The sequence below is a fragment of the Chelonoidis abingdonii genome, chromosome 15 (genome assembly GCF_003597395.2).
Source record: "Chelonoidis abingdonii isolate Lonesome George chromosome 15, CheloAbing_2.0, whole genome shotgun sequence".
NCBI lineage: Eukaryota > Metazoa > Chordata > Testudines > Testudinidae > Chelonoidis > Chelonoidis abingdonii.
In genome coordinates, this window is record NC_133783.1 from 2,144,069 (window position 1) to 2,215,887 (window position 71,819).

The following is a 71,819-nucleotide window of genomic DNA, read 5'->3' on the forward strand; positions in this document are numbered from 1 at the left end:
CTCTCCCAAGAGGAAGGTAGATCAACCCTGTGTGTATGCTTTGAATGTTATCTAGTAATAATAAATTGTGCTGTTGCCCCTGATGTCACTTCTCAAGTGGTTGGAGATTTCTGAGACCTTGCAGGTCAGCTTTGCTACGGAGGTTAAATCAGTGATGCAGAGTCTGGTTATAGTCTGAGTGTAACTTGCTTTATTTACGCATGTGCACTGGTCCTGACTTGAGATGGTCAAACAGCATACAGGCAACCCCTTCTTCCAGATATCTTAGCCCAACTCCAATGCCTGCTCTGCTTCAGGAACTGACTCTAATCAGAGCCCCAGATTCAGTCTCCTACTGCTCATACAGCTCCCTCTCACCCAAAGCTGCCTCTATGCAAAAACTCCATACATAACCAGAACTGCTAACAGCACAGCACACCTGCCCGTGAGTCAACATTTGCTTGCATGCTAAGAGAGAGAATCTAGAAGACTACATGGGATAGTGACACCTGGTGACACCTGCCTTAGCAGGACTTTTTGTGACACCTTTCATCCCAGCAACTCAAAGTGCTTTGCCCACATGAACTTAGCCTCACAACACCACCATGAAGAAGTTACATATTATCCTCATTAACTAGTTCAATTAATGCTGCTGGGCCTGCAGTGACTTGGAGTAGTCATGGGAGTCATGCCATTGCTATTGTGAGGTTTGCTGCTTGTGTTGCATTGCTGTGTGCTGTTGAACATGAACTGCTGCTGCTGTTGGTGGAGAGCTGTCTGGGGATAAGAATTTGAGCCCCCTAAGGAATCTGATCATGTTTCCTTGTCACAGCACTGACTGGGTCGCTGTCCAAGTTCCCCTGTTATAATGCGAGGCACATGTCAATAATGCATTTGATCATTGGCGGTTTTGTTTTAATTCCACTGTGTAATCATGGAGAGGCATGGAATTTATGCGGGTTATGACCTCTCTGGGCTGGATAAATGCATTGAGCCTTTGGACTCGTGCCTTTCTAACATCACCTGCGCTCTGCTAGGATTGCGCAGAAATGCCCTACCATACCGTACAGACCGAATTAAAGTGAGTCTGGTGCTCAGGAAAGGTGCCTGGTTGACAGCTGTGGAGAGTGAAGGCTTCTATCCACAAAACAGGTACAGGTCGGGCAGTGACAACACAAGATTCCTCACACTGCCCCATCAATACGCCCTGCCCCTGACATGGAGGGGGACCACCTCCAACAGGGAAAGGGTAGTTCAGCTTCCATGTTTGTTGAAATGCTTGGCCTCTCTGCTGAGACTGCCAATAAGTGGGCCACTCAGACCTTAGAGTCATAGATTCCCAGGCTAGAAAGGATCACTGTAATCTTCTAGCCTGATCTCCTATACAACAGAGATTACCAAACATCCCTCACATTGTCCCTAAAGCTTTTCCTTGAAAAGTTGTAATACAACACTGATTTTCTCCCCCATACCCCATCATTAACTGTGACCTCCCTCCCAGCCACTTTCTCCATTCCCCAATGGATCGGTCTTCTTCCAGCTGTCCTACCTTAACAGTGGAGACAAAATCAACCTTGCTATCACCTGACCCCTTTGAGGATACAAATCATTAGCATTGGTGGCAAGGGCTTACCAGTGCATATGAAAAGGAAAACATCACCTGAGTTTAGCTACAAACTCTGCAGGGAAGTCTCGTTTTCATGTTACTCTGAGACACACACAGGAAAGGTGCTGCGCTCAGTAAAAACGTTACTGAGTGGCAGTTTAAAAACCCAGCAGTTCTGGGCGAGTGTATACAGCCCTCTATTCCTGCTCAGAATCCACAGTACTAAAAACACAAGCTGCATGACACTTTCACTACTGCAAGCCTTTAAGAACTCTCCAGGGAAAACATCACACCAAATTAATCTGCTGTCGAGTGGAAATTCTATAATATTTGCATTTGCCAATGCGCTTCATGAGGCTGTAATTGCATTGAAGTAAATATCTCCTGCCAGTTGTTCATGAGAGAGAACGTGGTCAATTGGACGTAAAAGAGAAAACTGAATACAGAGCTGCTGCTTTGGATTTGGTAGGTGCATTGTTCGGTTTTGCTCTGGCATGAGGATAGCGTTCCTTTTTCAAAGGGAAAGATGGAGAATCTGAATAGAACATGGCGCTAGATGCCAGGGGATCTGGATTCCTCTCCTGGCATCGTTACTGATTTGCAGTGCGTCAGTGGGGCTTAACATAGACTCATGGACTTTAAGGTCAGAAAGGACCATTATGATCATCTAGTCTGACCACCTGCACAAAGCAGGCCACAGAATCTCACCCACCCACTCCTGTAACAAACCCCTAACCTATGTCTGAGTTAGTGAAGTCCTCAAATCATGGTTTAAAGACCTCAAGGTGCAGAGATTCCTCCAGCAAGTGACATCTTCAGGCCTCAACTTCCCCATATGTAAAATGGGGCTAACATTACTTACCTACCTCACTGAGGGGTTGTGAGGCTTGAACCAATTATTTGCCAAGTGTTTCGAGACACTGGGATTAAAAGCCAATGGAAATGGAAGCTATGATTGTTTCTGTATAAAATAGCAGCATTCAGAACGTGGCTGTGAGCTCTGACTGTGTTGTGTTAATGATTTCACAGATGTGTATCAGCTTCCAGTGTGTCACTGGGACCTGACATATCTGTTGATCATTATAAGGGTCTGAGAGTGTGGGGTGGTTGTGAGGGACCCCAACTAACCTACAAGGGCTTGTTAAGGTTCCAACAAGTCCACTAAGGTTTGCTGGGGAAGGAGGGGATCCAATGAAGGGGCCAGATGGTCAGCTGGTATGAATTGGCATTAGTCCAGTGGAACGACATTGACAGGCACCAGCTGAGGATCTGGCTTGTATTTCCACAGGAGGTGAAATTTCAAACTCTCCCTGCTCGCTCCATATGGATTTCTCCAGGCAATGACAGCATAGTCCGGGTTCATCTATCTTGCCAGAGGTACAATCTTCCTGGAGGCAACCTCTATATCTTGGTCTATAATCAGAAGACGTCCCCCCCATCTAAAGCCTGAGGGGATCTATTCCTCTTCCTTTTTCCCTTGCTAATCGCATGTCTAGTTCCCAAAGCTGCTTGAGGAAGCCAGAGTTGGGACAGACCCCTCGATGTTTACACACAGCCTGAATTGCATCAACAAGGGTTTTGTTTTCACAAATCATTAAGAAAGCAAGTACAAGCGTTGCTGATCGGCTGATCCCCATTGCACAGTGAACCAATACTCTGCCTGAAAGTAAAAGAGAAAGAGCAGATGTCACTATTTTACACCGTATCTGCTGATAGAGTTCATCCAGCCTGAGCTTGGTCGGGCTACTGCTGCAGACAGGAGCATCTAGACTTTCATGATCAGACCAGGCATGGTACATCATTTTGTGAGGGAATGTAGTCTGATGGTTGAGGACAGACAAACTCAGGGTGTGTCTACATTGCACCTGAGAGCAAAACCTCCCACCCTGGGTTCCCAGATTCATGCTAGTGCACTCAAAATACCTGAGTAGATGGCACTTTGACATTGAGGGTTGGGATCTGAATGTCACCCCAGCCACCAAGTCTTCAGAGCCCGATTCCAAACTGAGCCACAACATCTGCATGGTTATTTTTAGCAGGCTAGCACAAGCCCTGCTAGTGCAAGTCTGTGGTCCCAGGTGCAGAGTAGACATGTCCTCCGAGGTTCTATAGTGTGCCATTGGCTTATTTTGGCAAGTCATTCATCGCTCCAGATGCACATGTAGATAGGGGAGTAAGGAGGTGTAAGGACCTGTGCCTGACCCTGCATTGTCAGACCCTACTCACCATGCTGTGCAAGTGGGTGCAGAGTGATGGTGGATTCTCCCCCAATGAACCAGCCAGTGGAGCTAAGCTAGCATGAAGGGGGAAGGGACGCATGCCAGAAGAAGGGCTGGAACAGCTTACTTCTATCATGAAACAAGGAGGGAGTAGGGACTGATCTGTGCCTGGATTACCATTCAATCCCTGCTCTCATGACGAACGGCAAGGTACCAATCCAGCCCTTCGCCTCTCTGTGTTGGGGTTCCCTCATCCTTCTGCAAAACTCTTTTTGGCTCACAGGTCTGCCTGTAAAATGTGGGCAGAGAGCCTTTCCATGAAAGCGGGTATAGAAAGGTGCAGTATTATCTAGTAGAGCTGGCTGAAAAACTCTGATTTTTAAAAATTTCCAACAAAAAAGTGAACAAACTTTTGTAAAATGTCCCCATTGTTCTACCTGCTCTATTTATCTGTCTGCAACACAGAGGGGAAGACTTTTCAGAGGTGCTGACACCTCTTTGAGCTGAGAGTGAAAATTAAATCCTAATTGGCATTTCTTTGAGGAAAGTAGCCTAACATTTGAATAGGCTGTCTGCACTCATTTGAATATGATTTTCTTTGCTTTTTCCTTTTACAACACGGGCTTAGCAATTGCTGCTATTCCTATGACATTCAGTTTGTTCTTTACTAGCAGATAACTTTAAAAATGGATAATTGTCTATCTTGAGTATGCCACTGATTTCAGTAATATGCAAACTATGGGAAGAGCAGTATAGCAAATCCTGCACTGTGTCACCATCCTGCCCTGGAGAGACCCTCTCTAGGTATGATTGGGTAGTTCGCTTTCCACAGCTGTTCTGTAATTGAGTTCTCTTCTCCTCCATTCAAACTAGTGGGAGTACCACTCAGCACTCACCACTATTCAAGATCCAGCCCAAATAGGGAATGGGAGATTTATAGAAGCGGGTTTGAGACCAACTCATTTTTCAAAGGCCACTAATCCATCAAATTTCCTGCTTACCAAATGCTATTCATCCAGCTCAGCTAGATACTGTTAGAATACGTTACAACTTATGTCCAGAAGAAAGTGAGAACAACTGATCCCAATGGGGCAGAAAATATCCCATTTTGTTGTCCCTTGGAGGCAGAATACAACTATTGTGGTTATTGTAAGCCTTTAAAATGCAGGGATGTTTGATGATGTGGACATTGTAGAACCTAAAGCTTGTCAGGCTTTGTCCTTGGTTTGTTCATTCTAACAGCATGTTAGCTTCTCTATTATCAGGGATCAGGAAAAAAGGACTTGTCTACACTTGAAATGCGACAGCTGCGCCATGGAAGTGCTTCAGAGTAGATATTACCTGTGCCGACGGGAGGCGTTTTCCTGTTGGCATAGGTAATCCACCTCCCCGAGAGGTACTAGCTAGGTCGACCTGGCACTGTCTATGCTGAGGGTTAGGTTGGCTTAATTACAACGCTCGGGTGTGGATTTGTCATGTATCCAAGTGACCTATTTAAGTCAACTTAATTTTCGAGTGTAGAGCAAGCCAAAGATACCCCTGTTTGGATGATGTCAATCTGTCCAGCCAAAGAAATGTGTTTGCTGTGCCTGTCTCCCTGGATGTTAATACCTTGTACTCTGTGCACTGGCTTTCATCTCATATTTCATTGCTTTTGTGACACTGCTTTTATTTAAGGAGTTTATAGCAACAGTTGCAATTTTGACTAATGACGACCTCATAGTCACATGCTCAGAGAATGAGCAAGCATGTGGTTTAAAACCGCTTCTTGTCAGCAGGGTCAGGGAAGGTTTAATTTCACAATGGCCTGTATCTGATGAGACAATCACCTTTCACTATCCTGGCATAAGTAACCTGAGTCCTGCCCCTAAATATAGACAGGTCTGCAATAGAAAGCAAAGGACAAATATAGACTACAAGGAAGTAGAGCAAACTCCCCTCTGTCGAGAGCAGATATTGACTAGGTTTTAAAACTTTGTTTAAAATCTCTTATATTGATCTTGCAATCAAAAAAAAAAATGAGCTGCTGCTTGTTTTATCATTTTTCCTTTTCATATACAGATTTCAGAAATTATTGAGACAAATCATGATCCCCTTTCTCATGCTGAATTGTATTTTACTCTTTGAGTAGTTTCATTGAAGTCAATGGGAGTACTTGCAAAATAGGCCAATATGCGCTGTGAATAAGGGAAATGGCCCTTAAAAGATAATTCCTTGCACTTCAGAGGCTTCATTTTCAAAATTCTACCCAACTGTTAAGCCTCATAATACCTCTGGTAGGTAGATAGGTTTTGCATTGCTCTCCTTGTTTTACAGAGGGGGCAGCTGAGACCCAGATAAGTTTGGACTGCAATTTTCAAAAGAGACTAAAGGAGTTAAGCACACAACTCCTGTTAAAATTAAATAGGAATCAGGTGCCTATCTCCCATTGGTTTCTTTAAAATCCAAGCCTAAATTGCTTGCACAAGGTCAAACATCAATTAGTGGCACTGGGAGACTCCAGGGGTTCTTACATACCCCAACCCCAAATAGTGGAAATCTTGGAAGAAAGGATGTTATTGGGAGAAGCCATGGACACTTTCTTTTATGTGTCTGAAAAACATTGTACATATTTATGAAGCTTAGAAATAATAATATTAAAAATGTCCAGGGTTTGAGCTACATCCAGAAAAGAAGGTCCTACTGGTTTGGGTCTGACCCAGCACTAGATCCACAGAATAGTTTGGATCTGAATCCAAACTGTCCCTGAAATTCAGCATGGTTAAATAGGAGACTGTTCTGAGTACTTGATTCAGGTAAGACTTGTCAGGCAGAACTCCATTTGTTGGCTTTGGGCTTGTGTACATGGCAAATTTGTGAGCGGCAAGCCAGGTGTGTAAATCTACAGCGCACTAGCTTGCTGCATTGTGTGGATCCTGCCACCATGCACTGAAAGTGCCATAATGTGATTTGACTTTGACTAAAATTTCCTGTATGGAACTTTTTGTGCATGATAGCAGGGGCCACACTGCGAATTAGCTTGCGGAAGTTGTAGATTCTCCTCCTCGCTTGTCATGCACTAGCTTGCTGTACAGACAAGCCCTTGGAGTGTGAAACTGCAATCAGCAAAGTGACTATGTTTTTTTTTTTTTTTTTAAATGTTGGGTTCCATATTTATTCTTACTCAGTGACTCTTCCATCTCAAGTATGCCCAGTCTCCATAGGTGCTGGAACAAGGGATGTTTCCGCACCCCCTAGCTTGAAGTGGTTTCCATTATATACATGGTTTACAGTTTGGTTCAATGGCTCTCAGCACCCCCACTATACAAATTGTTCCAGCACTCCTGTCAGTCTCCACATTTAATCTGGAGACCAAGCTGTGTGTTTTTCCTCCTTATGCACCCCCAAAGCTGCCACCATTGGAACTTACCTGACTCTCCCATATCTGCCTCTCGTCTGCAGGGCTGGGAGCCGCAGACCTTTGATTTTATCAGTGAGTGAGTAGATATGTCTCAAATACAAAGAGAAGATGGAGGCAGTAAGAAGGTGCTGCCTTTTCATATTTGCTTCTCTGACTGTCTTCACTTTAAATGACTCCGTTTCACATAAGCTATTAATTTCTGAAGGTCTCCCACAAGACACTAGATCAGCCTATGATTGGCTTTAGAGCTAATCTGCCTAACTTTCTAAAGCACCTATCACCATGGCATGTAGATTAAGATAATTTATCTCCTTTATATTTTCAGTCTTTTTTCCTGGCTGTTGTCCTTTGTTGCACAGAGATTCGGATGAATTCTATGTACTGACAATAAAGTGACTGATGCAGATAAATCATTCACATGAAATAATTTCTTTAGTGTGAAATTGCTCTAATGAAAGAGGATTTTAATTTACTATGTGATTGTTTTGCAGCAAACAAATGAATGTTAAACTTGAGTAAGGAAAAAAAAAAAGCCATGTTCCTATTTAGCTCTTCTTACAGGCTGTGATCCTTGTCTGATAGCAGTTGATATAAATGGGGTAAGTGCAATCTGAACTCACTGTGATGTATTGCACTTGTTTTACCGACTAGATCCTGAAATGGGTATGTTCTGGATGGCAGACCTGAGCACTCTTAATGGCAGAATATTACCTAGGCCTTTAGCAGGGAAGCAGCTAGCAAAGACACCTTGGTGTCTGGTATCCATGCTCCAGGTCCTCATTCCCAGAGTAGAGTCAGCAGAAAGCCAGACATGCCATGGATGGACGAAGATCTGTCATCTGGCTGGGATTTGCATAGAACAATAACACTTTCTTTCTAACGGATTATAGCTATTATCTCAGATTCATCCCTGATGTAACTCTGCTGACTTGACAGGGTTTCCACAGGGATAATTTTGCAAATTCAACTTTGTTGGCCAAATTCAAGTTGGAAAATTGAATGTTGTTTAACAAATTAGACATTATAGCACATAAGAGCTGATTGTCCTTTTTGTTACCCATCATTAACTGAGCTAAATGTCTTGAACTAGCCTTTGCTTCCTCATAGGACTGAGTTAATTTGGGTTAAAACTGTGAACCAGCTCTTCAGCCAGTGTAAATGGGCCTTGCCCCATTGACTTCAGTGGAGTAACACCAATTTACAACAGCGGAGGATCTGGCCTATTCTATGCATCTGTGAATCTTCTAGCTTACCCTTGTTTTTCTCATCACTTGTTTCATTTTACCCACTACCATAAAGCCATGGGCAGAACCAACTATGTCTTTACTATCAGCTGAACAATAATAAAGGCCTACTTCCAATTATCCTATATAGCACCTTTTATCTGAGGGTTTGAAAATGCTCACAGATGTGGCCAAGAATTGTGATCAGGTGGGGAAAGTGGGAGGTTAAGTGACATGCCTAATGAGCCTGCAGCAGATTCGAGGAGGAAAATCCTTGTTAAGTCACTGGGCTGCTCTGCCTCCCTTAAGAGGAGACCAACTTTTACATTTGCACGAGCACAGTGTTAGAAGAGTGGTCTTTTCTGAACACCCATAATTTCAATGAGTTAATTGATAGTTTTCATCTGCTTGTTTAAAATATGTGCACAGATCAATAAAAGGAAAATCCTGTATTTGCAAACCTTTCTCTCCGCATGTAGTTAGTCTAATAATTTTCCATGGACTTCTCTCATCTATGTCCACAGATGATTCTTCTCCTTCTGCAGACTTTATCAAAAACTGCAGATTTGCATTCGCATTTAGTTGTACTCTGAAAAAAATGCAAATTGTATGTATTCCCATGCAAAGGGGTGAAATTGATATTCATGGTGTCGTTCACTCCCCTAGTGCCTTCTCCTATCTGAAGCAAACAAGTTCAGTAAAGGATCAGACGGAAACATTTCTGGATGCATGGATTAGCTTGCTTGGAGGAGACTCATCTCACTTGCTGACCCATGAATGGGGATTCTCAGACTACTGTGGTAGTTAAATTGTCAATTGAAACCAATGGTTGTACTGACTGTATGCCATAGGGCCAGGCAGGTATGGAGTGGCTGGTTTTCAAACAGGGCACAAGCCAAAGAAGCTGGAATGGTGGCACCTCATTAAATAGAGCTCTCATGGCTTGGCTACAGCAGCAGCAGCAGCTACACTGGACACCTGCTGTCTATGACAGTCAGGACTTAAGAGGTTGCATATTGAGGGTGATGAGTGCTCCTTTACTCACCAATTCTCCAGAATAGTATTGGTGGAAAGGAGGTCAGGGGTGTCCAATAACTAAGACAACACTTCCCCTTTAAGGATACAGTAGACTCCCACTGAAATCAAACAAAACCAACCCTACCTTGCTGGGAACGTCTCCTGCTCAGTAACACTAGCATAAATATGGAGTAATTCTGATTTCAGTGGCATTACTCTGGATTTACAGTAGTGTAACAGAACAGAATCTGGCCTCAAGTGTAATTCTAAAGAAAAAGTATTTGATTCCCAGCTTAAAAAAAAGGCATGTGTGTGTATGTCATATATACTTAAATGTGACTCAGTATGCTCCCGGATGAACAAGTTAATAAAAATACCTTCTAAAAAGCTGTGTGGAACTAACTAATCATAATTAAGTGGCAGTTCTACCAAATAGTTTCTCGATCAAACAAAAATACCATGGTATATCCTGACTTTCAAATGAATGGCCCTCATGTTACCTGGTACATCTATGTTGCTGTGCATCAGTATTTTTAAATAAATGCAGCTATTTGGATAACACACCCATCCCTTCTTTCTTTCCTGTGCAGGCCCTGGATATAGAGCTGCTGAGTTGCTGTAGCTCAGGAAATTGTGCTTCCAGAACATCTTGTTCATATAGGTATCAAACTCTGTCACCCTTTTAAAAAAAAATTTCAAACGATGACTGTCAGCAGCAGCTGGATTGTGTGTTTTTTTTGAATTTGGTCTTCTCTCCATTCCCAGCCCTCCTGCTGGCATGTGGACTCGGGGAGTTCAGTAAAGGAATATCTACAGCCGTAACGGTAGGACTAAATATCAATTCTAGCTACAATTAGTTCAGCTGTGATTATCTTATACCCAAACTGTAGTTCCATGGGGCAGCAATATAGTCTATTTTCTTAACCATTCCACTTTCAGTATTCTGGAATGTACCAGAAAGGTTTTGTGGGCAAAGTTGTACTAACATCATCCACGGGGGAAGGGAGCCGCTAAGTCTACTTGGTTCTCATGTTTTATTGCTAGAATTCACAATGACTTTACAATGGATTTACAACGGATTCTACCTTTCTTCATGGGGCTGACTTAATTCGTAAATAGCACACACTGTAGTAGAAGTGGGTCCAGATCCAAACTCCCTGAACTTTGGTGGTGGTTTTGAATGCCAAACATAGACCTCAGTTTTTCAAAGCCCAAGTAAATCTTTATGATGGGCCAGATTAAGTCTTCCAAATAGCCTCTGAACTTCTGGGTGTTCACAATCCAGGTCCAAATTTTGCTGCTTAGGACTAACCCTAGAGTGTAGTAGCTATGGGCCTTTGTGTCAGATACATCCTACCTCAGTAATTAGTGTTTAGGATCAATGTTGCTGTAAAAACTTGCAACTGTTGAAACAGAAGAGGCCCTTGGGTGCATAATTACCATATGTGCAAGTCTGTAATCACTTAACTTTGTGGTGCTATGGAAAACCCTCCTGATAAAGATTTGCACTCAACTATCTGGATCCACCACAGTGTCTGTGTCTCCGGACCACAGAGAAACCCCACTCACAGAGATTGTCCTGGCAGAAAGCAAATGCAACCTGCTCTCCTCTAAGGGGCCCAAAGGGGCTGACGCAACTCAAGAAGTGGCAACACCTTTCCCCCTCATTTGCCATCATGCTAACTTCTTTGAAGGCTGAGTGTACAACTGCATACCTCATTTGTCTGAAAAATCTGGCCCTTAATTCTTCTGTGCTGTATAATATTTCAGACCACTGGCTTTCTGACATTGAAATAGACTGCGGGTTTGAAAGCAAGTCTTCTATCTCTTTTTCTTCATGAGAGGTTTGAGTTTTTCTTTCTGGTGCATAAGGGCTGGTTTATTCCCACTCATAGCACCACATCTTTTAAATTTGCCTCTATTTTTTCCAATGGTCGGATGTAAAGAAGCTGTGATCTGTAACCTGCAGAAAGTGCACTCGCATACGAGTGTGTGATTGTGGTTTAAAAACATGCTAGTCTAATGTCTCTGCATGCTATATACTACACCCCAATGACAGACCACTCTATAGGTGCTGGGAGCAATTATCGGCGCTGGTGTGCACTGAATTGTCACATGGATTGGCAGAGATATTACTGTAATTGTGAGACCTGTGAAGATGGCTCTTAAAGATGCCCTTCTTCCTGTGTTGTGGTCTGGTGGTAGCCACACTAACTGTGTGCAGCTTACTTTCCCCCAGAGCGCACACAGCCTGGCTGCTCCGGCTGAGTTCTGGGGTCCAGGAGTTGGATCTCTAAATGCCACAGAAAGGGACCCTGGGCTTGATTTAAACCCCACTGAAGTCTATAGGAGTCTTTGTGTCACTAGACTTTGGAGCAGCACCTCCATGAAGAATAAGGTGTGAGTATAGTGGAAGATATAGAAGTAGATTTCAATTGTAGCAAGGCTTTGTGTCTCCTTCTCTTGGCAGGGCTAAGGTTTGAGTGAGAAACTACACACCTTTCCTTTATGGCTAATGGGCTAACTGGCTTACCAGACTAACTGTGGGAGTATGGATAATGGCTGTGTGACCAGGTATTTCAATTTCCACCCATCTCTTCTTGAAATCTGCTTGTGCTTAATGCTAGCTGATGACTTGCTCTGCTTGTTTCTATGCTGAAGCCACATAACGTGCATAGCCAGTGTTGTTACCTCTTGGAGAATTCAGCGCTGCTCTTATATATCTGGCAGCTTGATAGAAGTAAATGCTGAGATCAAAATTTGGATCATCATCAGCTTCTATTCCATAATAATCTACAGGCAGGTCTCTGTAGAATTTCGCTCCAGTGTCAATGTGAAATCTGCCAGCAGCAGCATTCACAATGTGGGTGATACCCATTCGGCGCAGCTGCTCTTTGTCCCGAGCTGTATATCTGAAAGAAGGGACACCTTGAGTATGCAGGAGGTTGTGCAAGGATTTCTCTGCCCACTCCCCACAAATCTCTGGGCTAAACTGTAATGGAACTGTGCTGCTGTTGGTTACAGATGCTAGGTGCTTTTAAACACTAGCAAACTGGTGTGGCTCAATTTTGTCCCATCAATATGTTTTTTTTTTTTCAGCACAAACTGGTTCTTGTGAATTTTTCATTTCCATCATGTTTGTTTCAGGTTTTCATTGGAAAAAACAAATTTTTTCAAAGAAAATTTTTAAAAAGTATCGTTCTTATTTAAGCACTGGTAGCATGCTTAGCTGCTGTACTGATGCAGTGCTTCTGTACTACCACAGAGGAGATGTGGTCCACACTCACTTTAGGCCTTAGGATTAGAGGCGGCGTAAAGATGGTGTAAAGCTGCCTTCTCCTCCCCTGTCCTTTAGATCCTGCCCTAGGCATAGTTCAACTAGACCCAAGGATTGGGCCCCCATTAGCAGATGATTCCCAAACCTTCCATTCTCAAGTGATTTCATTTGACAGAGCCCCCACTTATCTCCTAGTTCTTGTCTCATTTTGAGGTCAGGTTCTTTAGGAGAATCTCACTTACAAGTCTCCCACGTAGAGGTTTGGCCAGACTTCATTCACATGGCCAGTGGAAGGTTTGTGTGTCCACAGCAGGCGTTGAAGCTCTGTCAGAGATGGCGTTTGGTAACTGCTCCGGCTTCTGGGGGTCAGGCTCAAAGTGCTTCGTATCCTGGGGCGCAGTAAGTCATCTTTGCATAACGAATTGAAAGCCATTCTGAAATACAGGATTGAGAAGACATACCCCCCTGTTTATATACTGTTTCATTCTCCCTCCCACTCAAAAACTCACCTACAGTTACAATAACAACTTACAAGATCCCTGCCCCAAAGAGCTTACTATCTATTTGTTCTGTGCTTTGTGTCCTCATCCATGACAAGGTCCCCTAGCTATAAATAGTAGTAGTAGTTGTAATATATTCAGCTGTAAGGGCCGTATTGTGATAGCACTGAACAGTTCAGTGCCAGTGGTCCTATTCAATGTCATGATGACAAACTGTCATAGTGGGAAGGAATTGTATGAGCAGGACAGAACAATTCTGACTAATGAACAACTTCACAGATACGTAGTGTGGCAAATTGCCGGTATTGTTCTCTGGGTCTCGCGCTTTCTCTTCTCTGGGGTAGGTTCAGGGCGATATTGCCTGCCTCTGAACCAGTTCTTAATCACTCCCCTTGGCCCGCCCTCTACTCCAGGTCCCACCCAGGCCCTGGGTTTGTGGTGAACCACTTGACTAGCGGTTCTTCCCCTGGGTTACTTCCCTCTCATACCTGTCAGCTTTGTGAAGGGCTTCTCGCCTCTCTTCTATACAAGCTGTGCCCTTAACTAAGGTTTCTGTTGGCTTCCCAATCCACCGCAGCACTCCTCCCCTTCTATTTCTCTCTGGACAAACTCTTCTCTCTGCCACTCTGCTCCAATCCAACCTTTCTCCTCAACTACACCCCTGTCTGCTGAAGCAGGGGTGATTAATCCCATGACTGAGTCGAGGTGCTCTAATTGGAGTCAGTGCTACTGATAATCAGTCTCTAATTGGAGTCAGGTGCTCTAACTGAAGTCAGGTGCTCTAATTGGCCACAGCTGTTCTAGTTAATCTAAAGCAAACCTTCTTCCCTTGGCAGGGAATAAGGCCCCCTGCTAACACTCTTATGCTGCCCTCTGGCCATGCTGTATCACAGTAGATGTTAGCACTTTGGAGATCATTAATTTTATTTCACTTACTTTCCTCCTTCATTCCTTTTCTCTCTCCTCTCTAAACTTCTAGTCTTGAAATAAATGTTGGAATTGCAGATAGAAAATGAAACCGCAGGCTTTGCTTGTGTCTGGGTTTGTGCAGTCCCTGTATGGTATATCTTTCTCTTGGAATAGTAGCGCCTTGGTTCTTTAACTGGACATGGGTTTGAACTTTTGGGACAATTCTTAAGAGCGGTATGGGGCAGAAACACTCTAGGTGAGGTCACTCTTTTTTGTCTACACCACAATAAAAAAAAATGTTGGGGAAAAATTCACTTATGGATAATCCTCTTTCCATCTTGACCTTTTATTTAACTCCCTGGACCTAGTTTGGCCATATTGGGCACTGGCTCACTCATAGCAATGTTTCCTGAGGATAAAGGACCAGAATGCTTCAGAGGACCGGCCATAGATATGGAGCCTTTACAAAATTGCCCAGCTCTGCTTACTTTAGGAAAGGGAAGGAACATAGGAATTTGCATATAAGAACAGACATGCTTCACCTATTCTGATATACTTAGTTTGACATTGATGAGTCCCAGTATCAGCTACTTTGGAGGTACTTCCACCTCCAGTCAGGGATGATGAGAGGTGGGGAAGCGGTACAAATTACTGGGGCCCGGCAGTCTGGAAGGGGACCCAGGGCCTGGCTTTCTCAGCCCTGTTTAGCCGGTCCGCCCTTGCTGGGGGGGGCTGAAAACTTTTTTTCACTGGGGCCCAAACTCGCTCTGGGCAGCCCTGCCTCCAATGCATAATGAATCTAATTGTGTCAGTTCATGCCCTAACTTCAGCTGGTGATCTCAAACACCTACATGACTTGCCTGATGTCACAAAGGAAATCTGCAGCAGAAACAGAACTAGCATTTTTTGTGTCTTAACCGCCAAACCATCTGTCATTCCATTAAAAAACAGCAGCTCCCTAAGTCCCTCCCATCTCATAATAGCTGCAGCTAACCTTCTCTTCCTTTGACATATCCCATCCCTTGCAGCATGGTTGGTGACCACTCTAGTGTAGCTGATGACCTTATAAGCTTCCTTCAGCTGTTTCGGCCTCTGTTTATTTACTGCTTCCTGTCATTCCCTCCGCTTTCTTTCTCCACTGCATAAAATTCTCGGTTGACTTTAATTAATATTGCTGAGTCTTTGAGAGCCAAAGAAACCTATCAACCTTGCCTCTCGGAGCCATACGGTAGCAATGAATTATAGGCTGTCTTTGTGAGCATTCCGGGTAGCTGTGTGTGAATTGTGTTGCTGAATGAGATCTGGGAAACAGGGTGGCTTAAAATTTATCATACTGCCCCTCCAGGAATTGGACTGTTAAATTGTATTAGGAGAGGGCAGTTTATCAAAATACAAATAGAGAGAGTATTTTCTTGGATGACAGTGCAGAGGCACCTATGTCACAAACACAGTTAGAATTTACTGAAAGCCTCAGCAGAGAGACCAAGGATTGAATGGGTCATGGAGACTTTTCTGCCCCTGGGCCTCATCTACACTAGCTTTTCTGCACCATTGGTCAACCAATGGTGTACTTCCCAGAGTTGCCAATGGCGTAAGCACTAAAACAGAGCATGCATGAGCTTTTATTTATCACCCTGTTGTTGAACTGTGGTCACAGTGTGACCTGATGGTGAAAACACCTGCAGGCCTACATTTCCCGGCAGTTCCACCAATGCTATGACTGATAGAGCTGCGTCAGTGACAGACAAATATTGGGAATAGCAGTGATGTAGATGTATCACTAGAGGTGATCGTTCCAGGAAAGCAGAGGTATGTTGACCAGATAGTACAGGGAAGCTTGTGCTGTATGTGCCCTATGGATAAAGAGAAGATATACTGAAAGTCTTGGAGACTGAAACTAAGATGGGCGAATCCTTCCAAAGTAAGTAATTCTCAAGTAAGCTCCAGCTTTAATCTCACGCATTTTGTATTCCAGCAAATGAGTTTACAAGCAAGGATGTTCACTGAAAAAGTGAGCATTACAGTAAATTCATGGAAATCGAACCTTGAATTCTCACACACAAATATTCCCAGTACGGCCTGATTCTAAGACTCACTATTATCCAGCTAGGGAATTGACCGTGTCGTGTGACTTCTGTGTCCAGTCAAAGCTAGCTATCATTGCTGAAATTTCAAATACAGAATACTCATAGCAAGTTGACCGCAAATGATCTATAGATTGCTTGTAGAAATCATTTGAATAATGAACCCATTCAAGAAAATAAGTAGCTTCCAAAAGAAAATTTACAAACAGAAAACGCAAAATTTACTGAATAAACTATTCACTCCAAACTATTTTGGCTTTAGTTTTGTCTATCACTTTTTTACACACTAAATTCACACATGCAAATTAATTTTGCATCAATTTATTTAAATGCACACTTTAAACAAAGTGATGAAATGCATAAAGTTATTTTGTCTAGCTGAAATAAGCTAGGCATGTTGCTTAAAACAAGGTTGTACATTAAAAGCATTAAGCACACATGGAATATAAATAATGTGGTTATCCAAAGCTATTGTAAAATATTTTTAAAATATATATTTAATGACTAGCTTGTTTAACTTATCTTACATTGCTCATTTAAATCTTTTTACTCTATTTCTGTAGTGGGCTTGGTTTTATGACTTACTTTACATGTAATGCACTATATTGTCTTAAAATGCCCATCCAGTTGGGATCATAGAATCATAGACTTTAAGGTCAGAAGTGACCATTATGATCATCTAGTCTGACCTCCTGCACAATGCAGGCCACCCACTCACTCCTATATCAAACCTGTGTCTGAGCCACTGAAGTCTTCAAATCATGGTTTAAAGACTTCAGGGTGCAGAGAACCTTCCCGTAAGTGCCCCATGTCCCATGCTGCAGAGGAAGGTGAAACCCCCCCAAGGATTCTGCCAATTTGCCCTGGAGGAAAATTCCTTCCCGACCCAAAATATGACTATCAGCTGAACCCTGAGCATGTGGGCAAGACTCATCAGCCAGACACCCAGGAAAGAATTCTCTGTAGTAACTCAGATCCCATCACAAGCCATTAGATATATTTACCACTAGTAGTCAAAGATGAATTAATTGCCAAAATTAGGCTATCCCATTATACCATCCCCTCTATAAACTTATCAAGCTTAGTCCTGAAGCCAGATATGTCTTTTGCCCCCACTACTCCCCTTGAAAGGCTGTTCCAGAACTTCACTCCTCTGATGGTTAGAAACCTTCATTTAATTTTAAGTCTAAACTTCCTGATAGCCAGTTAATATCCATTTGTTCTTGTGTCCACATTGGTACTGAGCTTAAATAATTCCTCTCCCTCCCTGGTGTTTATTCCTCTGATATATTTATAGGGAGCAATCATATCTTCTTTTGGTTAAGCTAAACAAGCTAAGCTCATTGAGTCTCCTTTCATAAGACAGGGTTTCCATTTCTCAGATGATCCTAGTAGCCCTTCTCTGAACCTGTTCCAGTTTGAATTCATTCTTCTTAAACATGGGAGACCAGAACTGCACACAGTATTCCAGATGAGGTCTCACCATTGCCTTGTATAACGGTACTAACACCTCCTTATCTCTACTGGAAATACCTTGCCTGATGCATCCCAAGACCGCATTAGCTTTTTTCACAGCCATATCACATTGGCAGCTCATAATCATCCTGTGATCAACCAATACTCTGAGGTCCTTCTCCTCCTCTGCTACTTCCAACTGATGCCTCCCCAGCTTATAACAGTAGTTCTTATTATTAATCTCTAAATGCATGACCTTGCACTTTTCACTATTAAATTTCATCCTATTACTATTACTCCAGTTTAAAAGGTCATCCAGATCTTCTTGTATGATATCGTGGTCCTTCTCTCTATTGGCAATACCTCCCAGCTTTGTGCCATCTGCAAACTTTATTAGCACATTCCTGCTTTTTGTGCCAAGGTCAGTAATAAAAAGATTAAATAAAATTGGTCCCAAAACCTCCCCCCAACCTGACAATTCACCTTTCAGTATGACCCGTTGTAGTCTCCCCTTTAACCAGTTCCTTATCCACCTTTCAGTTTTCATATTGATCCCCATCTTTTCCAATTTAGCTAATAATTCCCCGTGAGGAACTGTATCAAATGCCTTACTGAAATTGAGGTAAATTAGATCCACTGCCTTTCCTTTGTCTAAAATATCTGTTACCTTCTCAAAGGAGGAGATCAGGTTGGTTTGGCATGATCTACCTTTTGTAAAATCATGTTGTATTTTGTCCCAGTTACCACTGACCTCAATGTCCTTGACTACTTTTTCCTTCAAATTTTTTTCCAAGACCTTGCATACTACAGATGTCAAACTAACAAGCCTGTAGTTGCCCGGATCACTGGGATGCTCTTAATAATATTCATATGAGACATTTCTGGTCTTTGCCCTATTGAAACTGTATCACAATAATTATTCAACCATGTAAGAGAAATTTTAGCACTATATTTAAATTAATTTTGAGTCACTTTATATTAGAGCTAGTAATTTTAGCCGAACAGTGTAATGTAATTTAATTAAATATAAATATATATTTATATTTAATATTTCTGTTAGCTGGAGAATTGCAATCAGGCAAGCTTTAATAGATCTGAAGGCCAGAAAGAAACATTATGATCATCTAGTCTGATCCCCTGCAGAACACAGGCCAGAGTGTCATCAGTGATTCTAGCACCTAGCCCAACAACTCCTGGAGAATTATTGGTGTTGTTCAGCATTGGTATTATGGTAGTGCCTAAAGGCCAACCAGCTCAGGGGTCCATTGTGCTAGATACTGTACAAATATGTAGTACAAAACAATCCCTGGCCCCAAATTGCTTACAGACAAACAAGGGAGCCTGGATGAAGGGGAGGAGGAAGGCTGGGTAACAAAAGTAATATGCACAAGAAGACAGGTGATTTGTCTCATGGCAGCCTTGAAGTCCTTTCACATGTTGTCCTTTACTCCTCCCATGGGAATGCCAAGGTAGAATCTCTCTCTTCATCACCATTGGGTAGGTTGGAAGGCCTTTTCTCTCTTCCCACCCAGACAAGCAACAAAGAATGCCAATTTCATTAACTCTGGCCTGCTCTACACTACCAAGTTAGGTTGATGCAAGGCAGTTTACGTTGACCTAACTATGTAAGTGTCCACACTAAAATTTTGCTCCTGCCGACGTAATTGTCTTGCTACACCAACTTAATAACTCCACTCCAGGAGAGGTGTAGAGTCCGTGTTGATGTGGTTAGGTTGACAGTGTCAGTGTAGACACTGTGTTGCTTCCAACGACCGTTACTGGCTTTCAGAAGCTGTTCCACAGTGCCCCACGCTGGGCTTAAATTGCAGCAAAGGAGGTTTAGGTTGGATATTAGGAAAAACTTCCTAACTGTCAGGGTGGTTAAGCACTGGAACAAATTGCCTAGGAAGGTTGTGGAATATCCATCATTGAAGATTTTCAAGAGCAGGTTGGACAAACACCTATCAGGGATGGTCTAGATAATACCATGAGTGCAGGGGACTGGACTAGATTACCTCTCAATGATTCAATGATTCTATGATAGTCCAGCTAATACAAGTGCTCCTGGTGAGGACAGGCAGCACTGACACAAGGCATGTAATGTGGACAAGCAAAAGTGATTTAATTACTGCGGTGGCTGTATGCTGACATAACTTGAATAGACATAATTTTGTAGTGTAGACATATCCTTGGGGTGGTCTGAAGCATTGTGTTGTAACTAGCACAGTTTCATGCCACAATATGGAGAGACCTTTGAAGTAAGGTCTCCTAACATAAATCCCAGTCCTTTGAAACTCATATTACTTTCCTCCCAATTTATCTGTAGACATAATACTTGGCTAAATAGGAAGGAAGGAAATAATAGGGCAGGGTGACTAGTGACTAAGTGGCACTTTTCCTTTGGAGTCAGTACTGAACCAAACTGCTGCACCATATTAGCAGATGACACAGTGCTGCTCAAAATAGTGTTGGCACTTCAGTAGGTGGTATTGTGTTCTTTGCATGGATATGAAGCCAATGCCCTAGCACAGCATTATCTCATCACTTCACTGTACTTTTTTTTTTTTTTTTCTGGTGGGATAGAGGAGAAATTTTAGGAAAATTTCAGGACATCATTATCCTTGCTTCAATAATCTATTAAGTGTTTTAATCCCATCAGTAATTATCAGTCTGTGCATTTGTAGAATACCATCTTTTCCCCAACTTAACAAACACGCCTTTAATGTTCACTCTGCAGAGACATTACTCATGATTTGTTTTTGACTGGCTGGAACATGTTGTAACCCTATCATTTTAGTTAAAAAGTCAACCTGAATGCACTTCAATTGGATTTTGTTTGACAGATGATTGTAAAAGACCAGACTGAAGCTCTGGGTTTGGCCAAGGTAGGGCATGTCAGGTCTGTGCCAGTTGTATCTTTAGAGAGACAAGGTGGATGAGGTAATCACTTTTACTGGACCAGGAGACAAGCTTTAGAGTTTATGCAAAGCTCTTTTTTAGGCCTTGGAAAGGTACTTAGAGTGTCATTGCTAAATACAAGTTGGAATAGATTGTTTAGCATAAGTCATTAGCATATGTTGCAAGAGACCATTCAAGGTCAATATCTCTGCAGTCATCAGGGCTGGCTCCAGGTTTTTTGCACCTTAAGCAAAACAAACAAACAAACAAAAAAAACCTCCACCTTGTATTTATCTGTGACACTCTAACTATCTTTCTCAGACCTGAAGAAGAGCTTTGAGTAGCTTGAAAGCTTGTCTTTCTCACCAACAGAAATTGGTCCGTAAAATATATTACCTCACCCACTTTGTCTCATATCCTGGGACCAACTCCACCACAACACCACTGCTAACAGTTGTGCTTTCGAAAGTCACAAATGCTTTGCAGAAAACCTATCCATTGGAAAGATTACTCCATGATAACATCTGTTTGAGGAAAGGATTTGTACTTTATCTGTTGCATCTCTACACAAATGGCAAATATTATAGTCATCATTCTTCCTTCTTGCCGTTTAACCTGATAGTCTCACTGGAGCCATAATTTATCGATTGCTGGGAGTGCTGTGGGAAATAGTATGAATCAACTAAAGTGATGATTGAGGTAGGACTGGCTGGGTTTGAAAGCTGAGACATTGGCTGTTTCCAGGGATGCACAAGGTATTTGAGCAGCCAACTGTCTGTAAGAAAATCTCTTCAGCAGCTGGAGGATGTAATCCAAATAACATTTCCAAATTTAGTAGGGACAAGTTTAGCACCAGCTGTGCATTTTGTGTAAGGTGATGACCACATGCCCTAGTCTGACTTTGCAGAATCCATTTCAGTGGCCTGCTCTTCGCTATACAATGTGGTGTCAATGTCTGGAGAAATGTGAGCTAGATCACTCTTCACACAACATAGAGCTGCATGGATGAGAATGAAATATCTGCTTGTCTTCTCCTTAGATACTATGCTGGTAGCAAGTGGCCTCTCTCAATATAGGGCTAGACTGGGATGCCCTTACTCCACATGGACTAAGGTCTACTCAGTGTAAGTCCCACTGAATGCAGTGGAAGTACTTGTGGAGTAAGGTGTACTACCCAAACATCAATAAGGGCATCACTATCTGGCCTGATTTTCAGAGGTGCTGAGCCTGCCCTAGCTCCCATGGACTTCAGCTGGAATTATGGAGACAGCACTTCTGTAAACCATGCCTCAGATATGTCTCCCTGACCTATCTCTTTTCCTCTCTCAATGATTCTGTGGGCTGGTCAGCTGGGATCATACCTGCTGATCTTGAATGCTGCAGGAAGTAAAACAACACATGGTCCCTCCAGATGGGTCTATATTGCTCTACAGAGTATAAGATGTTCTTGTGACATTAGTTAGTTGCTGTATCTCTGTTGATGAGTATTGTGTGTGTGTGGTCACTGAAGGGGAGAGCATGGAGAGGATTCACTCTATTGTGCAGTAATATTGTGGTTAATTGCAAAGTCTGGTTACAGCTGCTGATGTTGCTGTTCTTTAAAGTGGAAATGGGCTCACCAAAGAAGTTGCCTACACTGCATTGAAGGTCACGGTCAGAGTTTAAAGTTCAGGGGAACACAGCCCTTGCTCCCCTGCTAAAAGTACATGGGAGTTCCTCCTCTTCCTCTTGGATTGGGAGACAATTATTCCAACTGTAAGTAGGGTCTAAATGAATACTCCCTTGACAGCTATCTGGGAGTGGGAGAGACTTCAGGAGCAAACTGTATTTACATGAACACCCCTCCTCTGCTTAGATATCCATCAGATAGAGCGGCGGTGTTCAGGTTACAAATCACTTGAGTACTGAATGCAGGGGTAGTGAAATGCTGTTACCGTTGTTGTTTGTTGTTATATGAATAAAGGGGAGCAGAAATGTGCTTCACCTGTCCCAAATGAGGGGGTCATCCTCAGCTGAAGGAACCTGATTAAGCCAGGGGCTCAAATTTCAGAGCCCTATGAAACTAAGGGGGTGGGGAGAAGTATCCCAGCCAGGAGGTGTGGACTCTCTCTAAGGGTCCCTGGTCTGGTTTAACCTGTTCCTCCCACTGTTCAAAGAAAGAGCTAAATAGGCTTCATTAGGACCCTCTTTGTTATGTTAAAGTGCTCAAATGAGAGCTGAAATCACTTGAGATGGGGCAGTGTTTCTGCCCAGCCTGCAAAGAATTGAAAATTACTATAAAAGAGACTGATGTGCAGAGGTTGTAGCAGAAGGTGACAGCTGGCGAATGAGTGACTGGCAGGACGGTGAGCAGAACAAGTGGTTGGTGGGGCAGCCAGGCAGAGAGGAAGGGCAAGCAAGGTTCCTTCATCCCCAGGTGGCAGGTGAACTCACACAGATACATCTCTGAATCCTGGGTCCTCACTGACCAAGGACAACCACTGTGAGTGGGGTATGGTGAGGGAGCAGAGGGGCACAGAAAAGGAAATGTTGGTTGTAGAACTCAAGAACATGAGGTGGAAGGCACTGCTCCATGCACTCTGGGGTGAGTGTCCTGCTCACAGTTTTATGATTATGAATCCGGCTTGTGGCATTTTCCCTAATTAATATTGGGTAACTTCCCTCCTTTCTTCTACACTGGGGACTGGAGACTAGCGTAGCTGAAGTCGACGTCTCTTAGATCGAATTAAAATTACTTCGCCTCCTTGTGGCACTGGATCGATGGCTGCAGCTCCCCCATTGACTTTGGTTCTGCCTCTCTCACTGCTGGAGTTCAGCAGCTGACGGGAAAGCGATTGGGGATCAATTTATTGCGTCTACACTACACGTGATAAATCGATCCCCGATAGATCGATCGCTACCCGCCAATCTGGTACCCTCAGACTCTGTGCTTGCAAGTGGAGAAGTATTGCCTCTCAGAGGTGCCTGGGGTCTTGTGTAATTTCCCCCAGGTAACTAGGTGGGACCTCGAGCTGGTTCTGTGTGGTACTGTTGAAAAGGAACCCGTAGATATTGAACCCGGCCCTGGGTGCTGCCAGCTCCACCTGGCAGAAGGGTTACACAACTATAGTGCCCCTTCAAAATAGCTGTGAAAACATGGTTTTGTCAGGTAAGGTAGGTGGGATTGCAATGATGTCTCTGAAGGTACGCTCCATACACACACCCCTCCCCAATATCAGCAGGGAGTCTGGCTATCTAATTCCTGTCCAGAAGAGGATGAGTGTGAGCGCCCTGAGAATGGGTGTGTGTGTGTGCTGAGTGGGAAGATCTCACCACTTCCATGCTGGAATAGGAAGATTTAAGGCCTGATCCAAAGCCAGCTCTGCCATTCCCCAGTAAGTAACTTGAGGGCATCTGTCTGAATGTAGCTGAAAGAGGATGTGAAAGACCAGAACAAAAGGAGCTGTACCTTCTGTAAAGTATATTAAGTGGCTGACCAAGAAAAGCAAGATACTGAAGTGGCTCTGCTTGGGCTTGTGTCCTGAGTGAATTGGGTAAGAAAAGGACACCAGACCCTCTTTGCTAAGACATTGAATTAACTCACCATAGCCACATATATCATCTTAACAGGATTTGCAGGACTGGGCCCTTACTCTTGTGAGCATTCCCACTGACTTGTGCAAAGCTGACTGATGAGCAAGGGTTTGCAGAATCAGGAGTCTAACCTGTTACTCAACTGTGGGAGGAAAATTTCCCTTTATTGTATGAGTAGGTATTTTGGGCCCAATATGGACCGCAACATATAGCTATGGGGAGCACGGCAGACAGGGAACACACAGAAAATCAATTTTCCATGGCTTCTGCATCCCTGCTGCCTGGAAATAGTTTGTTGTGAATTGGGCCCTTTATTTACTAGTTACGAATTTTACGTGCCACTTTAATAGCACGTATTGTAACTATTTAAAGACCTGCACTAAACAGGCCCGGACATTGTGTTAACAATCTGCACGTTACGATGTCTTTTTTTGTAACTGCTTGTTCTAGCATCAGCTATTAAGAATGTATTACTAGTGCATTTTGGACTGTGCTTTACAGTAACTTTAATTACAGCCATGTAGCTATCACTAAATAAATATTCATCAAGAGCAGGAACCCCAGTGTAAAGTGACCTGAAAGGCTTTTACCTGCCAAGACCGGAGGTCAGGCCCTTAGGTGTCAATGATGCCATTGGCATTTGCAAGGAAACACAAACATTTAAAGCTGTGCAGGGAGCTCTGTTCCTCCCCTGTGCTAGGCGTTCATGAGGTCATCAGCTGGAGCTTGAGAGAAACAGAGCCCTGAGGGCCTGAACTTAGCTCTTGGCAGAGGAGTGAAGGAAGCAGCATGGGCCAAATCCTGCAGTCAGTCCCCCTTCAGCCCACTGAAGACGGCTGGATTTTTGGCAGAGCAAGTACAGGAGAATGGCTGCAGGATGACGCCCTGGAACAGAAACTGTAATGACTGCACGTGCATCCCAACAGAACCCTGCTTCTGGGAGCTGGCTGAGCTTCCTCCATTTCCATCAACTTGAGCAGCAAAGTGAAATGCTTAGGCTCTGGTACAACTTCAGATACAGTGATTATGAATGTGAAACAATCCAAAGGCTCCAGCTGGTCCAAAATGCATCTGCCACCTCTTCTGTAATGAAACCCATACTCCAGACACTCCACAGGCTCCCAGTCAGCTTCTGCTCCCAAGTTTAATGCCTTGGTCGCAGTCTTCAAAGCCAGGGATGGATCAGCACCCAGCTGTGTTACACATGGCCTTCCTTTCCCCCAACCACCAGGACAGTTGCACCCCTCTGGGACAATGCCCAGGTTGAAGCATGTGAAAACCAGGTGAAAATGCATTCCTGCTCCAGGGGATCTGGCTGAGGAACGAATGTCTGGAGGAGAGGAGATGAATCCAGTCTGCCCACCTTTAGGAAATGCTGCAATCACTTCCTTTTTAATAAACCTTTCCCACCATAACCAGAACAACAGTCACAACTTCAAATCCTACCCCAGCGGAGCTTTCCATTACCTGAGAAAGGAGAGGAACCAGACACTCCTTGAAGTCTCCTTTACATGGATGGCAATCAGATACTATAGTCATGGGCAACAGCACAAAACTGCAGGATAGAAACTGTTAGTGATTCAGGGATCTCTAACATTTTCTCTGTGAAGCACTTCAGTCTGTATTAAAAGTGTGACTATGAATAACTGCCCTGCCCGGCTCAGATGCTGGTATCTCAAATAAAGGAAAATGGAGAGGTGCTTTTCATAAGTTTGCTCACAGCTATAGTCTATAGTTCATGCCCTTCAGCCAAACTGGCCCTCCAGACAAACTTCAAGTGGTATTTAGGAAGGTAGACTTCAGTGGGAGGTTTGGCTTGTGGAGTCAGGAGAGGTACATGCTGCCATTTTAAGTTTAAAACCCAGAGATCTGCTTGCTTTGCTGCTCTGCTCCAAGTTTTCTGTTGCTCTCCATTTTGGATTGTGATAAAAATGATAATATGGCCCCTCTGTGGGTTGCCAAATTGTTGCATTAGATCTCTAGACTACATTTAAGGGTATGTCTACACTACCTGCTGGATCGGCGAGCATTGATCAATCCAGTGAGGGTTGATTTATTGCGTCTAGTCTAGGCGCGATAGATTGACCCCCAAGTGATCTCCCGTCGACTCCTGTATTCTACCACCGCAAGAGGCACAGGCAGAGTCGACCGGAGTGGTGGCTGTTGACTCGCCACAGTGAAGACACAGCGGGGAGTAGGTCTAAGTACGTAGCCTTCAGCTCTGTTTTTCACAGAGTTGAAGTTGTGTAACTTAGATTGATCCCCCCAGTGTAGATGAGGCCTAAGTAATCTCTGAGAATTTCATAGGACTATTGACTTCTCTTGCAGGAAAAATGCCTGGGTTCTGTGAGGATATGTGCACTGTTTCTTTAAATCTGTAGGAGGTCATGATGGTAAATGCCTGCCTGAGTCCTGCCTACCCTACATCTTCTTCCACCATTGGATTAATGCCAATGGTGAATTATGTGCAACAGCCTTATTGAGATGAAGCTTGAGGATTACTCAAGCTCTGTTAGAAGTGGAGGGAGCCTCAGTTTTCACTGTTTAATAAGGCAAATCATCCCTTGTCCCAGGTGACATTTTATGCATTGGGGCTAGAGTGGCTAGAGCCTGGAAAGGTTGAGAGTTTTGGTTTGGAGGTCCAGCTCCAGTTCCATCCCCTTGAACTTTGGGAAATTTGCATCCAGATCCAAATGTCATGGCTAGTACATCCTCCTAATACGGACTCCAACAATCCAAACATTCCCAAACTTGGAGAAATCTGGATCTCAGTTCATTGAGGCTCACCTCTAATTTAGATAGTCCCTCAAACATAGGATGCTTATCTCATTGAGCCAAATGATTTGAGACTATACAATTCATTTAGAACACTTTCTCTTCCCACTTCAAGACTTCTACTTGAAGTGATGCTTGCATCAGATTTGGCTCTTCCTGTAGACAGGGGTAAAATTTGGAAGTAGGATTCTGAACTTGCCTTCTGTATGCAGGTTTTACACAGGTTTAACTATAGTGACTCTGGTGGCATTATTCCTGATTTGCACAAGCATTAATGATCTGGATGATGGGATGGATTGCACCCTCAGCAAGTTTGCGATGACACTAAGATGAGGGGAGAGGTAGATATGCTGGCAGGCAGGGATAGGGTCCAGAGTGACCTAGACAAATTAGAGGACTGGGCCAAAAGAAATCTGATGAGGTTCAACAAGGAGAAGTGTAGAGTCCTGCACTTAGGACGGAAGAATCCCATGCAGTGCTACAAGCTGGAGACTGACTGGCTAAGCAGCAGTTTGGCAGAAGAAGACCTGGGGATTACAGTGATGAGAAGTTAGATATGAGTCAACAGTGTGCCCTTGTTGCTAAGAAGGCTAACAGCATATTGGGTTGTGTGACAGGGTGCTAAGCAGAAAGCTGCTTAGCCAACCCCCTGTCACTCCAGCTCCAATTAAGAGAGGTGAATTGGAGCTGGGTAGATCACCTGGCCCTGACTGGGGGAGCTGGAACAGCTGCTGCCTCATCAGGCTGAGGCTGGATAAAAGCCCCAGAGGAAGGAAGCCAGGGAGGAGCTGGGAAGAGGGGAAGCTGCACTAAGGGAAAGCAGGGAGGAGTAGCTTGTCCCCTCTCTCCTGCTGGTAGACAAGCAGAAATGGATTGTGTGTACTGCGGTGAAAAGGTGGTGGGAACGCTACTTGTAAAAATAAAGCACCAGACTCTAAGTGACTTTCTCAGCCCAGTGGGGGCAGGAGTCAGGTGGGCCCAGCAGGGACCCCGGTACAGGCTGCATTAGTAGGAGCATTGCCAGTAGATCGAGGGAAGTGATTATTCTCTCTATTCGGCACTGTGAGGCTACATCTGGAGTATTGTGTCCAGTTTTGTGCCTTCACTACAGAAAGAATGTGGACAAATTGGAGAGAGTCCAGCAGAGGGCAACAAAAATGATTAGGGGGCTGGGCACATGACATACAAGGAGAGGCTGAGGGAACTGGGGTTATTTAGTCTGCAGAAGAGAAGAGTGAGATGGGATTTGATAGCTGCTTTCAACTAGCTGAAGGGAGGTTCCAAAAAGAGGATGGACTTGGCTGCTCTCAGTGGTGCCAGATGACAGAACAAGGAGCAGTGGTCTCAAGTTGCAGTGGGGGAGGTCTAGGATGGATATTAGAAAAAACTAAGGGTGGTGAAGCACTGGAATGGGTTACCTAGGGAGGTGGTGGAATTTCCATCCCTTAGAGTTTTTTAAGGCCCGGCTTGACAAAGCCCTGGCTGGGATGATTTAGTTGGGGTTGGTCCTGCTTTGAGCAGGGAGTTGGACTGGCTGACCTCCTGAGGTCTCTTCCAAACCTAATCTTCTATGAACAGAGGCAAAATCAGGCCCTTGCTACATCCCAAAGTGATTCTCCCATCCAGTGGGCTACAGTCTACAGATTTACAGAATAAATCTCCATTGGTCTCCTGTAGGGAATACAACTGCCCTTGCCTGGTAGAAGAAATATGTGTCACTTTGATTTTGTTTTGGACTGTAAGTGACCAGATGGCTTCATTTCACTTATATCAATAGTTCTCTCAACCTTTTTCATATCAGGACTGCCCCTAGGTGTCTCACTCTCATCTAACTAGGACCTCCCACTGTCCCAGTTAGCAAGTGTTGTGACCACTGGTTGCTTGTTCACATGATGTTTATTTGCATCCCCGCTGGGGGTTGTGGCACCCAGTTGGAGAACCCATGATTCACACCATCTTATTAGGAGACAGTGTTTGTTTTGGGTACTCTTGCAGAGAAGCACAAATTTTGGACTATTCACAGCTGATTTGGGCTGATTTCTTCCAAGCAGGTACAGAAATGACTGCTGAAAAGGTAACTGATGGTGATGTGAGTTAAACGCCAGTGTGATGGCTGTGCAGGAAAGGGGTTTATTAGGACCTTATCCTCACAAGGTTAATTCTCATAGCAGAAAACATTCTCTCTTTGCTGGGATGACTGTCATACCCAAAGCAACTTGTAAAAGCATGTCATGCTGACCCACCAGGCATAAGCCTTCTGCTGTTTAACGTACAGGCTTGTTTTCGAGAGCTGTCAACCTGGATATCTTGTCACCAGCTGTGTTGAACAAGAGGAGGCCACAGCAAGCAGGTGCACTACAGTTAGCTAGATGACAGAAGTACTAAATGCTGCTGCTTCCTGTCCATCATCCACTCCTCTTACCCATTGCTAGGCTTACACCCTTGTTCCTTTTCTCAGTATACCCACTTTTCCAGATTGGCTCAGCTGATATCTGTCCCAAATAGTCTGACAGAATAGTGTTTATTACTTTTATTCCCAGAGCCTTATCATGCTAGGCATTGTACAAAAACACAGCTGTAATCCACACCCACTCCGTATGGGGCTCTGTTCCCCTCTAGTGGTGGCCAGGCCACACATAGAGGTTGATGAGCCTGCTGTATCTTTTAGCTCAGGCTGAAGAGGTTTATGGTTTAAGAGCCAGAGGTCCCAGGTTCAATCCCATTACTTGTAAAGAGACAACGCTTGCCCCAAAGAGTTTACTGACAAAGTACTTATTTAGCAGATATAAAGTGAGGGTCTTCTCTCCTGTATTAGCTCCAAAGTACTTCCCCATTAAAACTGCCAAAAAAGAATGGGTTAACGTTCCTGTCTATGAAGGTCATTGCTAGCAAGTTGCTTCCTGCCATGTCTATTTCTTTAGGGCTAGCTGCAGTGTTGCTGCCTCTGTTCCTGAACCATAGCCTTTGCTATAAGTTGTGGTGTACCAGTAGCTCTGTGCTACGAGCTTCAGGAGAGTGATGATTTGGTATCTCTGTATTTACACAGGAGGGAGGCTTTTGCACTTAGTGAGGTAGTAAGAGGAATAAAGGGAAATGGCAGGAGGTTGACAGTAAGTATATTAAGAATTGGCATTTTATGGCAGTCTGAATCATTACTAAATTTAGCCTGTGACACAGGCATTAGTATCCCCATTTTACAGATAGGGAAACTGAGGCAATGAGCAGTTATGTGACCGCAGGTTATTCGCTTAGCCAGAGGCAGAGCTATGCAAAATGTTGGTAGTGAAACCCAAATCAAGGCAAAGTCCAAAACTTGGGACAGATTTGCACAAAGCTACATCTGTCTCCCAGGAAACCTAGGTCAGTCTAGGGTCTGAAGTTTGAAAAAATTAGTGCTTCTGCATGATCCCCACTCCAAAATGATGCTTTGGGCTGAGTGTTGCTTTGAGTTTTGGGGTTCACTTGACCCTGAAGTTCAGAAAGAAATTCAGGATGTGCAAACCCAAACCAAGGACGATGTGACCCCTTGAGTATTGAAACATCACAGCTCCACATGCTGTTCTTTGGGACTCCTGGCTCCTTCCCAGACAGAGCTGGGAAAACTTGTAAGTTCCTTGCTGCTGCTGCTGTGGGACCCCCATCATATAGCAGGCATGCACCTGCATTAAATGCCGTGACTGCCTCTGAATTTTGCTTTCTCAGTGGCTCTTCATCTCTTTACCCACTAATCCGAACAGCATGACTGCCTCTTGCAGAGGCCAAGATTCAGCATATCAGAGAGCCTTCAGAAGTGCGGCTTCAGCAGCAGGTTTCTTCCACCAGTCTCTTTTGGCAAAGAGATGAGCCATGCCACTTGTAGCAACATCCTGTCTTTCCAGTTTCCGGCTGGATAATAGGCAAAGGTTGACACCTCCTTGCTCATTGCGAAGTAGACACAGAACAGGAGAGAGGAATGGAAATCCTCCCACGCTGGGAAACTTACAACAGACAGAAGCAATTCAGCTGTTTTGTTTTATTCCCACAGTAAGGCCACAAGCCACCTGTTAAATCAGGTTTGTGAGCTAAAGCTTATTGGAATTTGCGACGCTTCAGTCTTGGTGCTCGGGTATGGATCAATAAAGGCTTCTCCGATAACAGTGACAAAATGCATGTGCTACCCATGCAATCCCAGGTGCCCCTCATAAATCATTAAAATACTGGCCTGTTATAATCAGACCCTTGGGTACAGAGTAATGCACCATTTGAGAACTAAAAATAATAAAGTAAATTAGTACAAAGGTCAAACTGAACTTGAACAGACTGGGATTTGCTGGCTTACCCTCTCACAGTCTAAAAAATACAGTGGAAATAAATGAAATCCCAGTGTACGTAAACCATCATTGTCAAATCTCACTGTTAAGCCAGCTGTAGTGAAGACAAACAGGAACTGATCAGATTTTGCCTCGTGGGTGACTTTCATCAGTCTTCTGGATTCAAAATATGTCTGTTGTTTTGGATCACCCTGAGTATAGATTCATTCTTACCACATTTCTAAAATAACTAACCATTCAAGATAAAAACGATCCAAAACATAATGCACGTTACAAGCAAAAAAGAGAAAAGAGCAAGATTTACCCTGGAAAGGAAAGATATCTATACAAAAAGCAGTATGAGGAACTAGTTAACCATTTAAAAAAAAAAAAAAAAGAGGCACAATTAGAGGGCAATATATTGGCTAATGTGATTGTGTTCCACTGTATTTTACTGGATGCAATGGCCAACTTTATGAAGGGCATGTCTTCCTCTAGTGGCTGGAGGCCTAAGGAGGCTATAATCACTAATGCTGCTTTAGCTGAAGGAGATGCTCCTTAAACTCAAATGGTAGGAACCTCTGTTTTTTGGAGCAAAGGGATCTGAATTCCATCTACACTTACAGCGTTGTATGAGAGTGAATGTTATGGGCTATAAATGGTCTAAGTGACCTTAGTGTATGATTTGACTGACAGCGAGGTTTATGTGGTTACAGAATGATCCCAAAGACTAACTTCTAACTATTGTGCTCCCATCTATCTGCATCCACTTGTTGTTGTCTCTTGACTTTATATTTGGGTAATAAGTTCTTGGGGGCAAGGACCGTTAAATACAGTGCCTAGTAATATGTATAATAAATGATAATAACTGGATCCCCTTCATCCCATGTGACACTCTAACATTTGGAGGAGGCAGGGTTTTAAAACTGTATTTAAAAAACAGTTGGGCACAGAGACTCCCCCCGTTTTTTTTCCCAGTGTTGTTGTTTTAGTGGTGCTGTGCGTGGGTTCTCCTCAAGTTTCAGTTCTATTTGTGCCATCTATCCCTGTGGCTTCCTTTACAACAACTGCCCTTCTGTCACAGAGGACTGGGTGCGGCTCTATTCTGAGACTGCTGTTGGACTGGCTACAGGCATTATAGCAAAGACATATCAGCTGCTTATTGTGGTGTATTGAAAACTGTGTTAAAATGACACTATCGCTTTAAGAGTCAGGGGCTTCCTGGTCCTGCTTACAGCCTAGGGGGCTCTATAGGGAAGTGTGTGATCTGGTTCTTCAGCAGGCAGTCCGCAAAGAGCCAGGCTAGAGCAAGGTGGCTTGAGTTGTGCCTTAGGGAGCAGCCTGCTTTTTCTCTCACTGTTTGTTGGTTCTTGTGTGCTAAGGTTTTGCATTTTAAGAAATAAAGTAGTGTCATTGCAATCTTTCAGGGAGAGTATTTGAGTATTGTATTGTTTTTTGTTTCTAACTTTGTGGGTAAAACATGAATCTATCCAATCTTGGATCTCACCATTGTGCCTTCTCAAGGCTCCCAACTTGAGGCACCAGAGAAAGGTCCGAGGAATTGGCCCAGGATCGTTTTCACAGCAGAGCACAGCACTGAACAACAGGGTCACTAGACCAAGCCTATTGCTTCCATTGCAAAGCAGTGAAAAAAGTAATCATGAAATGTTAGCAATTAATAATAAATCAAGTAAGAACTAGGTTATTAATCTGGTGAGAAAGAGAAGGGCCTGGTGGGTCTGCCCACGGGGTGGCCAAAGGGTCTAAAGTCAGGACTGGACTTGTTCTAAACTCCTGGGATAATCAAGTTATGGTACTGTACTTCCTGGGCAGAGCTCCAGGGACAATCAAGGTATGGTTCTGTACTTGCTTGGAAAATCTGGCTCTCAGTGACACAAATGTAATCCTACTGAAGCCAGTGGGGTTGCACTGCTAGGGTGTAACAGCTATTTATATGTATAAATAGATATATCAATATCTTAAATGGAATAATGTTGATAAAAGATGTATTTAATTTCCAACTAAAGCATACAATCATCAAACTTGATTTGGATTGTTCTTAAACTGGGGAAAATACTGGAATGAGAAAGGACAGTCAATTATCTCATTCATCAATATGTGCCAGAGGTAGAGTTGTAGCACAGCCTCGTTTGGGGGCTTCATGTAGATACATTGGTCAACAGTAATATTCAGAAGAACTTAATTTGCTCACAGGACAAAGGATTGCCTTTTTTGGCTGTGTGGTTGCGTAGCCTTGTGGTGAATAAGGAAGAATTTGAACCTCTCTGGTCATACTGCCCTTGTCCCCCAGCTAGTGCTCTGTAGTGTGAGCATTGGGGATGAACTGAAGTCTTGCAGAGAATCTACAACCAGGATTAGAGTAGTGTGAATCTTTCATAATGAATCCCAAAGCCACATGAAATCTCCAGGAGACAGAAAATGGAATACTAGGGATTTCCTTAACAGTCTGAATCTTGGACCGGATTTGCCCCCTCCTCCCAAAAAAAAAAAAGAAAAAAAAGAAAAAAAAAAAAAAGCCATTTTAGATAAGCTTGGGTCAATGTTATGATATCTAGAACAAACTCATGCTGGATGGGAAACAACTTTTCTGACCCACAGGAGTTTTCAAAATATCAAAAAACTTTTTCCAGGACCAAATCAGAAGTCAAAATCTTGAAAATTTTTGTGAATGGATAATCCAAAAACTTAAGAGGGCCAGCTGACATCTTTCATTTCAATAACCTGTAAAAATTACATTTCAATTGAGCCTTTTTTATTTTAACTTTTTTTTACTATAAATAATTAAAATTTCTAAACAAAAAAGCTATTTTAAACCAGCAAACATTTTCTTTTAAAAAAATGTCAACACAGTTTCAAACTTCTCTTTTCAATTTTTTTTCTAAATCAGGAGATTCATTAAAACTGACCCTTTCCTAAACAAAAACTGTTTGCTGGACAAATCAACGTTTTCTGATGAAAAAATGTCTGAAAATTCTACACTAGCTCTAGACCAACTCATGGGAAACTCAGTGGCTTATGACCCACAAACTACATGAAAATTGACAGTTTGGGCTGTTTTGTTCTGAATTTTGGTGCTACTTTTTTTCTTTTCTATGGCTCGTGTAGAGCAACAACTACAATTTCACCTGAAGTTGATCGAGTCAAATGGCTACATCAGGAGTAGCAGAATTTTTTGCAGTGACACCTCCTTCATATTTATAAATTGGGCAGTAGGTAATCATATATTCAATGGTCTGTCGTGGGGAACCACACTCAGACACTAGGGAGTCCTTGATTTTCCATTTGTGCATTAGCTATCTGAATCTACTACAGTTGGTTCGAATTCAGTTCAGAGTTGACCAAGATGACGGTGGAAAGTCAAACCCAGGAACCTTCTGCGTGGGATCTGGCACAAAGTGCTTATTTTTTAAGTCTTGTTTAGCCCAATCTGCTTTCCAAGCATCCTTCTGATCATACCCTGATTGCATGAGGTTAAATGAATGTTCCCACAAAGGCTTGCAAGACTTAAGATGTTGCAGGGGGGCATTGTCAAGGTCTTGGTGAATAGGAAGATGTCTGTTTTCCTGGATTCGCTGAGCTTTGCGGAATGTTGCAGCAGTTTGGCATATCGGCAGGAAAGCAGTGTTAGATAGGACAGGTAGCCATAGTGTTGGAGTCTACTTAAGGGTTCCTGTGATGCACCAGATCACTGTATTCAGCTGGGTATCCACAAATTGTGTGTGGCTGCATCTCCTCCATACTGGTTCACAATGTTCAGCTACTGAATATACAAGTGCTGTTGCAGATGTTCTCAGAACAGATGCTGGTGCACCCCAGGTTGTACCTGCTAGTTTCTGGATAATGCTGGTTCTTGCTTTTATCTTTGAAGCTACCTTCTCAAGATGATCATGGAAGAAGAGGGTGTGGTTGAGTTTCACTCCAAGATATGTTGGAGTGTAATCGTGTTGCATATTTTTACCACAGAAAGCTACTTTCAGTGTGGTTTTGGCACTCCTATTATCAAGATGAAATGCGCTTACTATTGTTTTTCCAGGATTTGGTTTGAGCCTCCATTTCCAGAAATATTGTTCCATATTTTGGAGGTCCTAAGTTAATGCTTTCTCAATGTCATGGAGGTTTGATGCTTAGATTGTTATGGCAAGATCATCTGCATATCCAAATTTTCATGATTTAGTTGGAGGCATATCCCTTATGTAAATATTTAAAAGCACTGGCGCAAGTACAGAGCCTTGTGGTAGCTCATTGTTTTTGATATGGGGTGAGCTGGTCGTATTACCCAGGTACATCCATAGGCATCTGTTACTCAGCATGGTCCACAGCAGGTGAAGTGTTTGGTAGCAAGGTATAATTATTGCAAGTTTCAGCATCAGGCCTTTAATCCATACAGTATCATACACAGATGACAGGTCAAAAATACTGTGCCAGTCTTTAGGGTTTTTTTTATAGCCAGCCTCAATGTGAGTTGTGAGTGCCAGAACTTGGTCACAACAACTACGTTTTGGCTGGAAGCCTGCTTGTTCGAGAGGGATAATTGGCTCAGTAAAAGGGCATATTCTTTTGAGGATGATACGTTCAGGAAGTTTATAAGTTGTACAAAGTAGAGAAATTGGCCTACAGCTTGGGGCTACTTGGAAGATGAAACTCAAAGCAAAACTCAGCAAATGTGGATCTGTCAAAAACTGACACCAGGAAACAAAATGTTTGTATGGACCCCTGAGAACTAAACCACTGGGAATCAGACAAGCTCTGTGCACAGTCCTTTTGCCTACAGGTGAGAGTGCTCATCAATGAAACCATAGAAATGCTTTGGAAAGACAGCATCAGATATCTTGGTCTCAGATACAATTTGCCCTGAAGTTGATGAGAGTTGTGCTTGTGTATCTGAGGGCAGGATATAGCCTGTAGAATGGAAAACAGATGTAATGTGAGCAGCTTTCATGCTATACTATGATAGTCTGAATTGTTTCCATCATAAGTAATTCCCCACTATCCAACTCTAAAGTGCAGGCACTGCTGCCTTTATAGGCCCCAGGGAGAGGAGGCAAACTAATCTTTCATTCTTTCCCCAACCTTACTGCTCATATTTTGCTTTCAGTGACTAACTCTTCAAATCCTTAATAATATTTCATTCCAATAAAAGATATTTACTGAGGGGGGAGGGTGTTGTAGCAGTGGTAAGGCTATGTTAATTATTGTAGAAACAGCACATGACTAGCTTCACAGTAAGGAGAAGCCAAGAACACAGAGCACTGCAAATCTATCAGAGCAACAGCATGTTTTCCACCTGTTAAGGCAGAGATCACAATACAACAGATGCAGAAAATAATTACCTGCACCTCAAAGGCAGCTCCAGGTCCTGCAACTTCTGCTCCCTGCCTAGCAGACAGCAGGAGAATGGAATCACAAAACAGGGGCATTGAATAAGTAGAGTGGATATTGCTCCTGAAAGAAAGAAGAGCAGCCACACTAAAGAGAAACCTTAAGGTGGAAGATGTGAAAGAAAGATCAGAGAGAGCATGAAGCTAAGAGAAGAGGGGAGGAGTGTAGCATTGGAGCCTCAGCTCTATTTTTAAAGGGACAGTCATGTTTTTTACACACTCATGTTAAAGACTGCCCTTTTTACTTTAATAACGATAGACTATTAAAAACAGAAACAAACATGCTCTTCAAATCTGTTAGGACCCATTTCCCTCTCTGCAATTGCGCCATGATGACTGGTCAGGTTGGGGGTGTGTGGCCCCCATGGAAAAAGCCACAGGAGCAGAAGGTGAGTACTGAGGCCAAAACTATCCGCAACGAGCCCCAGTTCCTCTTTGCCTGCTGTGGCCCCTGGCAGTCCAGCTGCATTGGACTGTGCTGCCAGGCTTTCCCTCATCTGTGGGTGCCCTGGGAAACCTAATGGGGGTAAAGGGAGGGGTAACATAAAGGTAAAACAGCTTCAAGTTCTAAGAGTAAATTGCATGGAGCTAGAAGGGTAATGATTTGCATCACCTTGGCTCTGCCCTTGACTTAGTCTCCTCCTACTACCCCTGTGTGGACTGCATGGAGAGAGCTCTGCAAGGCCTGAGTGGTGCAGGGTGGCCAGTTCCCAGGGACGGCTGTAGCTTTTTTGCTGCCCTAAGCATGGCAGGCAGGCTGCCTTCGGCGGCTTGCCTGCAGGAAGTCCCCGGTCCTGCAGATTCGGCGACTTGCCTGTGGGAGGTCCGCCGGTCCCGCAGCTTCTGTGTACCCGCCGCCAAATTGCCACTGCCGAATCCGCAGGACTAGGGACCTCCCACAGGCAAGCTGCTGAAGGCTGCCTGACTGCTGCCCTCACAGGGACTGGCAGGGTGCCCCCCGTGGCTTGCTGCCCCAGGCACGTGCTTGGAGCGCTGGTGCCTGGAGCCACCGCTGCCAATACCACAGACGTGGTAGAGTTCCCTTCTACATGAAAACGGTAGATCTCTATATAAAGGAGCCTGCCATGCATAGATCGGGAGTGAGAGGGATGATCTCCCCCATGATTTTATCTTGATAGAAGCAGATGATGAGCCCTGTGTGCTGAGTTGGAGCTTTTCTTTAAATTCTTACATAGTGAGGACCATGCTATAAATACTTAGATAAACAGTGTCTCCTTAACCCTGGGATAACTCTGTGTATAATTTCCCATGCACAGAGTAATGTCTGCTAGTCCATATTTAGCAGGAATTAATTTAAATGAATTTCCTAGGTCTGTGCTCTTTGCTCTCAGAGATTGACCAATTGCACATTCCTACTCATTGCCTTCCCAGTCCTATAGTATGCATTACCTCAATAATTGCAATTTACAAGGGATTATCATTGCAAAAATCACATTTCTCACATTCTGCTTTGGTTTTAAGTAACCCTTAAGATCACTATAATTGAAAGGAGTTACCAAAAAAATATATTTCTCTATTTTTTCAGTTTGCTGCGTGCATTTGACAGCATTTTATGTATAATCAGTTTCATGTTTTCCCTGTATATTAGTCAGTCATTCAAAAGACTCTCATGAACATCAAGAGGGGATCAGGAAAACCTTACGAAATGTTGTGAAGTACATTATTATAGAATATACTATTTAAATTAGGAATGCCTGTCTGGACTGGAATTAAAAGCAACATTGTTTTAATTGTCCTTTTCAATGCAAGTTGCTTCTCCTGATAATCCAACTGGAGAAAGCAATCTTAAACTACACAAATGTTCGTTTTTGAGAACGACAAGGCAGATCATAACATGGCGTAGAGCTGCAGTTGTTCCACCACTCACAGAGTTGCCTATGATTGATTTTGTGGTGCTGATGAAATGCTAAGGGAAATTAGAGAGGCTATCAACATTAAGAACTCAATAATAGTTAGGGATTTCAGTTATCCCCATATTGACTGGGAACATGTCACCTCAGGAAGAAATGCAGAGACAAAATTTCTCGATACTTTGAATGACTGCTTCTTGGAGCAGCTGGTATGGGAACCCACAAGGGGAGAGGCAACTCTAGATTTAGTCCTGAGTGGAGTGCAGGAGCTGGTCCAAGAGGTAACTATGACAGGACTGCTTGGAAATAGTGACCATAATATAATAACATTAACATCCCTGTGGTGGGAAGAACATCTCAACAGCCCAACACTGTGGCATTTAATTTAAAAAAGGGGAACTATGCAAAAATGAGGGGGTTAGTTAAACAAAAATTAAAAGGTACAGTGACTAAAGTGAAATCCCTGCAAATTGCATAGGCGCTTTTTAATGATACCATAATAGAGGCCCAACTTAAATGTATACCGCAAATTAAGAAACACAGTAAAAGAACTAAAAAAAGAGCCACCGTGACTTAACAAGCATGTAAAAGAAGCACTGAGAGATAAAAATACTTCTTTTAAAAAGTGGAAGTCAAATCCTAATGAAATAAATAGAAAGGAGCATAAACACTGCCAAATTAAGTGTAAAAATGTAATAAGAAAAGCCAAAGAGGAGTTTGAAGAACAGCTAGCCAAAAACTCCAAAGGTAATAACAAAATGTTTTTTAAGAACGTTAGAAGCGGGAAGCCTGCTAAACAACCAGTGGGGCCCCTGGATGATCGAGATACAAAAGGAGCACCTAAAGATGATAAAGTCATGGGGAGAAATATGGGTTTTTTGCTTCAGTCTTCATGGCTGAGAAATTAGGGAGATTCCCAAACCTGAGCTGGTTTTTGTAGGTGACAAATCTGAGAACTGTCACAGATTGAAGTTAAAGAAATAGAATACTTGTGGCATCTTAGAGACACTAACAATTTATTTGAGCATAAGCTTTGTGGGCTACAGCCAACTTCATGTCATTAGAGGAGGTTTGGAATTAATTGATAACTAACATTCAAGTCAATGGAGGACAGGTGGCTCACCAGAGTTTGAAAGAAATCAAATGTGAGTTGCGGACTATTAACTAGGGTTGTAACCTGTCTTTAAATCAGCTCTGTCCCCAACCACTGGCAATAGCTAATGTAACGCCAATATTTAAAAAGGTCTAGAGGTGATCCGCAATTACAGATGTAAGTCTAAGCTTGAACCAGGCAATTAGCTGAAACAACAGTAAAGAATAAAATGTCAGACGCACAGAAGAATATAAATTGTTGGGCAAAAGTCAACATGTGTTTTACTAGTCTATTAGAGTTCTGAAGGGGTCAACAACTTTGGACAAGGGGATCCAGTGGACATAGTGTACTTAGATTTCAGAAAGCCTTTGACAAGTTCCCTCACCAAGGCTCTTACGTAAATTAAGTGTCATGGGATAAGGAGGAAGGTCCTTTCATGGATTGAGAACTGGTTAAAAGACAAGGAACAAGGTAGATATAATGTAAATTCTCAGAATGGATAGGGGTAACTAGTGGTGTTCCCCAAGGGTCAGTCCTAGGACCAATCCTTTCAATTATTCATAAATGATCTGGAGAAAGGGGTAAAGTGAGGAGGCAAAGTTTGCAGATGATACTAAACTGCTCAAGATAGTAAGACCAAAGCAGACTGTGAAGACTTAAAAAAGATCTCACAAAACTAAGTGATGGGCAACTGCTTACAGGTGGTATCCTCATCTCAAAAACATTATACTAGCATTAGAAAAGGTTCAGAGAAGGGCAACTAAAATGATTAGGGGTTTGGAACGGGTCCCATATGAGGAGAGATAAAGAGGCTAATTTCAGCCTGGAAAAGAGGAGACTAAGGGGATATGATAGAGGTATATAAAATCATGAGTGGTGTGGAGAAAGTGAATACGGAAAGTTATTTACTTATTCCCATATACAGAAACTAGGGGTCACCAAATTAATTAATAGGCAGCAGTTTAAACAAATAAAAGGAAGTTCTTCTTCACACGCGCACACTCAACTTGTGAACTCCTTACCTGGGAAGTTGTGAAGGCTAGAATTATAACAGCATTTAAGAGAGACTGGATAAATTCATGGAGGTTAGTCCATTGTGGCTATTAGCTACAATGGGTAAGCATGGTGTCCCTAAACTGTGTTTGTCAGAGGGTGGAGGTGGATGGTAGGAGAGAGATCACTTGATCATTACCTGTTAGGTTCACTCCCTCTGGGGGACCTGGCATTGGTCTCTGTCAGTAGACAGGTACTGGGCTAGATGGACCTTTGGCTAAGTCATATGGCCGTTCTTATGTTCTGCCAGTGCATGTATTCATAGAATATCAGGTTGGAAGGACTCAGGAGTCATCTACTCCAACCCTTCTCAAGCAGACCAATCCCAGACAGATTTTTGCCCAGTTCATAATGGTCTGTCAAGATTGCTACAATACTGGGTTTAGCAGGCAAATGCTCAAACCACTGAGCTATCCCTCCCCTACAAGATTCTTATAAACATTATTAAGTTTAGTGTTATTGGTTTGTAAACAAGCTTAAAAGTACTTGCCTTGAAGTTGCAGCTCCTTCACTGTGCTGTTTTGGATTAATTTTGTTTAAATGATGCCGTTTAGCTTCTTCCTAAGATGTTAGTTACACAGTAGTTTTCCAGACTGCCTGCTACTTTCAGTGTATTCAACTTCTATTTTTAATGAGTTAATTATAAACCTAAAGCATGCAGTAAAGGGCAGCTGAGACAACAACAGACAGAAACTGAGATCTAAATGGGATCAGATTCTCAGCTGGTGCAAATTGGTGTAGCTCTGCTAATGTCAGTGGAGCTACATTGATTTACATAACCTAAGAATCTGAGCTCCTTGTGCTGTTGAGTAAACCTATCAATTGAAAGCACCATAAAATATCCCATCCACCTAGGATTTTTTCAAATAATCCTAAATAAAAATAGCAATATAGCGTTCAATGCAGGGAATTTCCTGAGGATTAATGACCAGATGGAATTAATAGCCAGACGTGCAGACTGGACCAGTCTGTTCCTCCTAGCTGCTCATTAATCCTGGGACAGGACCTCTACCTCAACATGGAGTAAAACACATCTCGCATAGGGAATACAAGTTATTAATTTATTATTTTTCTCTATTTGATGTGCAACAAATTTGTCCCAATCTGGTTGTATCATTGCTTGCTATATATATGTATATATAAAATAGAGAGAGAGAATAAAAGTGTTTACAGCTTATTACTGTACAAAGGAGGAGTTTATGTTAAGAATTTCAGGGTGGAGACAGAGAGCTTTCCTAATGATCTGAGATGTGGTAATTCTGGCTCTAATGGAACGCATACAGCATGGTGTGGCGATTTGCTTTCTTGAAAGAATGGTGGGAAAACTTGTGGATTGTATGTAGGATTTTAAATGTGCTGTGTTCATATTACTCAGAGTTTAGTTTGCTGGGTTCCTCAGCTCAGCCTCGGGTTTATACTGCAATCTACTGGTGAGAGAGGATCATAGCGCCTAGCATGTTTTCTCATCCTGCTCTCACAGAGTAGACTTACTGCAGAAACAATCTGCAAATTCTTGGGTTGGATTTTGCTATTAGAGAAACAGTGCAAACACCATTCTAGTGATTCCTCCACCCCACCCAACAAATCAGAAATGCTGGGAAAATGCACTAGAGTTTCTTCCATGGAAACGAATGAACAGTACTGTAGTAAACCATCACAGCTATAGTATCAATGACACTTCATAGTCCATATAGAATTTTCCCATCATAACAGTGAATAACCACAGCAGCTCTGACACACCCATATGTCTGTCACGCCAACCAGCTCCTTTGAAATTGTGGGTTAACTTTAATAGTATTAAAATATTGGTTCTCTCCTCTTTACAATGCATCTATTGTCCTGTTGTGTAAACATGCAACAATAAAAATATTAAATGTTGTACACAAATTACTCTCCTTAGGTTTTGCTCCTTGGGGACGTCCTGTGGGAAAGATCTTACTGCACCTTCTTCTGAGCAAATGGCAAATATTGCTATTCAGCAAATTCCTTCAGGGTTCAATGGCAGCATTCCCCTGGGAGGAAAACATTGACTGAAGGGCTCAGTCCTCCCTCCACTGAAGTCAATGAGCACTTTGCTGTAGACTTTAATGGTAACAGGATCATGCTTGAGTACTCAGAGATGTCTGGTCTACTTCAAAGTTCCATATTCGTTTGGTAGGCTAAGGCAGATGGGATCTGCTGGTAATCAGAGAAAATCCTGTAATTGTGCATAGTTCTGCACTTGACTGCCCGGGAGAGAGTCTTATGAAATCTGTCTTATGGACAGCACAGGGAGGGGCAGTGCATGCTTTTCCATGCTGCCGTACTCATCTGCCTCAGCCCTGTTCCTGAGCACCCAGCTCAGGGTAGTCTGGTATCCATGCCTATTCATTCCTGAAACTGGCAGCAAGGATGGGCACATCAGTGGCAGTTCAGGAGCTGGCTTTGTGATGTGGACTTCTATCTACTGGGGATGGGACTGGGATGGCAAGATTCATTTCACATAATCACAAACCAGCATAGAGCCATCAGATGACAGTGACTGTGGGTCACTGCTACAATGGCCCAGACTTGCTCCAGTAGGGTGACCAGATGTCCCAATTTTATAGGGACAGTCCTGATATTTGGGACTTAGTCTTATATAGGTGCTTGTTACCCCCCACCTGCTGTCCTGATTTTTCATATTTGCTATCTAGTCACCTTATGCTCCAGTGACCTAGAGATAAAAGGTGCTGTATCTATTAGCACTCTCCTTAACAATCCAGTGCCCCAGTGGCTTCTCTTTGTGCTTTCTCATTGCAGATGGGCAAATACTACAAAACATGATCTTTCTGTGAAAGTAGTCTTGATTTTGAGAGGGAAAACTGTAAATAAATAAAAATTAAAGTTGCAAAGTTGATCATCTTTTCAGATCTAATGAAAGACCCTTGATTCTTGATGGCTTTGAGTTTTTACACACACACACTCCCACCACCCACCCACCCACCACCCACCACCCACTCTATATCGCCACCCTGCCAATGCAATCATTAGTTTTGCTAGAGCACCCACTCTATGCTGCCAATGCAATAGTTTTAGGCCCTCTGCTGTGAGACCATTTCCAAGCTGCCTCCTTCATGACAGCATAATCATTTTCTATAGCAACTGCTTGACTTTTGGTGGGGAGCAGCCAGAGCAGATGAAAATCCATTCAAGTTAAGATCCTTTCATGAAAATCCCCTACTGATGAAGACCCAGGGGGAGGAATATGGAAAACAGACTGGAATTGTTTCTTAAGAGAGTGGCTTCAACATTTCCCAGCTGTTCTATATTTAAAGAGCCTCCATGGCCCAGCCAAGGGGCTCAGACTGCTGCACAAATTGTTATAACCTATAACAAACAGATGCCAACATTAAAACCTCAAAACACCAACAATCTTAAACATATATAGCACCATGGGAGCCCTGATTGGGACCTGTAGGCACTACTGAAGTACAAATAATATAATAACAATGCGCTTTTTACCCCCAAAGAATCCTAACACTTCGCAGACTAATATAAATGTTATGCATCCCTGAAATGCAGCCACCTCTGGGGTGGAGCTTGGCAGCTGCTTAACACTTTACAGCTATTTCTCACAACAGTTGAGGACAGGGAGTGAAGAATACTATAGCCAATTGAGTTGAAGGTAGAATTTAGATAGGCTTTATACAATGTAAAGATAATAAAGTCAAATAAGCATTTACATATAGATTATGTGTCACACTGCATTTTCAGTTTATGCCATTGGCTTAGAAAACATAATTAATTTTAAAAGAGATTCAGGAAATACTGAATGTGTTGCATCCACTCTCTGTGCAGTTATGTGTTATGGTTCTTTGCTGGCAGATTCTCTAACTTCTTTCCTCTCTTCATTTAATTTGATGTCCAGATCTCGGAGCTGGCTCAGGAATCCTGTATTTGGGCAGATCTCTCTGTGAGAATTCACCATTTTTAAAGCCTCCACAAGCGTCATGTTTTCATGGATCATTAAAAAAGCAAGCACTAAAGATGCGGAGCGGCTTATCCCCATGGCACAGTGAACGAACACTTTACCTGAAAATAAATGAGACAACACATGCCTAGTGGGCTTTAGAACTTGCAAGGTAAGATAGACCCAGAGGGGTCAAAACAGCCAGAATCAATAAATACAATAAATAGCCAGATTTTCACTGATTGTTAGCGCATTCTGAGGTGCTGTTGGCTTGGGACACTGAAGCTCTCTGGTCATCCATATATGAGTAACAGTAATAGCTATACTACTAAACATATACCGGAAGGGAGTGGGATCTAGATCTTACAGCAAGGGCTTGGCCATCAGGACTCCTTGATAATAATCTTGGTTCTGCTACGGACTGACTGTGGCTGGAGGTAGTTGAAAAATGGTGCTTTTCTTCTGTGGAAAATTTTGGATAAAATTTGAATGCTGAAATGTTTTGGCCAGAAATAGAAATATTTTGCCCCCAAAATAAAATATTTCAATATGGAAAGGCTACCAAAGCATCTCATGGGGGTTGTAGTTTAACTGCCTTGTACTCCCATTTCCCCCTGGTTGGACTACATCTCTCACCATGGTCACCCGTCTCGGAGAAGAGAGGTGGTGCATCATGAGAGTCCCTGGCCATGTTGCATCATGGGACATATAGTCCAGCAGGGAAGCATGACCTACAGAGGACAATGGGGACATGAAGAAACTCCCATTTCCAAATCAAAATATTTTGTTTCCAGGTATTTGTTTTTTTGACAAAAAATTGAAACTTTTTGCAGAAGGTGGATGCTTTTTGTGAAAAATGTTGTTTTCCGTTAAAACGATGTTATCAGAAAATTTTCAACTGGCCCTAATGGTGACCTTCAGCAAGTTATATAATTGTTCTGCACGTTAATGTATCATCTGGCTGTAAAATGTGTATGTTACCTACTGTACATCAACAATTGTGATGTGAGGCTTAACTACTGAATATTTTAAAAGCGTTTCAGTGAGAACTGCAGTGTTATTACCATTTGTTTTTTCTGTGACCCAAGTGCTGAACTCTTCCCACATCTGTGGTTTCCACATTGGTCTTAAAGGAAGTATCCTCCTGATAGATGATTTTGACCTCCATGTTATCCTTGCCTGGCATCTTGTTAGGCAAAACTATCAAGAAGTTGGTAATGGGATATGAAACTTTTAAACTTGGAATTATCTCGAATCTCCCAATAAAAGTCACTGACTTCATTTGTAGGCCAAGTGGTTCAGATGTTCCTCAAACCATGGCAGTTAAACATAGATAAAAGACTTATAATCCAGCAGGTTTAGTCTACAGCTTTCTCCAGAATAGCTTTAATGATCTTAAATCAGGGGAGAGTCCGTCAATTTCCGTGGGAGACTATTCCACAGACTAATAGCTCTCAGAACAAGAAGTTTTTCCTAATACTGCTTAACCTTTTTCTCTCTTACTGTCACCTCATTACTCCAAGGTTATACTCTAAGGCAATTCCGCTCCTCTTAGGGTTTGCAAACTTCATGAACTTGTAGGATCCTATCATGTCGCCTCTTTTAGCTATTGTTCAGCCAAACTATTTATTAATCTTTCCTCGCAAGTCAAACCCTCCTGTCCCTTTACGTATTATGTTGCTCTGCTCTGAAACTCCTCTGATAATCTTTCTGATATTGAGGTACCTCAGAACTGAACACAGTAATCTAGGTATGCCCTCACCAGAACTATACAGAGGAGGACTGTCTTTTCCCCTGGTGATTTGGGGCTTTAGCCAACCATTAAAGATCAGACCCGCAGCTCATGATTGAAATTTGTGCCCCCAACCGTTGCTGCAAACAAAAATTCTTTAATTCTTCCTCTCTTGAAATAGGGGAAAGATGAAAAATATTGCACCCCACAGAACATAAAATGTTAACACCTTAGTCATTGTTGGGATTATGAAATGTTATTTCCAAGCATCAGGCACAAACCTCTATTTCCCCCTTTGTTACTACACAAGGTGGTTTCTTTTTTCTAATTATACTTAGCACTTAGAGAGCACATTACCTTTCCAAAGTACTGGATGAACATGAACCCTTGCAGCAACTTTGCAAGGAGGTAAATAACTGTTCCTCCCATTTTACTTGTGGAGAATCTGAGATGCAAAGCGGTTGATGGCCCAGACCTATGAGGCGCTAAGGAGGAAGTAGGGGGTGATCAGTACATCCTAGGATAAGATCCTCATTGACTAGTTGCCAAAGACCACACAGCCATTCAGGATCAGAGGGAACAACTAGACCTAAAAAAATTCCTAGCAACTAGGCCATGATGCTGATAGTGATTGGAAAGAATCCCTGTGACTTCAGTGGGCATTGATCAGGCCCTCCATCCTTGGCACAGTCCACTAGTTCATGTTGCCTCTGAGGCTTAATTGACGGAAATAGTCTGAATTAGAGCTATAGGGTCTATTCAGCAAAGCACTTATGCACATGTTCTCCATAATATCAAACACTTTCCTTACCTCCTGGTGTTTGTAAGGCTTTGTGTATGAAATTAGCGGCATCATAGAAAAAGATACTTAAATCAAAGGAAGAGTCATCGAATGCTTCTACTCCATGGTATGCTACTTGCAGATCTTTGTAATATCTGGCTCCTGTATTGATACTGTACAGCCCATCTGCTGCATTAAGGATGTGAGTAATATTGAGATTTTGAAGAGTTGCTTTACTTCTAGCAGCCCATCTGTTGAAAGATGATGAAGGTTTCACTGAGATCACTGCTGACTTTCTGTATTAAAATAGCACTGTTTACTGTGAATGCCTGCTCACCCTGGGGAAGAATGCAAGCACTGCAGCTCGCTTTACAGGGCTATGAATGGCTAACAGACAACTGTGTTAGTCCACAGTGCCTTGGTCTTAGAGAGATGGCTACTGAAGAATGTGAGATGATATTGTAACCACCACTTGGAGTTTGCCCGCTGCTGGACCACCAAATTGAGCCTCTAGGGCAAAGGGTCTTTAATTTGATTGCGCTCCCTATTTTGTGTCTGTAGTAGTTTACATCCTCCTTCCCACCACACAAGTACATATATTGATTTTTAAAAAATCAACATGCAACTATCACTGAATATTAAAACCAGTAAGGCATTGAGTCAAACTGTAATGGTTGATGCTTACAATTAAATAACAGCAAACCAATTAACGTACAGGTGGCAACAACTTTGTATAATGCTATACGAGCTTAACAGAAATCCGTCAAAATGCACAGCGCCATCTAGAGTCAAATGCACAGCGCCATCTGAGGACCTGATATATCTGGAGGAAACAGCTTTGCTAGTTACACATTGCTGTGGATAAAATGTGCGCAGTAAGTTTTCTTTTTCCAAAAACTTCTCACCCAGCCCCCCCAAATATATTCCATGCCCCCCCAGGGAGACCTGTCCCTCAGGTTGAGAACCTCTCCCCTAGGGGACATTACAAAAAGGACTACAACTAAAGCAGCTACCAGAGCCCTTTGACACCATTTCCCAGCACGCATGGAGTCAGGGGTGGGGACAGAAAGAACTAGAAATTACTGGTGAGGCTAATATGGAGGCAGTCCACTGGACCAGTGACAAGGCAGGGCTGCACGGCCCCAGGCAGGGGACAGCTTGACTCCACACAAATAGGATTAATTTCAGTTTTGAGTTTGGAAAGTGGGAAGAAACAGCACGGCTCCCATTGCCCCCAAAGCAAGTGTTTGATCTGCTGTGAAATCTAGCTGCATGGATTGGGCCATTCCAGCACCCAGCCAGAGAGAGATCCGACCTGGCGCCAAGCCAAGACCCCCCCCCAGGGTTCTAGACCATGGAAACAGGAAGCCGAGTATGAGTCCAGAGAAGATCCTGGCTCAACCAGGCATGAAGAATTAAAGTAAGCTGACTTCTATGTAAACCTGCCCATATCTTAGTGCTGCAACACTTCTTCTCAGGATTCAGCCTCAGGATGCCATGTTCCTGGGAGGATGCCAAGGTGGGAGCTGGAGGTTGGGATAAATTGTGAGTGTTGGGAGGTGAGGGATTTGTTTGTTTATTAATATTTAGTACTTATTAGTTAACCTCAACCCTTTCCTTCCCTCAATTCTATTTTCCTGTTCCAGTAAAGCCTCGCTTTGTTATGCTGCTCTTTTGGATATGTTCTTCCTTTGCTGGGGTTTCTGTTTATGTACTTCATTGTCCCTCGTGTACTGGGCTTCACACTTCTTGCCAACTAGTTGTATTGATTTTTCTCAAAAGGAAGCACCCCTGTGTACGGGGCAGTGTGAAGTCACCTTAGGTGGAGGCACCACATGCCAGAAAATACCCAGGACCCAACCTGTGCAAGGAGAAGGAAGAAGCAACTCCTAATACTGATGATGGCAAGCTGCATGGAGAGAGAAGGGAGAAGGTTTGAGCCACACTTCAGGGAAGGGACTACATGAGTACAGACCAGCCTGTGAGATACCCGTTGTTCAGGTAACTCCCTCCTTGTAATTAACCATTGGGAATGTTGTTCAGTGGTTAGAGCAAAGGATAGTAGTTAGGATTCTCCTTTGACTGTCCACACTGTTCACACTTCCGGTATGCACGTGCTCCATGAAGTGGGTGCCATGTAAACAAAATATCTGAAAGCCCTGCAGTTATTGAAAATAGCCATTCTTTCTTGGGTTCCATTCCTGTTTCTGACACTGACTCACTGTGTGACCTTGAACAAGTCATTTCCTCTCTGCAGGCCTCCCTGATTTCCCATCTGTAAAATGAGGATAAAGTTATGGCACAAGGAAATTGTGATATTTGATATTTTGAAAGCACTTTAAGATCCTTGGATGAAAAGCGATTTCTACAAATAGACAGAAGTGTCTGTCTGGTGATTGATAGAGAGAGGCAAAGTACAAAGTAATTGTGCAATATGTTTTGATATTTAGTTATAAGCTGGTAAAAGAAATTCTGCATTTGTGGGGCCCCCTCCCATATTATTATGGATCTTTGCCCTCTCTTCATTGTGACTCCTGAGGCTGAACCTCTTGTACTTCAGTTACCTGTCTGTAAAATGTGCGTAATAATACTTCCTTTCTCACTCATTGTCTGTCTTATTTAGAGCATAAGGTCTTAAGGGCAGGGACTCTCTCTTAGCACGTATATGTACAGTGCTTAGCACAATGAGATAACGATCTCAGTTGTGGCCTTCTAGGCACTATTATATACAGAGGGGAATAGACACCTTTTTTTTTTATTTGAGGTATCTAGAGTTAAAAGATAATAAAATAAGAGCTGTTCAATGTCACTTGGAGTAGCTTTGTACCATAACTAAATGAGTCCACTTTTAATACAGTGAGATAAATGAGCTTGTGTTTTAAACTGTTTCCTTTATAAATGCAAACCCTAAATATGTGGAGGAGATAAAGCCCCCCAAAACCCCCAATGTTCATGCTAAAAATAATAAATAAGTTTATCTTGCTAAAATCCATTGTGATCCATGGAATGTAGTAAGCACAGCTCAGGCAGACTAGGAGTAAGTTATACAAGTACATGTCAAGCTTTTCATGACATCCAAACCACTTGAGGCTGACTGTCATGGTGTTTGGCTTTGGAACCCTGTGATGTGAGCATAGCTTTACATCTCACTGTTAACCACCTTTACACCCCTCCATCTCTCTCTAGTGTGTTAGTAACAACATTATATACAATATCCCCTTACGCATCTCCCAGGAATAGGTTTGGCCAGACTTGGTCCAAATGATTGTCAGATCCTCCTCTGAACCAGAACAGCTTCTGAAGGTCAGATAGTGATGGTGTTTCATATGGTGCCTGGCTACTGGTTTCAGAAGAATAGCTCTTGGTGTGAAGCATGCCCACTCTTCTGTTTCACGCACTCAGGTGATATCGCAAAGAGCCTTTCTGAAATAAACCAAGAGAAGCTTTTCATACATAACTAACATTTTCTGTAAATTAGTCCTGTTCTATGCCCTCCAAATAATATTGCATTTTTATTAAAAGTATGTACAGTTGAGCCTGAAGGTGTTGCTAAAGGCAGCCAGCCATGTGGGTTGCCTCTGCACTGTCACTATACGGGTATGGAATTTGTCCCTCAGGAAAGCAGCATCATTTCTTATCAAATCATACTGGGGAGAAGAAAAGCCCAGCCCCTTCCAAATGCATTGGTGATTAACACCCCCCACTCACGTCCAGATAATCCTCAGCAACAGCACCCTGCTTTAGTACACAGGTATAATGGTAAAGCTGCCACCACCACCACCGCACATGTCCAAAGGCTCTGAGTAAACTTCTGATTCCCTGCTTGATACTTTAGGGTGTTGGCATTCCACTGCACTGCATTTTATAGTTTTGAAAATGAATTCAGCTGGGTGAAAAGTGTCAAAGTGGTGCATTGCCACGTGGAGTGATAACGGGGGTCTTGAAGTGCATTTAATGATGATGTATCCACAGAACAGCTACGGTATGGGCAGCACCAATGGAGCTCAACACTACACTGGAGATGCCATTTTAGTAGCAAGGGAGTAGTTCAGTCTCCATGTCTATTCTGTCCCAGGTCCCTGAAATACTGTGGCTCAGGGACATCTCATTATGTTCTGTACTAAGGAGAAACATCATCCAAGCTGAGGGAAAGCTCTCCTCAAGTTGAAGAGGCTTGTGAACCTTAATGGCCCTGGTCCAGGCCCACTAGTCGTCCTGTTGAGGCTATAGATGGGAACTCAGTCCTTCTCTGTACCCTGAATTCTAGCCTGGATTCCTGTAGCAAGTCTGGTCAGACTTCTTGATTTTTCCCTGGGCTACTTCCTACAATGTCTCCATCTTCTCCCCAGAGGAGGTTGTATTCTCAGCAGGAGTCTGCCCTGGGACCTGGCCCCTAGTCTCAGCCCTCAAGATAACAAAGAAAATAAGTTAACAGACATAGATGGCTCCAACATCTCTGTCCTGTCCGGATCCTCCAGCCATCTGTCCTATGGCTCTGTGCTCACAGGCAACCAAAGGCCTCTATGAGCTGAGGATGAGAGGTCTGTCCACCCTCCCAGGCTGCGGCCTTCTTAATTGACCTTCTCCCTTTTTAAGGCTCCTCCTTCAAGACTGGCATGCCTTGCAGGTGTGGGGGATGAGAGGGTGGGGATGGGACTGCCTGAGCCCAAACCTGCTCTTTCACCGCTTCTTGCCTGGCATGGGGTTTGTACACCCTGTCACATCTTTGACACATCTGGAAGAAGAAATTGAGTATCTACATCTCTTTTGCAATGACATTTGCTGCTGTGGTAGTGCAAAAACCCATTTGTTGATTCCTCAGTAAATAAGTCTCTTCAATAGGTCTGGATGTCTTACCTACTGTAAAAGCAGAAAAGAATCCTGTGGCACCTTATAGGCTAACAGACGTTTTGGAGCATGAGCTTTTGTGGGTGAATACCCACTTCGTCAGACTGAATACCCACTTCGTATTCACCCACGAAAGCTCATGCTCCAAAACGTCTGTTAGTCTATAAAGTGCCACAGGATTCTTTGCTGCTTTTACAGATTCAGACTAACACGGCTACCCCTCTGATACTTGCCACCTACTGTGAGATTTCTCTTGCATGCTCAGCTGAAACCTTTATTAGTTAACATTGCACTAGATTGGAGTTTTATATCGACCATTAAGATTGAGCAAATTTCATTCCCAATTGCCTTTACTAGTCTTAAATAATTTCTGGGATAATGAGGTCATCTTGGTCAGGGGTGATGATTCCATCAACCCAGTGATGCTAGTGACAAGTTAAACTAACATTTCAGGACACATCCATCTGATGCCTTTGAGTCTGGAGTGCAGAAATACATTCATTTTTGCCCACTGCAAAACTCATTCATTTCTATTACCCTTGACAAAGGTTGTGATAATTTGGTTGCTTAGATTGTGAGTTGTTCTGAACAGGGAACACGTCTTTCTCTCTGTTTGGAAAGCTCCTGGCGTGTGGTGGGTCTCACAGCAATGCACATTATAAAGGAGGATCGGCGAGAAGGGGGAGAGATGGCAGAGGTGGCTCCATGCTATTCTGCAACCTGTTGCCAGATCAGTAATGGCAAATGGACACTGGGAATCAAACCCCAGGCAGTGTGTGATCCTAGCATGGCTGGCTCTTACCTTCCTCTGAAAGATATCTGAAAGGTCTGTCTCTTTTATTATATACTTTGGCAACAGTTGCATAGCTTGTCATGCCAATAAAATCTGTTTAAACAGAACTATTGCAATTCTGGCCTCCAAAAAACATTGCACTTTTATCAGTGATCAACTTGCCATTCTGATTCAGATCCAAACTTTTCCCAAAGTACAGAGCAATTTGGATCAAGGAGTCTATGTGGATCAAGGTGGTTTAGATACACTAGAAACCCAGAGCTAAATCTGGGAGTGCTTTGACTCTATTCTATTCTGCATACATTCTTATACCTTGCTCATTTTTGTAGTATCGGGACACCTGAACCCAGGGTTCGGGTTTACACTCATCTCTATAATTTTTCCAATTTTGCACCATGCTTTTTTCTTCAACAGCAGAGACAGCTTTGGGGCATATACAAAAAAAATGAGCAGAAAGGATTTATTTTGAAAAAAGCTCGTTTTTGCCTGTGGGAGAAAAACACAGACAATATATCAGAGTTTAGAATACTCCAGTAATATTCCTTTGTGAGATTTTAGCCTACACACAATTTTTTTTTGTTTCTCATGCTAATGTCAAGAGCACCGACAACTGTCCTCAGGAAAGGATCTCTCATTGGGGTGTCCATTTAATATGTAATAAGATGAAATTAAGCAAAGGGAAATGTAGGTTAGGAGAAATTCCCTAACTGTAAGGTCTGTTGATTCATTAGACTTTCCAAGGAAAGTGCTTGAACCTCAATTACTTTCGATATTTAAAAGTAGATTGGAACGACACTGAGGAACATACTGTAGGGAGTTGTCCAGAAGAGACAGCAAGGCACAAATGAGGTGGGATCTAAAAGGGGTCTCTTTTTGTCCTATCTCTCTCATATGATTTTAGTCTTCTGCTATAGTCCATGAGCTTTTTACATTTTTCTCCCCTTTTCCAAGGTCGTGATTCAGGGACTGATGTCAAAGGAGCTCTCTGCACCTTGCAGGATTGAGCCCTTGGTACTGAATGGTTGCTTCACCATTTCATGCCCTGTCTTGCATACTGTAACAAAGTACACTTTCATACAGCTCTTCTGTTCCCAGGAAGTGTGCAACATCATTTGCTCCACATGACTAATACCAAACAAACAAGTTCCTCATATCATCATGGAGTACAACTCCTAACCATTCAACTCTGTTTTATGCTGCATTGACCTTGAGATGAATTCATCTGTGCGGCCTTTAGGGTAAACTCCAAAATAATTACACCAGATGATTGGACTAATGAGGAAAATTATATGAAAATTTTAATTGAAGACCTGGGACTTTGTTGAGATGTTTTTGTTTGTTTTTTTTAAAGATACTAAAAGACTGACCTGTAAAGCTGGCAAAAAGTGCTGCTGCTGATTGGGGTTTTGTAAACCATCCTGCATGGCTAGTTGAAACTGATCCATTTTTGGTGTAGGAAGGTATGGTCCCTTGTAATTAGCAAATAAGTTCTGGAGAGAAAAAAGTAGCTGCTCAGTGTTACAAGGGCTTTAAATAGGAAACTTTTTTTTTGCATATACATTAGGGAGGATTATTTTTAATTCCAAAACTAGGCTGTAGCTTGGGAACATTTTAGGATTATATTACTGCATGGGTTTTTTTTAAAAAGCTTGTACCTTTAGGAAAGGATTGAGGCAGGGTGGAAATCTTAAATGCAACCAATATGGATGTATTTCCTTGCTTCACAGAGAGCGTGAGAGCAACTTCAAATGTATATATGATGTTATTAAGGATCAGTTTACAAATGCACAAAGCACTGAGTCCTAATTGGCCAGGATTTGGCTGGGGCCTGTGTCTGCAGAGCAGTGATATTTGATTCCGGAAGCCTCAGGTTCCACTCTGCAGTCGTTATGGAGCCACCTTATCCGCAAAGGCAAAGGACCGCCCCCAAGGTAGGTATCCTGCCAGTGGTTCAGCACCTCTAATTTTATTCCAGACTCCAACTGACTCAGTGCCTTTCGCTTGCTGAGGTGGGAAGTACCAAATTAGAGAGCCAAGCTCTAGTTCATTTCCTAAACAATTAGTGCAGGGGTCGGCAACCTTTCAGAAGTGGTGTGCCGAGTCTTCATTTATTCACTCTAATTTAAGGTTTCGCGTGCTGGTAATACATTTTAATGTTTTTAGAAGGTCTCTTTTTATAAATCTATAATATATGACTAAACTATTGTTGTATGTAAAGTAAATAAGGTTTTTAAAATGTTTAAGAAGCTTCATTTAAAATTAAATTAAAATGCAGAGCCCCCCAGACCAGCGGCCAGGACCTGGGCAGTGTGAGTGCCACTGAAAATCAGCTTGTGTGCCGCCTTTGGGACCCGTGCCATAGGTTGCCTACACCTGAGTTAGTATGTACTACAGGGCCTTGTCTACATAAGCATTTTGTCTGTCTATGGCAGCAGTTCTCAAACTGTGCATTTAGATTTGCTGGGATCCAGGGCCAAACCCCGACGCCCACCACTTGGGGCTGAAGCCCGAGTGCTTTGGCCCCAGGTGGTGGGGCTTGGGTTACAGGCCCCCCACCTAGGGATGAAGCCATTGGGCTTTGGCCCCCACCCATGGCAGTGGGACTTGGGTTTCCCCCCACCCCCACCCGGGGCAGTGGGGACTCAGGCTTCAGTCTCCCCTCCTGAAGTTGTGAAGTAATTTTCTTTGACAGAAGGGGGTCACAGTGCAATGAAGTTTGAGAACCACTAGTCTACAGTACCTCAGTGCCTCACGAACTTTTACTGTGTTTAGCTACAACGCTCTGGTGACAGAGTAAGTAGTAGTATTCCCATTGTATGGTTGGAGAACTGAGGCAGAGAGAGACTAAGTGACTTACCCAAGAAAGTGTGTGGTGGAGCAGGTAACCGAACCTGGCTAGGAACTGAGCAGGTCCCAGGCTAACATCCTAACCACAGAAGCTTCCTTTCCCTCTCCTTTTACCATCACTTTCCCCAGTGGTGCAGCTCCACTGGTGATAAAGGAGGTAGAATAATGAACATAGACCAGCCACAGGTGACTTTAGATAACAAGGTCTTAAATTGAAATGTAAATTTATCTTAGGTGCTGTATAAGAGACAGACTAACACAGTGCAGCACTTGATCAAAGAGTCTGGGTGCTGCTGTCATACAAATGTTTAATAATAATATAAAACAGAAGTTTGATAGTAAAACCAATACAAATGAAATAGCTAAACACTTGAAAGATTCAAACAGTAACACCATGCATGGAATCATTACTCAATTAGCATGGCTCTTTTTACTGCTTCTGCACTTGGACATCTGTCGGCTCCATCTCCTTCTTCCTCTTTTTCCATATGAGCATCTTTTCATTCTGGAATCCTCTTTCCATTGCCTGCCCTTCTCTCTTGGGTAATACATCCTGGGGCCCTTTGTCTTCGTTATGGAAGAACCCAGTCAGGGAAAGAACGAAGGAAATGACCATGTGAGTGGAATTACTCGTTGACTGTAACCTGGCATCTGATCTCTTCTTCTCCACACACACACACACCGAAAAGACACAATCTCTTTCTCAAAATTTTGGCCAGAATATGGAGCTCAGGAAATCAAAAAGCCTCTTGAGGCAGGACACAGTCTCATGTGCAGAAACAGGCACATTTAAAAGTAATAGCCAAGTTAAAGCAGCCAGATGGGAACCTAGCAGGCGACTGAAAGGGGAACTCTGTATTTTCCATGCAAGCCTACAGGGACTTGTTTGCAGGAATTAGAATCTCTCACCAGCAGTTCACTGCAGCTCTAATACCAAGTGATATTGAAAGCAAGAAGTGGGTTACGACTGATGGTTAAATGAGGCACCAACAGGGATTTTGAAATGAGATCCTGCACTCACCCTTGTGTAGCCCATGCACGTGGCAGAGCAATTTTGCTTTCTTGGCTGACTGCATCATATTTTATAGTCTTTTATTTTGCCAGTGCTCAAACAGCAGGGACTATAGAAGTTCATTGCTCTCCCTGAATATTTAGGGTCTGATTCTCCTCTCTGTTACACCAGTGGAGTTGTTTCTGATTTGCAACAAAGTAATGGAGAGCAGAAACTGTCCCTCCAACTCTTTGGCGGTCTCTGTTTAATGCATTGCTGTGCTAATGCTGTTTTAATTATTTTGGACTGAAGAGAAAAGCAGAATGAATGATTAAAGCACTGATTGTTTTTTAAAGTAAACTTAGGGCTTGGAAAAGGTGTCTGATGCATCTGGAGAATACAGACCCCTTTTTAACCACAGTTTAGAGACAAAACAGGGAACAACATGGCAAACCTCTCCTCATGACACTCACAACCCAATTGTCCTCCAAATGCACCTAAGCCCTGGACTGGAGAGGCCCCCTTTCTGAGTGGGAGAATATCGGAGTTTTCATATCCATTCCTTCCTTGATGTCTCTGCTGAGACTTCAAATTAATGTGAGACCTGGGGCAGTTGTGACATGGACTCCTGTCCTTTATGAATTAGATTGAGAGATAGCAGCTTTTGGTCGTACTGGCCTGGGCTAGATTTGAATCAGGATGTTAGAGGTGAATGACTCTTTGCCTCATTACTAATCTTCATGAGCCATCTATTTCCCTTCATATTCCTCCTTACTCAGCCAGAAGGATTGCTCTATGTGTTAGATACACCCCTCTAATCCCCTGCAGGAGCTACTCAAGGGAGGAGGAGATTGTGAGTATGTCTACACTGCAATTAGACACCTGGGGCTGGCCCGTGCCAGCTGACTTACGCTCACAAGGATCAGGCTGGGGGGCTGTTTAATTGCAGTGTAGACTTCCAGGCTCAGGCTGGCAGCCAGGCTGTAGGACCCTGCGAGGTGGGAGAGTCCCAGAGCTCAGGTGCAGCCCAAGCCCGAATGTCTACGTTGCAATTAAACAGCCCCATAGCCTGAGCGCGAGCCTGAGTCAGCTGGCACGGGCCAGCCTCAGGTGTCTAACTGCAGTCTAGACATGCCCTAAGTGTCAGGAATCATGGCCCGCAGCAGTGTCAGTCTCCAGGCAACCTAATGAACACAGCTGATCTGGAGCAGGCTCCCTGTTTGGCAACACAACCTGACTGATGGGAAAACTCAGCAGACTGGCTCTTAAACCCAGCAGCTGAAGCATTTCAGTGGCTGCTCAAGACATTTGCCCAGGGCTGTGATCACTCCTTTGCCTGCTTGTTCCCAGCCCTGCCCCTGCCTTGTTCCAGCCCTGTCCTGTCTTGTTTCACTCATGGTAACTTGTTCCAAACCCTCTGTTCTGGTTCCTGACCTCTGACCCTTGGCTCTGACTCCTGACTACTAACACCTGCTCTGATGCTAAGCCTGACTCTCCTCTGATCACTAGGCATGACTGCTCATGGCCGGATCATTGTCTCCATGAACAATGAGAGCGCAGCAAGCTGGGGTGTGACTCTATCCTGTGCTAGCCTGCTGTGTTCTGACTGTCCATCTGCACCCTGCTGATGCACATGAACAGTTTGAGTGTTTTGAGCTACGCTCCTTTCAAAGAGGACTCGCCGGGGTCTAATTGTTCATGTAACAAGCCCTTGGAATTAAATCCTAGCCCCATTGAAGCCAATGGAGCATCTCCTGTCTGGTGGAAAAGAGGCAGTCCCAGCTGTACCTTTCGCTGCTGGTGGGAAATACTTGATAGTGGGTATGTTAACATGTGTGGTGTTCTCTCCTGTCAGAATTATACACTCTTGAAGGCCCCCCCTTTCCAGCCTTACTGATCTAAGCTCAATGAATGTGTGAGCGATGATCACAAAGGATGGGTTACTGGGAAGATGCGTCTGGAGAACAATTAGAAGCTTCTTGTGGTGCTTGCACACTTTACCCACCCCATTGGGAGCAACTAGTGGAGCAGAATCGACTGACTCCCTACTCAGCAAACCAGTCCTTCCTGATTAAAACTACTAAGAGAGAAATCTCTAAAGCCTGTAGGATTTAAAAATATTCCTCTAGAGCTCTACTGGGGTTCAGCTCACAGAGATCTGTGTTCGAGTTAATGGACATATCTGTAGAACATCGAGGTGGCAGACTCTGGTGAAAAAAGAAGTTTTGAAGTACATTGTGAAAGACTTTGAAAAATGGGGACTCAGTAGCTTGTAATGCTTTTGCCAAATGCAAAAGTTTAACAGGAAGGCAGATTTTCAATCTGCTATTAACAGAAGAAAAAAATCATTATACCTTAGCAACTGTACCTATGTGCTATTTAATATGCTGTCACTGGCGCATTACCTGGCCTTTCCACAAGTCCTTGATATCCCCTTTGAATCTGCTGTTGGCAACTCAGCATGTGTCCGGTCCAGAGTAGGTTATTTTCTTCCTCTGGTTCTTTTCCTGGTCACTTATGTCCAATGGATAAACCCTACGGCTTCTCTGTGTACTGCTGGATTAAGTTGTTGATTCTCCCTGATTTAAAATAGCTGTGGTTTTAAGTCTTGCTACCAGCAGTCAGAACTGTGCTACACGCTGTAATTAGGAAAGCACAACAGCACCGTCCAGCTAATAGTTTATTTACTGTATGAACTTCACTCTGATCTTAGAATAGCAACAGTAAAGGAGCAAGGAGACTGTGAGTCACGAGAGGCCCAAGAAGAAGGATTCCCTTGAGACAAAGTACTCCTCAGGCTGGAAGAATTAGAGCTAAAGCAAGAGAAATAAAGTGACCTTGACACTGCTAACAGTCCACCAAGTGCTGTCACAGTGTTCAGATTTCATCAGTGTCAAAAACTGTCAATAGGCATAAGATACATCAGTTCTGATACAAACGTCGACGGGGAGAAAAGATTGAAAGGAAAAAAGTCTTGCAAGCAGAAGGAAAGACAAATAAGCACGTTAATATCCTGCCATTCAAAAAGGTTCTAAAGCACTTACCCTTCTTCAGGCAGTGCGGATGTATGTGATTGTGGATTAAAAGGTCTTTTACTTCTACTTGATTTACTCCTTGACCGATTTCATCTGGCTGATGCTGTCAATAAAAAGATGACAACTCTGTCAAGCTTGCAGGATCTCAGAATATCTGACGGCACAGGTAAAGGCTTTTGATATTCCTCAGCAGTACAGTGAATGGCGTTCTCTACTGCTTACTTTTAAAGGAGCTGGGAGAAACAGCACAAAGTGCCTTCCCTCCTTGCAGCTTACAAGGATGAGCATGGGAAAGACGCTCTTCATCAAATGTGCATGGGTTTAACTCTGGGCTGGAATTCCAAATGAAAAGACTCCAAAAACCTCTAATCTGAGGAATATCCTGGCAGTCAATTTGTTGGGACAAATAATGCGTCCTTCAGGGAACACTGTCAGCTTGGATTTTACTTGGATATTTTTGAAATTGAGTAAATAAAAAACAATCAGGTTTCTGATAGCATATTCTTTAAATATGATTTTTTTAAAAAATTCTTCAAAATGTGTTTTAATAAGGGTATTTCTGTTCTCTTGGCAATGTTTATAAAGGAGGAAGCATTACTAGTTAGGGCACTGAATTAAAAATCAGGAGACTTGATTTCTATACCCTCCTCTGCCACTGACCTGCAGTGTGACCTTGGGCAAAACACTCTACCTCTCTGTGCTTCTGTCAAGTCTATTTAGGTTGCAAGCTCTCTGTCTCTCACTGTGTGTTTGTTTAGCAGCATAGCACCCAGTTCACGGGGGGTCTTGATTTTAGGGCAGCTAGGTGCTACCAGAATATAAAGAATGAGAATAATTTTTCCAGCAAAGGAGAGTTAGCAACACCCCCAAATATGCATTAGTCCCCCCAATTCTGCTTCCTCTCTGTGCAGTTGCCTGCCTGCTGCCTTTTCAACTTTTCTTTCAGGTTTTCTGCTTTTCCTGGTAACCTCTCCCCACTTGTGTATGTGGGTTCTGCCCAGAGCAGTCCATGCAAATGACGAGCAACAGAACCTGACTCTGACAGAAGGGGCTTCCGAATGCATCAAGTATACAGGGAGAAAAGATATTTGTTTCCCCAACTCTGCATCACTGATTTCTCCACCACCACTCAGCAGAGGAGCAAAACTATTCATATTATTTTTAAATTTGCATTCTGCAATGATTCTGATGCACTGAATACCACTTCCAAAGTGCTAAGTGCTGTCATCTCCTATCGACACCAATGGAACTGAGAGCACCTTGCATCTCTCAGAATTGGGCACTTATATTACAGACATTATATATCATTCACTACTACTAATTGCATCTGTTGTCTATAACACATGAATATGGATTGATTTTTTCATATAATAGGCCAAACCCTAATACCTCTGAACTTCATTTGATTTGCAAATCCCACTGGGAGGAATTCAACATCCAAGATTTTGTTTCAGTCCATTGTAAAACTGTGTATTCAAGGCCAAGTTTTTAAAGGCATTTAAGCATCTAACTCCCATTGGTGCCTAACTCCCTGTAAAAAATCTGGCTTAGTTCTGCAACACACTCCGTGCTGGAAGGCTGAAGGTTCAGGGTACAAATGATGATGCTTATAATGTGACGGGAAGTTGTTGTACATAATAGACTTTGAGAGGAAGGAGTGGTCCAATGGTTAGTGATCTAGCCTGCTACTTGGGAAACCTGGTGTCAATTCCTTGCTTGGCTGAAGCCTTTGTGTGATCTTATAGATTCATAGATTCTAGGACTTGAAGGGACCTCAAGAGGTCATCGAGTCCAGTCCCCTGCCCTCATGGCAGGAACAAATACTGTCTAAACCAGCCCTGATAGACATTTATCTAACCTACTCTTAAATATCTCCAAGATGGAGATTCCACAACCTCCCTAGTCAATTTATTCCAATGTTTAACCACTCTGACAGTTAGGAACTTTCTTCTTAATGTCAAACCTAAACCTCCCTTGCTGCAGTTTAAGCCCATTGCTTCTTGTTCCATCTTTAGAGGCTAAGGTGAACAAGTTTTCTCCCTCCTCCTTATGACACCCTTTTAGATACCTGAAAACCGCTGTCATGTCCCCTCTCAGTCTTCTCTTTTCCAAACTAAACAAACCCAATTCTTTCAGCCTTCCTTCATAGGCCATGTTCTCTAGACCTTTTACATACTTGAAAACTGTTATGTCCCCTCTCAGTCTTCTCTTGTCTTTTCCAAACTAAACAAACCCATTTTTTTTAATCTTCCCTCATAGGTCATGTTTTCTAGACCTTTAATCATTTTTGTTGCTCTTCTCTGGACTGTCTCCAATTTGTCCACATCTTTATCCCAGAATCATGTTTGCTTTTTTTGCAACAGCATCACACTGTTGACTCATATTTAGCTTGTGGTCCACTATAACCCCTAGATCCCTTTCTGCCATACTCCTTCCTAGACAGTCTCTTCCCATTCTGTATGTGTGAAACTGATTGTTCCTTCCTAAGTGGAGCACTTTGCATTTGTCTTTATTAAACTTCATCCTGTTTACCTCAGACCATTTCTCCAATTTGTCCAGATCATTTTGAATTATGACCCTGTCCTCCAAAGCCAGTTGCAATCCCTCCCAGTTTGGTATCATCTGCAAACTTAATAAGCGTACTTTCTATGCCAATATCTAAGTCATTGATGAAGATATTGAACAGAGCTGGTCCCAAAACAGACCCCCTACAGAACCCCACTTGTTATACCTTTCTAGCAGGATTGGGAACCATTTATAACTACTCTCTGAGTACGGTTATCCAGCCAGTTATGCACCCACCTTATAGTAGCCCCATCTAAGTTGTCTTTGGCTAGTTTATTGATAAGAATATCATGTAAGATCGTATCAAATGCCTTACTAAAGTCTAGGTATACCACATCCACCACTTCTCCCTTATTCACAAGACTCATTATCCTATCAAAGAAAGCTATCAGATTTGTTTGACATGTTTTGTTCTTTACATGCTGGCTATTCCCTATCACCTTTCCACCTTCCAAATGTTTGCAGATGATTTCCTTATTTACTTGCTCCATTATCTTCCCTGGCACAGAAGTTAAACTAACAGGTCTGTAGCTTCCTGGGTTGTTTTTATTTCCCTTTTTATAGATGGGCACTATACTTGCTCTTTTCCAGTCTCCTGAAATCTCTCCTGTCTCCCATGATTTTCCAGAGATAATGCCTAGAGGCTCAGATACCTCCTCTACTAGGATGCATTTCATCAGACTCTGGTGACTTGCAGGCATCTAACTTTTCTAAGTGATTTTTAACTTGTTCTTTTTTTTATTTTATCTTCTAAATGTACCCCCTTCCTATTAGCATTCACTGTGTTACGCATTCCTTCAGACTTCTCGGTGAAGACCACAACAAAGAAGTCATTAAGCATCTCTGCCATTGCCAAGTTTCCTGTTACTGTTTCTCCCTCCTCACTGAGCAGTGGGCCTACCCTGTCCTTGGTCTTCCTCTTACTTCTAATGTATTAATAAAAGGTCTTCTTTGTTTCCCTTTATTCCTGTAGCTAGTTTGAGCTCATTTTGTGCCTTTGCTTTTCTAATCTTGCCCCTGCATTCATGTGTTGTTTGCCTATATTCATCCTTTGTGATCTGTCCTAGTTTCCATTTTTTTATGACTCCTTTTTATTTTTTAGATCATGCAAGATCTCGTGGTTAAGCCAAGGTAGTCTTTTGCCACATTTTCTGTCTTTCCTACCCTGTGGAATAGCTTGCTTTTGAGTCCTTAATAGTGTCCCTTTGAAAAACTGCCAACTCTCCTCAGTTTTGATTCCGATGGGACCTTACCTATCAGTTCTCTGAGCTTACCAAAATCCGCCTTCCTGAAATCCAAGGCACTTGGCCAAGACACTTTCTCTGCTTCTATTCCCCATCTACAAAATGGTGGTTCTGCTTCACATAGGTGTTCCGAGGATAAATACATTGGCCACCTTGCAAACTTTAGATACAATGGTAATGATGGGCCACATGAGTACCATAGACAGAGGATGTTTGAGCTGATCTCAGTTTCTTACACTGCAAAATCTAGTGTTTTGTCAGTGCTAGTACTTTTCTCATCTAACATGAGTAGCTTCAAATAGCTCTTTTACCAAAACTCCTTTTTACTTTCTTCTGTGTGTTGGAGTTTCTCTTAGATTTTCCAAGCCAGCTTGTTACTTGTTCAGTATTTAGTGTATACCACAGAAGTTATTTACAGTACATTTATCTTCAGTACACATACAGTAAGGGGACATTTTAGATTCTCTCTGTTAAGAATACAGCTCTGAGCCTGACTTTGACCATCCCCTAACTTCACCACAATTAAAGCAACTTACCTGAAATGCTACAATTGCTCTCTTCTATCTATCTAGTCATTACATGATACCTATCACAATAGCATCTGAGCATCTCATGAATTCAATGAATTTATCTTCAAAATATCTATGGGAGGTAGGAAAGGATTAGTATCCCCATTGTACAGATGAGGAGCTGAGCCAGAGAGAGACTAAGTGATAGGCCAAAGTCACATAGGACCTTTGTGTCAGAGCTGGGAAATGAACCCAGAGCTCATGAGTCTTAGGCTATGCCTACCTTACCGTGGTAAGTCGACCTACACTACCCAGCTCCAGCTATGTTATTCACATAGCTGAGTCGATGTTCCTCAGGTTGAGTTGCTGTGGCGTCTACACCATAGGGAATTGACTGGAGAAAATCTCCCGTCGACTTAACTTACTCTTTTCGTCGGGGTTAGAGTACAGGGGTCAACTGGAGAGTGACCTGCAGTCGATTTCATCGGATCTTTACTAAACCTGCTAAATCAACCACTGGTGGATCAATCTCAGAGCATTGATCCCAGCTGTAGTGTAGACCTGCCCTCAGTCTAGGGCCTTAAGCTATCCTGACTCCATTATATTCAGAAAAAATTCTGAGGCAAATCATACAAGATATTAGGGAGCTATACAAGCATTTCGTTCCACCCTTGGCTACGCAGGCATTATAATGGGTGGTAGCGATCCTAGAATAGGAAAACAGTAGATTTGATGCTTGACTTGTCCTTCCCCTTCTACTTTTGTCAATTAGCACCTTCTATAGTATTCTATAAAACTGTAGTCTGAGATTTTCAGAGCAGCCAAAATTAATTGGACATCCAATTCCCATAAAAATCATTAAGATTAGGCATCCAAATCCCCTAACCAGCTTTGGAACCCCACCCATAACCTTCTGCAGTGGAATGTGTGTGTGTAAGCTTCTGTTAAAACTATTGTCCAAGGCTAGCTTGAGGCAATGTTAGCTGATCCACCATCCTTGGTAGGTTAGATAAAACTAATTAACGTTTGATGCTAGTTCATGCACAGCAAGAAAGAGGTATCAGACGCTATAGGTGAGGTTGAACTCCTAATTCCATCCTCCTCCTTTTCACATCTTCAATTTCCCATAACATTCTTACATGAAAAATTGCTGTTGAGGCTGAGATTTTCCATGTGAGACTCAGCCCACAGGTGAAATTTGGTTTGGAAAGTTTAAGAACATAAGATTGGCCATACTGGGTCAGACCAAAGGTCCATCCAGCCCAGTATCCTGTCTACTGACAGTGACCAATGCCAGGTGGTCCCAGAGGAGTGAATCTGACAGGTAATGATCAAGTGATCTCTCTCCTGGCATCCATCTCCACCCTCTGACAAACAGAGGCTAGGGACACCATTCCTTACCCACCCTGGCTAATAGCCGTTAATGGACTTAACCTCCATGAATTTATTTAGTTTTCTTTTAAACCCTGTTATAGGCCTAGCCTTCACAACCTCTGCAGGCAAGGAGTTCCACAGACTGATTGTGCGCTGTGTGAAGAACTTCCTTTTATTTGTTTTAAACCTGCTGCCCATTAATTTCATTTGGTGGCCTCTAGTTCTTATATTATAGGAATGAGTAAATAACTTTTCCTTATTCACTTTCTCCACACCACTCATGATTTTATATACCTCTATCATATCCCCCTTAGTCTCCTCTTTTCCAAGCTGAAAAGTTCTAGCCTCTTTAATCTCTCCTCATATGGGACCCATTCCAAACCCCTAATCATTCTAGTTGCCCTTCTCTGAACCTTTTCTAATGCTAGTATATCTTTTTTGAGATGAGGAGACAACACCTATATGCAGTATTCAAGATGTGGGCACACCAGTACTTAAAAACATTTAGTATTAGCCTTTTGAGTTTTGGACTAGCGTTCTCAAACCCTTTTGCTTTCTATACATTTTTACACTTAATTTGGCAGGTTTAGCTCCTTCTATTACTTCACTAGGATTGACTTCCACTTTTAAAAGATGCCTGTTTTATCTTTCACTGCCTTTACATGCTGTGTCTAGCCACAGTGGCTTTCTTTTTTATGTTCTATCTTTGGTGTTTTTTAATTGGGGTATATTTTACAGTTGGGCCTCTGTTTGTTGCCCAATCACTTAGTTTTGTGAGATCTTTTTGAAGTTCTTCACAGTCTGCTTTGGTCTTAACTATCTTGAGCAGTTTAGTATCATCTGCAAACTTTGCCACCTCACTGTTTACCCCTTTCTCCAGATCATTTATGAATAAGTTGAATAGGATTGGTCCTAGGACTGACCCTTTGGGAACACCACTAGTTACCCCTCTCCATTCTGAAATTTACCATTTATTCCTACCCTTTGTTCCCTGTCTTTTAACCAGTTCTCATCCATGAAAGGATCTTCCTCTTATCCCATGACAACTTAATTTATGTAAGAGCCTTTGGTGAGGGACCTTGTCAAAGGCTTTCTGGAAATCTAAGTACACTATGTCCACTGGATCCCCCTTGTCCCACATGTTTGTTGACCCCTTCAAAGAACTCTAATAGATTAGTAAGACATGATTTCCCTTTACAGAAACCATGTTGACTTTTGCCCAACAATTTATGTTCTTCTATGTGTCTGACAATTTTATTCTTTACTATTGTTTCAACTAATTTGCCCGGTACTGACGTTAGACTTACTGGTCTGTAATTGCCAGGATCACCTCTAGAGCCCTTTTTAAATATTGGTGTTACATTAGCTATCTTCCAGTCATTGGGTACAGAAGCTGATTTAAAGGACAGGTTACAAACCATAGTTAATAGTTCCACAATTTCACATTTGAGTTCTTTCAGAACTCTTGGGTGAATGCCATCTGGTCCCGGTGACTTGTTACTGTTAAGTTTATCAATTAATTCCAAAACCTCCTCTAGTGACACTTCATCTGTGACAATTCCTCAGATTTGTCACCTACAAAGTATTTCAGGTGGGAACCTTCCTGAAGACTGAAGCAAAGATTCGTTTATTTTTCTGTCACCTACCAAGTATTTGTAAAGGACAGCTCAAGTTTGGGAATCTCCCTAACTTCCTCAGCTGTGAAGACTGAAGGTAGATTTCCTTTTCTGCCTAACAATTCATTCAAGTTTCTCTGGCGTGAAGAATGACTTAAATCGTCTTTAATGACTCCTTTTGTCCTTTTGTATCTTCAATCGGTCCAGGGGCCCCACTGGTTGTTTAGCAGGCTTTCCCTGCTTCTGATGTACTTAAAAAACATTTTGTTATTACCTTTTGAGTTTTTGGCTAGCTGTTCTTCAAACTCCTTTTGGCTTTTCTTATTACATTTTTTACACTTAATTTGGCAGTGTTTATGCTCCTTTCTATTTACCTCACTAGGATTTGACTTCCACTTTTTAAAAGATGCCTTTTTATCTCTCACTGCTTCTTTTACATGGTTGTTAAGCCACGGTGGCTTTTTTAGTTCTTTACTGTGTTTTTTAATTTGGGGTATACATTTAAGTTGGGCCTCTATTACGGTGTCTTTGAAAAATGTCCATGCAGGTTGCAGGGAGTTCACTCTAGTCACTGTACCTTTTAATTTCTGTTTAACTAACTTCCTCATTTTAGCATAGTTCCCCTTTCTGAAATTAAATGCCGCAGTGCTGGGCTGTTGAGATGTTCTTCCCAACACAGGAATGTTAATGTTATTATATTATGGTCACTATTTCCAAGCGGTCCTGTTATAGTTACCTCTTGGACCAGATCCTGCGCTCCACTCAGGACTAAATTGAGAATTCCTTCTCCTTTTGTGGGTTCCTGTACCAGCTGCTCCAAGAAGCAGTCATTTAAAGTTTTTGAGAAAAATCAGGTCCTCAAATTTTCTGAGTGACACTTAGCTTGTGTATAGGCCTTCATGTGGGAGAACGGATGGTCTAGGATGAAAGGGTAAATTAAAATCATCAAGACCAGGGGTGGATTCTGACAAGCTCCATGGATCCACAAAGCCGGACCATTGCCTAGGAATGGATTCTTGGTCCTATAATGTTTGGCTTCAACGTGTATGACCAGAGAGGATTATTCCACTGCTGACCACAAGAGCTAGAGTGGAACATTTTGCCAAGAGTTAAAATTTCTGGAACACTTTGTGATTTCTGTCCACCTCTGCTGTCTTCTGACCAGCTCTTTTGATTATTTTGGCAGATGGGAGTGAAGCCTATGGATGGTAGTGGAGACTATAAGTTGTTGCAGGGAGCGAAGAAAGGAGGAGACAAACAAATATAGGGAAGGAAGAGAAAGTGAGACGGGATGGGGGGAAAGGGCAGTGATTGCTGGGGTCCTACAGGTGCAATGCTTTCCCACTGAGTGATTCCCAGTGCAACAATGAGGGACATAATAATGATAAAATCTAATCTAAAAGTTTAGGTCCTAACTTTCCAGTGACTGATGATTTTAGATTCCTGATTTTCAGACAGTAAGTGCTCAGCATTTTCTAAAATTCAGGCTCTGTTAAACTGTGTCAAGTTGGGCATTGTAACAGGGTATAGTGGCCCTTAAGGGAAAAAGAGTAATTAGGAAGGAGGTGGCATCCGCTGCCAGGCTACTCTGTTCAAAGTAGACTCCACTGAATGATGATGTTGGGGACAGCTGGGGTAGACATGGGGAGAGAGAAGATGGTTCTGGGGAAAGACTGAGTCTCAGGGAGAAGACGTGACTTTCTTTAAGTGCCCCGGGCAATGGAGCCTTGTAGCATAGGATGGGGCAAGGCTCCCCTTTCTCCCAGTCAATCAGTCACCAAACCAGTCAAGACAAAGCCCTGGAAACAGCACAAAAAGCTCCCTGCTGTCACTGTGAGGAGGAGGAAATAGAGATGGACCGTTTGCCAGTGGACTCTACCCCCGGAGGGAAAGGGGTGACCTGGAGTGTCCTGCACAGGTAACTCTAGTTTGCAGCTAGCCCGAGGGGACTGGACAAGAGAAAGTTAAGGATCCTGCCACAAAAGAGAGGGAGAGAATGGCTTGAAAACGTGAGGCCTTAGTTATTACATAAAAGCCACATTTCACCCTTAATCATTGTGCAAACCTCCCATTGACATCTTTGGGGGTTCTGCTGTGGAAGGAGGAGAGCACGGAGTCCTAAATGTACAGCGCAATCCATGGACCATTATTTAAAACAGAACTTGGACCTCTCCACTGAATGAAAGAGACATTGCTGTATTACAGTAACTTGTATGTCTATGTAAGGCAGGTGGTAATAAGTGCTAGAGATTCACCATCTCCACCATTAGGTGTCGCTGTGCGACCACACAAGGAAAAAGAGATGTGAGCAGGTTCTGCAGGAAGCACTTATAGGCCCTAATTCAGCCAAGGAATCAAACTTGTGCTTAACTCCAATACATGAGAGGGCTTATGGAAGTCAGGGGAATACTTACAAGCTTCAAGTTGAGCATGTGCTTATATCAAGCTTTTGGTTGAGTTGCAGCCCTAATTGCTGCAGTTTTGCAGGCAACACACATATAGTTAGCTTGTCACTAGGGGGTTGAAAAGGATTTGGGGTTTGGATTTTTTTTTTCTCCTGGTCAGAGTTGGGGGGGGGGGGTGTGAATTAAAATCTGTCTTCAGCGCTGAATTTTTAAAAGTTACTAAGAGCCAGTAAAGGGCACATAAAGAACCAGAGATGAGCCTGCACCAAAATCCCACCCCCTACACGCCACTGAACTCTGAAAGAGTTCAGCTCTAGTTCCCAGCTTTTCAGCTGGCCCCTCGAAAACCAGCTGAATTGACCCCCTAGATCTGGAAGTGCCTGAACTTTGGGGAATTTTATACCAAAATTGGAACTTCCAACCTCTGTCCCATCTCTAGTAACTAAAGGTCTGTTGAGCTCTTGTGAATAGGTAGTTCCAGAATAGCTGCCAGTGAAGTGTATTCCCGAGCGTATAACTCATGCACTGAACTACCAGTGTATGCTTTTCAGGCTTGCAGCAAATTAATTTCTCTGGGTCTGTTTCGTGATTCATTTCAGAGTGGTAGCAAGAAGGTGGAGGACAACCTCACACCAGAATCAAACAGGGAGAAGCAAGAAGAAAAGAGCCTTTCTGCATGCCATTGTGCTTTCTTTCTGTTCAATGAATCTACTGCCTGCCCCGCCCAGGTCCGATAGCATTTTATAAGCTTATAATCTATTTTGCTAATGACTCATCAAGCAGGAGTACACACTATATCTGGCACCCTTTGTGTTCAGCAGCAGGAGCCAAGTTTGTCTTGTGGGGACGGGACTAATCTTGTATGGTTATTGCCCTCGCTACTGTAGTCCACATTTTTACAGCTTCCCTATTCAGTCTCAGCCTCCCATTGGTTCACTTTTGTGGATTCAGAATTAACCCACTCATCCCTCATACGCAGCTCTGCACAATTAGAACCTGATCCAGCAGAGTACTTAAGCATATGCTTAACTTTAATTATATGATTAGTCCCACTGGCTTTAATGGTAATGCTTACATGCTAAAACTTAAGTATATACCTAAGTGCATTGATGGATTAAAGACTGAGCTGGGTACAGATTCTCCCTGTTCCTTTCCTCTGACACCCTTGCAAGTGACCAGTGCCAAAGGCAGAATCTTGGACTAAATAGAAAGACCAGTGCTCCAATCCAGAAGGGCAAATCCACTCCAAAAGCAGAGAGTTCCATGCTGGTTTTACTTAGTTACATTCTTTGGTCTCTTTTTGGCGGCAGCAGCAGCAGCACCAAAATACTGTTGCCAAGCCTGCAGGATTGCTAGCCCACAACAAAGCCTGTGGCACCATGTCTACACTGCTGTTGTGACCATGTGTGTGATGTAGAATAAAGTCTACCCTTGCTATAATCACACCTTCATTTGCAGTGTAGACATATTCTGTGTTACATGTTCCGGATTGCTATCTGGGAGCAGCTTATCTACTAATTATAGATAGGCGGATACAGAGCACTCCTGGTAATCAAACCATTGGCACCATTTGGCAGAGAAGTAGAGTTTGCCTCCTCTGGAAAAAAAAAATCCAGGGTTTGTCTATATTAAAATTTGGTTCATGGCAAGCTGGGGCATAAGTCTACCTCAGACTAGCCTGCTGTGCACTAAGTGTTCACATGGACTCTTCTGCCACTTTAAAACAGGAGTAGTTTAAAGCACATTAGGGAACTTCTAGTGTACACCAACAGAGTCAACATGGACCCTTAATTCACAACAGTCTGAGGTGTAAATCTACCCTGCACTATCCAGCTGCGCACTGTGTTCATCTAGACAAGCTCCAAAATGTAAGTGGCTGAGTAGAAGGATGGGTACAGAGAGAGTTATATGGTGATTGGTGCCCTAAGCAAGATAAATATATCTAAGGGTTCAGGGGGAGAAATGGAAGGTGTTTCTGAGCTCCAACATGGACATGAAAGACCACTCCATCCCCCGACCACTCATCACATTTGTAGCTGCGAGTTTCAGGACAAGCTACAAGTTCACATCATCATCATCATCATCATGTTCCTATTACGCCTCTGGCATTTAGGGCAGTGATGAAGCTGCTCCACTCCTGTCTGTTTCTGGCAAGTCTTTCAATGGTTCCCCAGCTGTGCCCCAGGTTTTTCAGCTTGGTTTCCACAGCTCTTTGCCATGTTGTTTTTGGGCAGCCTCGTTTTCGCTTGCTTTCAGATGTGCATCTTATTTCTACTCTAGTGATGGAATCCGTTTCCATCTGAAGCACATGACTGATCCATCTCCAACGCGTCCTGGTAATGATGGTGCTCAGATCCTCTTGGCTGCACTGTGTCAGTAGATTTTGGTTTGAGATTGTTCTGGGGCAAAAGATACGGAGGAGTCTTCTGAGACAGGTTGTGTGGAATGAAGATGGTTTGGGCATGTCATACTTTCTCATTCCCCAGCATTCTGCACTATAAAGTAATGTTGAAAATATGCAGCTCCGA

General features: G+C 42.9%; 2 protein-coding genes across 4 annotated transcripts; both read right to left on the bottom strand.

Moving 5' to 3' along the window:
* Positions 1-2,740: 2,740 nt before the first annotated feature.
* LOC116834265 (dual specificity protein phosphatase 13B-like) lies at positions 2,741-41,224 on the bottom strand. 3 transcript variants are annotated; one of them, XM_032796250.1, is made up of 4 exons: positions 41,111-41,224; positions 12,964-13,155; positions 12,136-12,356; positions 2,741-3,245 (listed from the first exon to the last, which is right to left on the bottom strand). In XM_032796250.1, the coding sequence occupies exons 2-4, from the start codon at positions 13,152-13,154 to the stop codon at positions 3,025-3,027; spliced, it is 633 nt and encodes a 210-aa protein (XP_032652141.1). In that variant the 5' UTR covers position 13,155; positions 41,111-41,224; the 3' UTR covers positions 2,741-3,024. The 3 variants fall into 3 exon arrangements, with proteins under 3 accessions (XP_032652141.1, XP_032652155.1, XP_032652147.1); XM_032796264.2 differs by lacking the exon at positions 41,111-41,224 and adding an exon at positions 36,556-36,668; XM_032796256.1 differs by lacking the exon at positions 41,111-41,224 and adding an exon at positions 25,608-25,681.
* A 3,152-nt stretch (positions 41,225-44,376) lies between these two features.
* On the bottom strand, positions 44,377-50,467 carry LOC116834252 (dual specificity protein phosphatase 13B-like). Its single transcript, XM_032796224.1, has 3 exons — positions 50,288-50,467; positions 47,095-47,315; positions 44,377-44,673 (listed from the first exon to the last, which is right to left on the bottom strand). Exons 1-3 carry the CDS (start codon positions 50,437-50,439, stop codon positions 44,447-44,449), a joined length of 600 nt encoding a protein of 199 aa, XP_032652115.1. The 5' UTR covers positions 50,440-50,467; the 3' UTR covers positions 44,377-44,446.
* Positions 50,468-71,819: the final 21,352 nt, after the last annotated feature.

Coding starts and splice junctions, on each gene's coding strand:
- LOC116834252 (XM_032796224.1), bottom strand. CDS start 50,439: ATGCTTCACACCAAGAGCTATTCTTCTGAAACCAGTAGCCAGGCACCA. Junction 47,316..50,287: donor AACCTATTCCTGGGAGATGC/GTAAGGGGATAT, acceptor ATCTTTCAACAG/ATGGGCTGCTAGAAGTAAAG. Junction 44,674..47,094: donor AGCCTTACAAACACCAGGAG/GTAAGGAAAGTG, acceptor ATTTATTTTCAG/GTAAAGTGTTCGTTCACTGT.
- LOC116834265 (XM_032796250.1), bottom strand. CDS start 13,154: ATGGCTTTCAATTCGTTATGCAAAGATGACTTACTGCGCCCCAGGATA. Junction 12,357..12,963: donor AACCTCTACGTGGGAGACTT/GTAAGTGAGATT, acceptor CCCTTCTTTCAG/ATATACAGCTCGGGACAAAG. Junction 3,246..12,135: donor AGCGCTGAATTCTCCAAGAG/GTAACAACACTG, acceptor TTTTACTTTCAG/GCAGAGTATTGGTTCACTGT.